The following is a 72089-nucleotide window of genomic DNA, read 5'->3' as shown; positions in this document are numbered from 1 at the left end:
TTTTTTAATGGACGGGGGAATAGAGACATGGACTGGAAGTGGGAGAGTACAGAAGACTTGCTAAAGCAATGAGAAATATGAAAAAAAAAAGGAATCATAAATTCATATGTGGGTGGGGTGAGAAGAAAGGAAAGACGGAGAAAGGAACGATTCCATGGAGTTTGGCGACCAGGTGAGATGGTAAGGAAAGGAGGGAAATGGAAATGAAGGAAAGGAGAGAAAGGGAGGGAAACATCCCTTCCCTCTTGATTACTTGCCACACACGATCTTTCCACGTGCTCATGCGTGCGTGCGTGCGTGCGCGTGTACAAACACTGATGGAGGATGTCAAAGCAAGGAACTCTGGGTTGGTGAGGTGGGTGTCTACTTATTGCTATTATGTTGTTGTTGTTGTTGTTGTTGTTGTTGTTGTTGTTGTTGTTGTTGTTGTTGTTGTTGTTGTTGTTGTTGTTCTTCTTCTTCTTCTTCTTCTTCTTCTTCTTCTTCTTCTTCTTCTTCCTCTTCATTTTTTGACTGCTTCCAACCTCGTTGTGAACCAGAAAACTTACATTTTTCTGATTTGGCCATTGTTAGTTTCATGTGAGATGGAGAAGCCAGACGATGGAGGAGAAGGGAGGGGAGGGGAGGAGGAAAATGAAGGAAGAAGAAGAAGGGAGGTAAGGGGAAGGTACGGGGAAGGAAAGGGAAGGGAGAGGGTTGGGAGATAAGGTAAGCTAAGGTTAGCACAATTCCCAGCTGCCTTGCATGTAGGCTTTGTCCCATTCTCAGACCACATCCAGTCAGATTCCCACTACCAGATCAGTAAGAGAGAGTCTGTAGCCGCAAGGAGTCTGAGCAGACCTCAGTTGATAAGACGAAGTTGATAGGATCAAGGAGACACGAAAGACGAAGTCTGATGATACAAAGAAGCAGAGGACGTAATAGTATATAGGGTGAAGGGACAAAGTTGGCAAAGCCAACAGTGGAGGACCAAGCAATATTGGAGTGAATAGAGACAACGAGGAACAGAAATAGAGAGGAGTGAGATGGGATGGAGGGGAGGAATGGGTAAGAAGGTAGAGTTAATGAAAGAGGCAAATAAGGGTGGAAGGAAAAGGAAAGGGAAAAAAGAGAGGTGAAATGATAAAGAAAAAGAAACACTCTACACACGCGCGCACGCACACACACACACACACACACACACACACACACACACACACACACACACACACATGCAATTCAATTATGGGATCGAGTTGGTTGGCTTTGTGAAGAGACTACAAAATGAAGTAAGAAAAGTATTTATATAAAATTCTTACACGATAAAATAAAATGAAAATTAATAGTGATTCCATGAAGAACCGTACAATGAAATAAAGATAATACCAAGAGGTCCAATCAGCAAGAACATTGCGTTAACACCCCAAAATAAACAAAAGAGAGAGAGAGAGAGAGAGAGAGAGAGAGAGAGAGAGAGAGAGAGAGAGAGAGAGAGAGAGAGAGAGGGAATGGGGGAGAGAGAGAGAGAGAGAGAGAGAGAGAGAGAGAGAGAGAGAGAGAGAGAGAGAGAGAGAGAGAGAGAGAGAGAGAGAGAGAGAGAGAGAGAAGGGGAAGGGGGAAGAGAGAGAGAAAGAGAGAGAAGGGGAAGGGGGGAAGAGAGAGAAAGAGAGAGAAGGGGAAGGGGGAAGAGAGAGAGAGAAGGGGAAGGGGGAAAAGAGAGAGAGAGAGAGAGAGAGAGAGAGAGAGAGAGAGAGAGAGAGAGAGAGAGAGAGAGAGAGAGAGAGAGAGAGAAAGCAGATTTTGAGTGGAATTTGTAATCGGAAATCGCCCCAAGTGGGGGTTAGGTTAGGTAGCCGCGAGGGTAAATGCGATGTCCACGAGGATAATCTCAATATTACTTCCTAATAGCCGGGATAAGAGGGTAAACGGGGGAGAGGGGGGAAGGGGAGGAGGGGGAGGGGGGAGGGAGGGGATATTAGGAGGGGAGGGGGGAGGGAGGGGATATTAGGAGGGGGAGGGAGGGAGGAAGTTAGGAAAAAGGTGGAAAGTGGGATAGGGGAAAGAAAGACGGAAGGAAGAAGGAATAGGGAACAATAGGAAGATGAAAAAGAGGAATGGGGAAGGGGAAGGGAAGAGGAAGATCGAAGGTGGAAGGGAGAGAGGAAAAGCTGAAGTAACTGGGAAATATGTTGAAGAGATGAAGGTAGAAGGAAGGAAAGGAAAGGAAAGAGGGAAGGGGTGAGGTAAGGGCGAAATGGAGGGGAGGGGAGCTAAGAAAGAGGGGAAAGAGAGGAAGAGGAGACTCGAAAGTGGGAAATGGGAAGGGAAAGATTAACTTTGATGGAGTTGTAAACAGTCATAAGGGAATTTGGTTATAACAAAAGAGAAAAGTATGACATATATATATATATATATATATATATATATATATATATATATATATATATATATATATATATATATCTTTACATGAAGGATCTAGACGACTAAAGGCAAATTAATTTATACTGTAAATAAGGATAACTAAGGAGAGTTCCCAGTCAGGAGGCTTGACAGAGAAGGAGGGCAATATGGAGAGAGAGAGAGAGAGAGAGAGAGAGAGAGAGAGAGAGAGAGAGAGAGAGAGAGAGAGAGAGAGAGAGAGAGAGAGAGAGAGAGACTAAGAAACGGAGACAGACAGACAGGGAGAGAGAGAGACACAGAGAGTGAGTGAGAGAGTGAGAGAGAGAGAGAGAGAGAGAGAGAGAGAGAGAGAGAGAGAGAGAGAGAGAGAGAGAGAGAGAGAGAGAGAGACAGACAGAGATAGAGAGAGAAAATATAATTTTTTTTATTTTCCCTTTGGACAGCAAAGAAGGCTAAGACGACACCAAGAAGGACATTTTCTTTAAGCCCGTGGAAGCTTTCTCAGGGAAAAGAAATAAACTTCAAGAAAAGTTTGTTTTCCCTCTCCAGAAATAACCCCGAGGCAAGAATAGATGGAGTATCTCTAATTACCGGCTTAAACTAGATTATGTCTGGCTTTTCAAACTTAGAGCTAATCCCATGGCTGGAGCGGAATGCGCACATGTAAATAAGGACATTTGATATCGACTACAAAGGAATCCGCGTCCAAAAGAGTTTTTCCGTCACGTCTCCAACTATTACTACTTATACTACTCTTGTTACTATTACTGCTATTACTACTGCTTCTGCTACACTAGCTACTACTTTTACAACTACTGCTACTACCACCACTACTACTAGTACAACAACTGCTACTACTACTACTATTTCTACTACTACTAGCTACTATCCCTATTACTTCTGCTACTACGAATACTACTACTATTAGATACTACGACTACCGCTGCTATTAATACTACCGCTACTATTTCTACTACTAGCTATTACTCCAATTAATACTAAAGCTACTAGCTATTACTCGTACTAATATTAAAGCTACTAGCTATTACTCCTAATACTAAAGTTACTAGCTATTACTCCTACTAATACTAAAGCTACTAGCTATTACTCCTACTAATACTAAAGCTACTAGCTATCACTCGTACTAATACTAAAGCTATTAGCTATTACTCCTACTACTAGCTAGTAGCTATTACTCCTACTACTAGCTACTACTCGTACCACTTCTATTATCCTTCCGAATGAGAGTTGATATCTCACATCTATGGGTAAATGCTCTGACCTTTTGCAGGGGCCAAAATTAAACAGGCTCTGTGTGTGTGTGTGTGTGTGTGTGTGTGTGTGTGTGTGTGTGTGTGTGTGTGTGTGTGTGTGTGTGTGTGTGTGTGTGTGTGTGTGTGTGTGTGTGTGCGTGTGTGTTTGCGTGCGCGCGTGTGCTTGTGTGTAGTGCCTACCCACATGTTTATACACACGAGGCTTATTCCAAGCAATGTATGAAGGTGACACACCTCCAAGGCCTATGAACATAACCCTAAGGCCGGCAACACACGTGCAATTTAAACTGACAGTTACAACTGTTCAGTTATAACTGTCAGTTGAAACTGTGGGATCTCAGTATCACTGAGATACCCACACACGTGCAGTTTCAACTGACAGTTATAACTGAACAGTTGTAACTGTCAGTTTAAACTGCACGTGTGATACTGAGATACCCACACACGTGCAGTTTCAACTGACAGTTATAACTGAACAGTTGTAACTGTCAGTTTAAACTGCACGTGTGTGGCCGTCCTAATGAACAGGTTTCCTTTCAGTCGAGAAAGGGGCGATTCAGAACGAAGGAAGCGGGATATACCGAGGACCAAAAAGGGGGGAGGGGGGGAGGGGCATGATCCAGACGATATTCCGGAGTTCATCCGGCGCGACTGACCGGACGTTCTGTATGTGTGTGTATACACCGAGCGGATGTTCCGGCTTCGCCTACGTTTAACACTCAACCTTCCGTTTCTTCCTACAACAGGTGGCCGGCCCTGCTCGCCTGCTCACAGTGTGAGCAGATGCATCCTAGCACTCCTGGGCGTGTAGCACGTACATGCACTCCCAGTAAATATTGACATGTAGCTTGGAGCAGTTACTGGCCCAGAATAAATGGGTTAAGGTTATGCAGCATATCAACAGCGCCTGAGCCAGAGGGCCCGCAGTGGAAATATATCATGCAGCGTGGCCAGTTACTCTGTCCTGTGTAGCTATTTCATAAATTTACAGCAGTCGCTCTCATCCGAATACGAAACGACGTCATTTCGTGGAAAAACAATTTTCAGCAATTAGAACCTTGTCCTGGAAGATGTATGACTGCGTTCCATTAAAAAAAATAAAAGACTATAAATAAGTCCAGCTACCAATTTAAACTAATACAGTGTAGTCATATATGAAGTTAACAAAAGCTATATATGTTGTTATCAAGTCTTGCCAAATTCAAGGCGCTTTATTCCTGAATTTTATAAGACATACATTTTCTTGTCAATAAAAAATCACATGAACGTCCAGAATATATATTTTTTAAATGATGATGATGATGATGATATGGTTTAACGTCACAAACTCCACCCTAACGCAAGTCTAGGACGGTGCCCCTTACATAGGATTTTGTAGCGTGGAATTTAATAGACCATGCCCTTGGTTCAGCTTCGCCGGTGGCAGGTTTCGAACCGCCATCCCCTCAACCTTCGCCGCAAGTAACGACCCCCTATAATATTCTCGATGGTGTTTGTAAAAATTGAAAGGAGTGGGAGGGGAATGTTGAACTGTGTGTGAGGATACAATGCAAGACCACCGGCCTATCCCTTGGGTGATGCTTCAGCACGTAACAGCTCGTGGTGAATCCCGCATTCCGTCTACGTCTCATATGTTTCTTACACGAGAACAACTTCACAACTTCTTGGAAATATCATTCCCTTCCCTAGGAGTCTGAATAATGTGTAGAGTTCGTTGTAGCGAACTCCAAGTTGTCTCGTTCACCCAATTAAGAGTTCACTGTAGAACATTTGTTCCCAAACTGGGGGTAATTTAACCAATTTTCGGCGGGGTAACGGAGGTGTAACAGAAAAAAAAAAAAAAAAATCTGAAAATCAAGAAGCCAAGAATTCCTCAACTAGTTTCAAGCATGTAACTCCCTCTCACTGATTTTCTTGACGTCTTTGGCAATAGTCATTAGATATGCACAATGTTCAAATACAAATAAATAAACGAAAATATCTCCAGTGTTTTGATTTAGACATATATAACAATGTTGACAACATTTTCTGAAAGGGGTAATATGCTTAATGTGGCATGGTAAACTGGGTAACAATCTGAAAAAAATTGGGAACCACTGCCGTTGAATAATGCACATGCAGTGGTGGCTCGTGGATGTGGATGGAGTCTGAAACCAGCGCTCCACAAGGTCGACCATATAGATGAGGCGACTGTGCCGGAATGCAGCAGGAGCCTACTACTGCACGTCTGATCCCCGCTGTTGCAGAGAAGGGTTGGGAAGCCACGAAATCCCGACTTCTACATCATACTTGCACCTCCCGGGGATCGAACCCGGATCTTCGGCGTAGGAGGAAGGGAGGTTTACCACTGCTCTACGAGGACTCCCATCTTCACACGACAAGTATAATTTACATGTTTTCACTCTCGTAGCATATACAGCCTAAGGATTTTTTCTACTGGATGTAATAGGAAACACTATACCAGGAACTGACTAGTGAATATATATTCATGGTGAATATGCTTGTTTATATATCACAAGCGGTTACCACTACATACATACCTGCATCTTCTGATGATGTGCTAGTAAATAGCTTTGGATATTCTATTCTGAAATGAAAAGTCTCTGGTATCTCGGAAAAGACCATTTGGTATATACGTACTCTATCATCACCACCACTTTCTTTTTCTTATGTCAGCAGTCTTTTCAGCATCCACTTCGTTTTAAGAGAAGATTAGATAACTTTATACATAGGAACGACAGGTGGTAATGGGACATGGAACGGCCTATTCCCTATTGTCTCTCGCAGTCTCCTCCAATTTCATGTTCATATGTTCTTGTGTCTTTCTCGATCCTTCTCTCTGTGTGTATTTCTATTCCCCTCTTCCTCTCTCGACCTCTGAACGCGGTAACAAGCACACTGAATGCACAGCTTAGAAGTTACTTGAGCCAGACGCGTTGAGTGAGGTTTTGTGTTATGCATGAAACGCAAACATGCTGTGGATCGTTTACGGAACATAAATGTGCTGAAGCTTCAGAAGCCGGGCTCCAACGAGGAGCTTGTATACGTGTTCGAGTTGTGTGTAGAAAAATATGCATAATGTTCTTAAACTAAAGCAGCTACATGAATGTTCTCCCCTCCTCCCCCCTAACACCAACACCCCCGCTCTTCAGTCCGTAACCCCCCACCACAACCCCTAACCTAACAAAAACACCCAGCCGTATAAAAAATAAAAATGTAGTCCCCTCCCTACCTAGCCCCCCACCCCGCACCATCTCCTTCCTTTATGTGTTCTAAACAAAGCTCTCCAGGTCTTTATCCAGTACTACATGGCTCTTCCTTCCTATTCCCCTCTCCCCTATACCCCCGGCTCTTCCTTCCTGCACCCCCCCTCCCAAACCTACCCCACCCCGCACCATCTCCTTCCTTTCTGTGTGTTCTGAGCAAAGATCTCCTGGTCTTTATCCGGTACTACTTCACACAGGCACCAAAGCAAGCAGGTGTTGTGGGCAGGGCGAGGGTAAGTTCTTGGAGTAGGAGACAGACTGCAAAGAGGGGCAAAGGGTTTGGAGATGTTTTTTGGAGACGAGGGTCAGTAAGAGGGTACTTTGATGGGCGTGGAGAGGAGAAGTGAGGGAAAGAGAAGAGAGGAAGCGGGCTAATGAGAGAAAGAGAGGAGGACTTGAGAAAGAGTGGGGTGGAAAGAGAGAAGATAATGTACAATAGGACAAAGGGAGAGACGGACGAAGGAGAAGTATAGAAAGGAAAAGAGGGAAAGAGATAAAGAGACGAACAGGAGGACTGGAGAAGCGAAGGACTGAATAGGAAATAGGAGAAAAAAGAGAGAGGAAGACAAGAGAGAAAATGAGGGAAAGATGAAGAAAATGAGGAAAGAGGAGAAAATGACTCGGATTGAGGAAAGAAGAAATAATAGGAAAGGCAATGAATGGCAAAGAATTTGAAGGAAATGAGAAAAGGAGAATCAAAGAGAGACAACAAAAGGATGAGATAAGATACACAGACAAAGAGAGGAGAAGGAGAGGAGAGGAGAGGGAGAGGAGAAGGAGAGGACGGAAGACTGGAAACAGGGGAAGGAGAGGAGAGGAGAGGAGAGGACGGAAGACTGGAAACAGGAGAAGAAAGGAGAAGAGGAAAGAGAAGAGGAGGAGAAAGGGGAGGAGGGAAAAGAGGACAGAAGTGAGGAGAAGAGAGGAAAGGAGGAAAAATGAGAGGATGTGACAGAGAAGAGGAGAGGAAGGAAGAAGAGGATAGATCAAAGGGAAGGTGAATAAAGAGGTGAGAAGAGAAGAAAGAGAATGTAAGTTGGCAATAGAAAAAGAAATAGAGATGAATATATATATATATATATATATATATATATATATATATATATATATATAGAGAGAGAGAGAGAGAGAGAGAGAGAGAGAGAGAGAGAGAGAGGGGGGGGAGGTTATTTTTCTTGGTGTAAGGTATCAGCGTTGGCATTCCATCTAAGGCGTCGGGAAAGGGAAGGGAAGAGAGGAAGAAGGAAAAGAAGTAAGGAAGGAAGGAAGGAAGGAAGGAAGTATCTGCTATCAAAATCTTGGAACAATGGATGGATGGAGGGAGGGAGGGAGGGAGGGAGGAAAGGTGAGAGCATGGGAGTGGGGGAGTTGATGGAGTGGAGAGGAACTGAGGGGAATATTGTATTTCGTTGCTTAGAACCAGCGTTTCTATCCTTAGGGGGAGGAAAGGGGGGGAATATTGGGCCGAAGAGGGGGAACCACAGAGGCGGAGGAGGAGGAGGAGGAGGAGGAGGAGGAGGAGAAGGAGGAGGAGGAGGAGGAGGAGGAGGAGGAGGGAGGTTAGAGGACAAGAGTGGTCTGCATTCTTCTCTTAGTCTCCGGTCACACAAGAATGATGGGTTACTCAGGTCCATAGAGGCGTAATTAAAGTATGTACTGACTGCATACAACGTATGGGGGAGGATATGGGGAGAAGGGGAGGAGAATGGGAGAGAAAAAGAGGTTGGAGAAAGACGAAAAGAAAATGATGGAGTTTGACAGGAAATGGATGGAAATGTGGATATGGGAGAAATAAAGAAATGAAACAACAAAACTGTCGAGATGAAGATCAGGAATTGAAATGTGAAATGAAGATTATGGAGAAGAAATGCAGGAGGGATAAAGGAAAAGAGAGAGAGAGAGAGAGAGAGAGAGAGAGAGAGAGAGAGAGAGAGAGAGAGAGAGAGAGAGAGAGAGAGAGAGAGAGAGAGAGAGAGAGAGAGAGAGAGAGAGAGAGAGAGAGAGAGAGAGAGAGAGAGAGAGAGAGAGAGGGAAATGGTAATGTAACGGAACGGGAAATGAAATTCAAAGACAGGGAGAGGAACGAGGAAATGACAGACATGACGTGTGAACTGCGGAGTCACAAGGAAGAATAGGAAAATGAGAAACAGAGTGAAATGTAGAACTACAGGGAACGTAAACAAAAATAATATGTATTTGGACGAAGGGAGAGAGAGGAGAAATGAGAGAGAAGAGACATAAAGAGATAAATGAGAATAAGTTAGAAGAAAATAATGAAAAAAAGAGGAGATGAGAAAGGAAAGGAGAATAAAGATAAATAAAGGGGAGAAGAAATAAAGGATATGAAAAAATTAAAATAACGAGGAAAATTTGATGAAGGAATGAGAAGATAGCGAAGGACAGGAGAACGAAAATACGGACTTATATATACATATACATATATATATATATATATATATATAGAGAGAGAGAGAGAGAGAGAGAGAGAGAGAGAGAGAGAGGAAAAGAGAGACAGAGAGAAGGAGGGAGAGATAGAGAGAGGTAGAGAGAGGAAAAGAGAGGTAGAGAAAGAGGAAGAGAGGAAGAGATGGAGGAGAGATAGAGAGATAGAGAGAGGTAGAGAGAGAGAGAGAGAGAGAGAGAGGAAAAGAGAGGAAAAGAGAGAGAGAGAGAGAGAGAGAGAGAGAGAGAGAGAGAGAGAGAGAGAGAGAGAGAGAGAGAGAGAGAGAGAGAGAGAGAGAGAGAGGGAAGCACAAGAGGAGTCTGTGGAAATTAGGTCGGAACAAGTGTATCAAAGAACTGGGTCAGTGTAAGTTTCTAGAGGACTTGGACAAAGAGGCGTCTGAAAAAGCCGGATCAAAAGAAGTGTCTGGGGGAAGAAGCCGGATCAAAGGATGAGTCTGGGGAAGAAAGGATGATTCTGGGGGGAAGAAAGCCGGATAAAATTATGATTCTGGAGAAAGAAAGCCAGATGAAATGATGAGTCTGGGGAAGAAAGCCAGATCAAAGAATGAGTCTGGGAAAGGATGATTCTGGGGGGGGGGGGAGCCGGATAAAATGATGATTCTGGGGAGAAGAAAGACGGATGAAAGGGTGATTCTGGGGAAAGAAAGCCAGATCAAAGGAGGAGTCTGGAAAAAAAGCCGGATCAAAGAGTGAGTCTGGGGGGGGAAAGCCGGATCAAAGGATGATTGGGGGGGGAAGCCGGATAAAATGATGAGTCTGGGAGGGAAGAAAGCCGGATAAAATGACGAGTCTTGGGGAGAAAGCCAGATCAAAGAACGAGTCTGAGGAAAGAAAGCCGGATTAAAGGATGAATCTGGGGAAGAAAGCCAGACCAGGGGATCAGTCTGAGGAAAGAAAGCCGGATTAAAGGATGAATCTGGGGAAGAAAGCCGGATAAAAGGAAGAGTCTGAAAGACTTGGGTCGATGAGAGTGTGGAGGGTCTAGGTCAAACACAGCGTAGAGAATCTGGGTAACTAGAGAAGCCAGGTCACTGAAAAGGCCAGGAGAGGTTGGGTCGGACGAGGCAGTAGAAAGGAAGAAGGAAGAGGTAGGACGAGGAAGAGACGAGGAAAGGGAAGACGTGGAGGAGGGGGGGAGGCGCAGAGGCGAGACGATGGGAGACGAATGAAGAAGAGTCTTTGATAAGAAGAGAAAAGTGTACAAGACAAAAACGAAAAAGAAAAAAGAAAAAAAAATCGTGGTTTGAAGGGGGAAGAGGACGAGAAGAAATCCAAAAGGATGCAATAAAATGGTGTGGAGAAGACAGTCGAGATTGGAAAACTTAATGCAAAGGAATCAAGAAAATACGAATGTTTTGTGATATAGACAAACGAGGTGCAATAGAAACACAATCAATCATAACAAAACCGTATACGAAATATCGTGGCGAGGAGGCAAGGGAGAAGAGCTGCAGGGTGTAAAGGAGGAAGAGGAGAAAGAGGAGGAAGAGGAGAAAGAGGAGGAGGAGGAGGAGGAGGAGGAGGAAGAGGAGGAAGAAGAGGAGGAGGAGGAAGAGGAGGAGGAGGAGGAGGAGGAGGAGAAGGAGGAGCAAGAGAGGGTAGAGGAGGAGCAAAAAGATGAGGAGACCATGCAAGACCATTTTCAGGAAGGGGAAGAGAATGACCAACGGAAATTGAAAAAAAAAAAAAAAAAAAAAAAAAATATTGAGAACTGAAAGCTGGAAGAGGAAGGAAAAAGGACGTTGACTTAGCTACAAAGAGGCGTGGAGAAAGAGTAGAAACAATATATTAAGTTAAAAGAGGAAATAAGGAAAAGGAAGATGAAGACAAGAGAGTAGAGAGGAAATGGCCAATTACCGTCCATCCTAATAATGTTTATAGAAGACAATGTCGATAACTGTGTTAGCGTTGGTCGTGGTGATAGTGGCGGTGATGGTAGTGTGATAGTAATAGTGATGATGGTACAGGTGGTAAAGGGTGAGTGGTGGCTATGTTGGTTGTGGTGATAGTGTCGAGGTCAGTGTTGGTGGTGGAGACTATGTCAGTGATGATGATTTTGATGATACTTTCGATGATGAAAATGACGAGGACAAGAGGAGGAACAAAAAGAAGAAGAGGAAGCAGAAGTAGTAGAAGAAGAAGAAATACCAATATAAGAAGCAGAGGAGGAGGAAGAAGAAATAGAAGAAGCAGAAAAAGAGGAAGAAAAAGAAGTAGAAGAAGCAGAAGAGGAGGAAAAAAAGAAGTCTTTTAAAAGAAATAGAAGAAAAAGAAGAAGAAGAAGAAAAAGAAGAAGAAAAGACGCAGAAGAAACAGAGGCAGAAGAAGGAGAAAAAAGAAGAGGAGGAAAAAGTAGAAGCAAAAGAAGAAGAAGGATCGGAAGGAACAGGGAGAGGAGGGGGGAAAGAAAGAAGAAGATGAAGATGAAGATGAAGATGAAGATGAAGAAGAAGAAGAAGAAGAAGAAGAAGGAGAAGAAGAAGAAGGAGAAGAAGAAGAAGGAGGAGAAGAAAAAGGATAAGGAGGAGAAGAAGAAGAGGAAGAAGGAGAAGGAGGAGAAAAAGGATAAGGAGGAGAAGAAGAAGAAGAAGAAGAAGAAGAAGAAGAAGAAGAAGAAGAAGAAGAAGAAGAAGAAGAAGAAGAAGAAGAAGAAGAAGAAGAAGAAGAAGAAGAAGAAGAAGAAGAAGAAGAAGAAGAAGAAGAAGAAGAAGAAGAAGAAGAAGAAGAAGAAGAAGAAGAAGAAGAAGAAGAAGAAGAAGAAAGGAGAATAACACTATGTGCAGATGCAATGGAGGGATGGGTACAATCCCGTGCAAACCTCAAATAACCAGAAGCCCAAGAGCACCTAAGAATGATTTCTTGGTCGCTCCTTCACGACAGGGGACACGAGTCCCCCACCCCACCTCGGATACAATCCTGGGGGAGCTCGTCCCCCCCCCTCCCTCAGGGGCACGTGTCTCCTGAAAGGGCCCAGGGTCTGGCTTCCTCATGCAAGGGTCCGATCGTGTCCTCAGCGCCCACGCGGGAAGAAACGTGGCGAAAGACCTAAATAGATTCGGAAAAGGTCAGAGGTCAGGAAGCCTCCCTAACGCAAGTTGAGGGACAGATTGAAGAGTGGAGAGGAGACGTGCAAGAGGATAGAGAGGAGGCAGGGAGAGGAGGGAGGGAGGGAGAGGGAGATGAAGTGGTACAGGTGAGATAGTGGTAAAAGAGAATTAGTTAGCGAGTTTAGGAAAAGAAAACTAAGGAGGAGGAGGATCTAGGAGGAGATAATGGAAGGGTGCTGGGGAGTGGACATGGAGCTATTGTGGAAGGAAAAGGTGGGCTACGGAGAGAGATGGGGGGATGAGGGAGAGAGGGAGACAAAGAGGGCGGTGCCTCCAGGAGACAGGAGGAAAGCCGATGAGGAGGGAGAAAGGAAAAGAAAACAAATGTATGCATTTTGTATGTATGTATGTATGTATATATGTATGTACGTATGTATGTAGTCATGCATGTATGTATGTATATATGTATGTACATATGGACGTATGAATGTATGGAATAATGCATGTATGTATGTATGTATGTATGCAAGTATATATGTAGGTGTGTATGTGCGTGTATGTGTGTGTGAACTTATACATAAGCGTATATACGAATGTATATATATGCATACGCAAATACAGTCACATATACGCATATTAGTACAAAATAAATTTGCAAACGGGATTTCAATGTGTGTCAGTAGTTTTGGTTTGGAGTGTATGAAAGATAATACGAAAAATATATGTTCACAAAAATACATATATGATTGAAATGTGTGTGTGTGTGTGTGTGTGTGTGTGTGTGTGTGTGTGTGTGTGTGTGTGTGTGTGTGTGTGTGTGTGTGTGTGTGTGTGTGTGTGTGTGTGTGTGTGTGTGTGTGTGTGTGTGTGTGTGTGTGTGTGTGTGTGTGTGTGTGTGTGTGTGTGTGTGTGCGTGTGTGTAGGCATAGAGGACGCGAAGAGTGGCATGACAGATGAAAATTCCCTTGGCTTTTGTCAAACGTGTTATCAAACATACTGCATAATATAATTTTTAAACTCTCTTGCTTCCTCGAACATTCTTATCTCACATTGTTGGACTATGCCATTGTTTCCACAGGCCAATAAGTTCGCATCCCGCTCCATATAAATTATTTATCGATGAAATCTCTTCTCCTCTTTTCTCTAAGCCTTAGGTTTTCGTTAAATGAAACTGTTGTACTTTAATCTCTTGTGGATATCGCAGTTTGCATGCATTTCGAATTGAAGTTAGCATTAATGTGACATTCACGGTACATGACAGTCTTTTGTGCGTTTGAGTTCGCGCCCGTATATATATATATATATATATATAAATATTTATATCTATATATATATATATATATATATATATATATATATATATATATATATGCATAAGTAACCACTAAGAAAAAGTGAAGTAACGAACCAGAGCGCTTTCGTATTATTACATCTTCAGTGCTGAAGATGTAATTATACGAAAGCGCTCTGCTTCGTTAGTTTAGTTTTTCCTAGTGGTTACTTACGCATTTGTGAACACACGTTTCTAGTATTTCTATTGCATATATATGTATATATATATGTATATATATATATATATATACATATATATATATATATATATATATATATATATATATATATATATATATATATATATATATATATATATATCGTGACATCATAACAGGTGTATGAATGGTAAGAATGGAAAGACACGATTAGGAACAAGAGACTTTATTCCTGACCGGTTTCGTCTTTCAGGCTTCTTCAGAGGTAATATTTACAGAGATTGATATTATTGGTATTTATAGGGCAGTTGCTGTGGTTCTCAGCACGCGTCCCTCATGAACCACAGCAACTGCCCTATAATTACCAATAATTTCATGCTCTGTAAATATTACCTCTGAAGAAGCCTCAAAGGTGAAACCGGTCAGGAATAGTCTCTTGTTCTAAATCGTGTCTTTCCATTCTTACCATTCATACATATATATATATATATATATATATATATATATATACATATATATATATATATATCATATGTATACATATACATATATATATGCGTGTTTGTGTGTTTGCATATATGTGCATTTACCTGTTGCTATACAGGAAAGGTGCAAAGCTTGGGGTTTTTCATATATCACTCTCCAGTTTGTCAAATCCAACTTTAATTGTATAGTTCTAACTTGAGCTACATCCTCATTTGCGTGTGTGTGTGTGTGTGTGTGTGTGTGTGTGTGTGTGTGTGTGTGTGTGTGTGTGTGTGTGTGTGTGTGTGTGTGTGTGTGTGTATGCGCACGCGCGAGTATACTTTCATCTATTGTACCTCCATCTGTTAAACTATATTTCATATAATTTCAACACTCCAGACGGTAATGTTTCTTTCTGCATGTTATTCCTTAGTCTAATGTCTTCATATGAAAAACTCTATACTCTGATGCCTCTCAATATACTTTGTGTCTTCCAGTCTCCCTCCATGTCTTCTTGATCTTCCATCCCACACTAAGAGATCTGCTTTATTGATTACGTGTCTGAGCATACGAGAGAAAACGCAAGTACAGCGCCCTACCTGTGTTTCGCATGTAAACAGCAACACCGTACCTGCAATTAAAGAAAAAGAAAAATGAGATTCAATACCAATTTAACTTCAGTGATATCTGGAGGTTAACAGTACACAAACAATCAACCCTTATGTAGACACCAATACCGTATACACAAGGAAATAAAAATTATGCTATACTATTTTCTCTTCAACGATATCTGGAGCTAAAAAATACATAAACAACCCCTTATTTCCTGTTCTTCTAAGGCATTCATTATGGTAAATGAAATTGCCTGCCATTAGCTTTAATAAATAATGCAAAGGACACCATTGTAGCAAATGGACTCCTAGAAAGGGCCCGACAAATTTTCTATTCATTGATTTTTTTTCTATCATTATTATTCTTAGGCCTAACACCGTCCTTCGTGTAATGACTCAACCTACTTCACCGCTAGCCACCTTGTAACCGTGACGTCGAATCTTAAACTGGATTGGAATTCTGCCGACGTTGCCATCTTGTAGCATAAACGAGCAGATGGCAACCAATCCGACAAAGCTACTTCCCCCACCTGCTCACCCTTCCTCGAGGATGACTTCTGCGCGTTACCCAACCCGACCCTCAAGCTCCCCCGGCTCCCTGCTCCGTCCGCCGACCACGACGAACTCCCCTCCAGCCTCTTCCACCATCGACGGTACGCCGGCCGTTGCCTAGCAACCCCCGAGCTCGGCTAATCGGAGACGCGAAGAAATAATCACGACATCCATCTTGTCCATTTCCACGGTGAAAAGGTACAATTAGAATATAGAAATGTTTAGATAAAGGATGAACGTATGTAAAAAGCACTCCAATAAAATATAATCGTAACACCTTTCTTGTCCATTTCCACGTTGAAAAGGTGCAATTAGATTACAAACATGTTTAAGTAACACACATACAAATATTCAAAGGAAAGGAACGGAATACACATTGTACAATTTTCTCACAACATTCACAATTCCTAACCTAGTGTTCACACATTCTTTTTTATCACAGAGTACTTACCAAGCATACATTGCCTCTGTGGAGTCATTAGTACACAACAGTCCAACTCCCATCCATTATCTTACCCTTGATTAGACTTTAGACTCATAAACAGGACGATTTTTTTTTTCATTGTTATATACAAAGGTCTTTGGATACTCGCTAGCTGAGCGAGTTGGAGCGTCGCTATCTCCGATGGAGGTTGCAGCGACATCAGTTCAAACCCTCCCGCCGGCGAGTTGGACCAAGGGTATGACATACAAAATTCCACGCTACAAAGTATTTTGTAAGGAGCATCGTCCTATCCTCCTAATAGGGGGAGTTCGCGACTTTAAACAGGATCCTCATGATTAAAGTCTCTGAGTAACTCTAGGACGAGGCTGAGTAATACACGTTGTAAGGACGCATCCTATGGCTAACTCTTAGATTATTATTAGATATTCGGCAACCGGGGAGCTCTCCAGTCAGAGGCATGTGCAACGGTCAGGGTAACTTTGGACTCCTTGAGTTCTGAGTTCTGGATGCTTAATGAATGTGGGATAAGGTGAAAGGTGAGTCCATGCCATGGTTAGTTATCTTTCTTATAAGTGGCCAAGAAAGTTTTTGTTATATTTTGTAGATAATAGATAAACTTAGTAACCATTAGTATGATGATACATTATTTAATCAATACAGAGAGAAACAGAGAGAGAGAGAGAGAGAGAGAGAGAGAGAGAGAGAGAGAGAGAGAGAGAGAGAGAGAGAGAGAGAGAGAGAGAGAGAGAGAGAGAGAGAGAGTTGGTCTATTGACAACGATAGGGTTATCTCGAATACTCTCTTCGTAGCTACGGAGCACCTCCTCTTCGCCTCCACCTGCATCCTTCCTCTTCTCCTCTTCAACCGTTTCCACTTTTTATACAGTCATACTCAACCTTCTCCTTACCTCCTTCCTTCCATCTTAATAATTTTTCTCTTTCTCTTCCGTTTCTACTTCTCTCAGGCCCCCTCCTATGCCTCCTTCTTTCCATTTAATCTCCTTTATCTCCTTCTCTTCCGCTTCCATTTTCTTACAATCCTACCCCGTCTCCTCCACAACTTCCTTCTTTCCGTCTTATTTCCTCCTTTTTCTCTTTCTCTCTTCCGTTTCCACTTGCTTCTTTCATGCCCCCCCTTCCTCTGCGTCCCCTCTCTCTCATCCTCCTCTAAAGTGTCTCCAAGGAGCTCTTCGGACGGGTTCTTGCGCTCGAACGCGAGGCCGGGAATGTGTGGTAAGAAACGACAGTGCTCTATGGACACCAGATCACGAGCTCCATGACAATAAAGACCGGGTGGTTGGACCGCGGGACGGGAGCGATGTTAGGTACCGATGGCGTAGTGGGAACGCTGCCGAAGGTGTCATAGGGACGTCTTGCGAGTGTGGGCTGTCGGGGGTGACGTGGGTGGGTTAGAGGTGTTGTCCCAGGTCTGAGATCCATTCCCACGACGCCAGCAGTGGTGGTGACGATAATAGGCAAAGTTATCAGGTTGGATGCGTGATTAACGGGCTTGTTGACGCGTTGGTTACGATCCTTACGAGATGAGGGTTTGGTGGTAAGAGGGAAGAGGCAGGAGAGAAGGATGTGTGTGTGTGTGTGTGTGTGTGTCGTGACGGTCTGCGGTGATGAGCAGTTGGTAATGAGATATGGTGCGATGCAAGAAGCGAAGACGCGAGGAAGGGGAAGCCTAAAGGTGTGTGAGAAAACAATGGATTGCTGGGATAACAGTGTCTAACTCTTCCCACGGAATACACTGGCAATCAGTTTCGGATATCCGCGCGAGACGGAGGCGAAGATAGGGAGGGGGAGGGCATGGGGGATTGGTAAATGGATATTTGATATACAGTCTCGCATCGCGCCTTATGCATGAGGGGTTTCGTTTATATGTACGGCCTTTGGCATAGATTAACAACCGCATGTGTTTGCATATATATCAAGCTTCATGCATATAAAGGTGTAACACCAGTAGATGCACAGGCACGCACACATGCACATGCACACACACACACACACACACACACACACACACACACACACACACACCACATATTTTGGGTTTTAAGCTAAGGTACTACAAGACAAGACCAAAATCATTAGTGTACAATGAAACAAGTATACTTATGTTTGAGCTATATACAGGATTTTTCCATATTCTTCAATATTGTTACATTAAGCGCATTTCTCTGGTTAGTGTTTGTTCCCATAGAAAACGATGAAAAAATATTTATATATAAAATACATAAATTGGATTACTATCAAGTGAGAAAAATTATCACCTACAGATTTCGAACAACTCACTCTTATGATAATATATATATATATATATATATATATATATATATATATATATATATATATATATATAAATAGAATAAAAATTAAGATGGATATAATACGCATACAGAAACGGGAGAGTAATTAAAAAAAAAATTCCTCGGAAGCTTTTTCTTTTTCTTCTTCTTCTTCTTTCTGTGAACCCAAGGCATGGCTACAGACCTCTATTTGGACCCAAATTGGTCACATTCTCAAGTTCTTTGAGAATTCTGAACATTGATCAGGATGCCAAGGAGGAACAACTCAAAACTCATGACCCTACTCCCATGAAGTGGGAAGTGAGAAACCCCTAGTAAGACAAGCCCCGTCAATTGCTGCAAGCCACTGGGTTTTCCTAGGCCGATGTTTAGTTCGCCTCCCCGCCTGGCCAGGGCTGTTAGGAACCAACGCAAGAAACACGCAGCGGGTCCCGGGAATCGAACTCACGACCACCCGTTTCATGAAGGAACAACCTGATCCTGAAGCCACTTCAGTCGCCTAAGGTCAACCTCTGAACTTCAAGAAGTTTAGGAAGTCGAGTCTGGAATCGACTTCTGAGCTCACCAAAGTTTCGGGGAGTTGAGCAAGCCGCCATCTGGTCGCTTACCCAATCGACCCGACGCCACGTGCTGGAGTTCCTTCAGAGATATTAACTTCAAATATCCACCTTTCCATCCTGATCACAAAAAAAAAAAAAAAAAAAAAAAGCGACAACACTTCCTTAATAAATCAATTGGGTTGTCCATTTCCTTCGTCACCCGTCGTATCATAATCATATACCAGGGATGGCCAACTTTGTGTCTGATGCGATCTACTTTTTCTACAGTTACCCTGATGCGATCAACCAGCCTAACATAAGAGTAGTCTGTCTTTACAAATAATTGTACGTCGTCCATCATTATATACTCGTATATAAATATAACTTATTCCCATGAGTGCTTGGATATGCTATTGCAGCTATTTGCATGACAACTTCTGAAGGACGAATTACTAACAGGTACAGAAGTGTGATCGACTTAAAACAGGCTTGTGATCGATTGGTTGGCCACCCCTGTCATATACGATATAGACCTAGTCATTTAGTACCTACTGTACCTAACACTGTGTGCTATACTTCTATAATGAATATAGATTTCTTTTTATAACTTACTCAATTGATTCTGGCTGATCAGTAGACAAAGAAAACGGAGATCTTTTGCCAACAAATAGCTTATCTGCAGGCAAAGCCGTCACCTATGCCCTTTGTGTTAAGTATTCAGGCAACGAGAAGTCTTTGATAGGTTTCTTAGAAGTTATGTGAAGAGGTACTAAAAATGAATACATAATGTTATTCTAAATTACTGACCGTTCTTCCTAAGCCAATAATTTTCCTTTGTGTTTAATATTAGTCCTACCGAAATCATTTTTCGATTATATTTCTTATCTAATCTTACGTCCACACAATAACCCCATCTTTAGAACAGTTCTTTAATTGCAAGTGTCTATTGTTTTTTCTTTCAAATTTCCAATCTTCCATGAATAACTTTCTTTCATCCTTCTGGCCTTTGTTTTCCCTTTCTTTTGTTTATCTTCCCCCTTGGTCTCCTCTTTCTAATTTGTCTCTCTCTGTTATGCAGTCGGACGGGGGATTCTCTTCCTATAAAGATCTGTCTTTCCGCAAATTCCTCATTGTTGACTCGCGCCGAGGAAATTGCAGTGCTTTAGTGCTGCAGTGCTTTGACGCTTTGGTGCTGCAGTGCTTTGACGCTTTAGTGCTGCAGTGCTTTGACGCTTTGGTGCTGCAGTGCTTTGACGCTTTAGTGCTGCAGTGCTTTGACGCTTTAGTGCTGCAGTGCTTTGACGCTTTAGTGGTGAAGTGCTTTAACGTTTTAGTGGTGAAGTGCTTTGATGTTTTAGTGGTGAAGTGCTTTAACGCTTTAGTGGTGAAGTACTTTGACGCTTTAGTGCTGCATTGCTTTAACGCTTTAGTGCTGCAGTGCTTTGACGTTTTAGTGGTGAAATGCTTTAACGCTTTAGTAGTGAAGTGCTTTGATGCTTTAGTAGTGAAGTGCTTTAACGCTTTAGTGGCGAAGTGCTTTGACGCTTTAGTGCTGCAGTGCTTAACGCTTTAGTGGTGAAAAGCTTTGAAGCTTTAGTGCTGCAATGCTTTAACGCTTTAGTGGTGAAGTGCTTTAGCGCTCTAGTGCTCTTTAGCGCTTTAGTGCTGCAGTGCTTTGACGCTTTAGTGGTGAAGTGCTTTACCGCTTTGGTGCTGCAGTGCTTTGACGCTTTAGTGAAGTGCTTCAGCGCTTTAGTGTTGCAGCGTTTTAAAGTTTTAGTGCTGCAGTACTTTCACGCTTTTGTGCTATTCTTTCCTTTCTTTTTGTAACCCAACTTTGGGTCTGAATGTCCTCATAGATTACAGTGCTTTTGTGCTATAGTGCTTTAGTGCTTGTGTGCTTTTCTTTCCTCTTCTTTTTTAACCCAACTTTTCAGTGCCTTTTTTTTTTTTTTAACCCAATTTCGGGTCTGAATGTCCTCGTAAATTACTGTGCTTTCCTTTCTTTTTAACCCACTTTTAGTGCTTCATTTTCCTTTTTTTTTTTTTTTTTCAATGCGGTTTCGGGTCCGAATATTCTCTTCCCCAAGTCCGAAATTTCTCTAATCTTTTACTTTTCCTCATTTTTTTCTCTTCATTTTCTCTTTTATATTTTCCTCTTCTTTCCCCCTATTTCTCTCCTTTTTCATTTTCCAAGTTTCCTTCCTCTTGTTCTTCTTCTCCTCCTCCTATTCCTCTTACACTCCTTCTTCATCATCTCCCTTTTCTTCCTCCTCCTCCTTCCGTTTATTCCTCACCTTCTTCCTTTTGATCACCTTCCTCCTACAACTACCTCTTCCTTCTTCTTTAGATTCTTATTCCATTACTTATTCCTCTCTATCCTCGTCTTCTTCCTTCTTCCTCCTCTTCATCCTCCTCCACACTCTCTTCCTCGTCCACCACTTCTGATTCCTCCTCCACCTCTCCCAGCTCTTCGTCCTATTTCTTCTCCTCGCTCCCTTCCTCCTTCTCCTCTGATTCTCCTCCTCCACCTCCTCTTTATTCTTCTTCTCGTACTCCTCCTCACCTCTTCCTCTTCCTTCTCTTGTTCTTCTCCTTCTCTTGCCCTCCTCCTTCTTCTCCTCCTCGTACTTCTTTTCACCTCTTCCTCCTCTTTCTCCTTCTCGTACTTTCTCACCTCTTCCTCCTCCTCATACTCCTTTTCACCACCTCCTCCTCCTCCTTCATGTACTCCTCACCTCTTCCTCCTCTTACTCCTCTCCTTCTCCTCCTCATACTCCTTTACATATTCCTCTCGTTCTCCTCCTCGTTCTCCTTCTCACCTATTCCTCCTCCTCCTCCTATTCATTTCCTTCTCATCATCTCATTCCTTCTCTCTTTTTCCTCCTCCTTCTCCTATTCTTCTCCTTCTCATCCTCTCATTCCTTCTCTCTTTTTCCTCCTCCTTCTCCTATTCCTCCTCCTCCCCCTCCCCTCCCTCCTCTCTCTCCTCCTCCTCCTCCAGCAGGCAGAGCGTTGGGGCTTGACGATGGCACGCTCCTGTTGACGATGGAGACAAGTTCGTCGCGGCTTCCAACACGGGCTTCAACCGTGTCTCCGCCTCCTTTCCCTCTTCCTCTTCCCCCTCCTCCTCTTCTTCCTCCTCCTACTTCTCATACTCCTTCTTACATCATCCTCCTCCCTTTCATCTTTGGGTGTTTTTTCCCTCCCTTCATCCCTCTACCTCTCCCCGTCTTCCTGTTTCATCCTCTCTTTCTCCCTCTATTCCACTGTCTCTACATCTTACTGTCTCCTTCCTTCTCTCTTTCTCTCTCATAATATTCCTGCGTGACCTTCGAATATCCCTGTGACCTTGAAATACCCTTTTATGACCTCAAAACCTCCTTATTATTTCTTCCATTTTTTCGAGTCACCCTCTTCTCAGTTTCTCTTTTTCATTCCTCCGTTTTCTTTACATTAACATTTCTCCTCATTTTCGTCATTATATTTCCTCTTCACTATCATTTCACCTCTGCTTTCCTATCGCCCTCCTCTCAGTCTTCTCCTTCCACCTCTTCCTTTATTTTCTATTACTCTTTTATTCCTTTTCATTATTATCTTTTTTTCTTTCCTTTCTATCAAAACACTCCCTGGAAATGATCCACATATGATCTACCCTTGATTTACCACAGTGGTTCTCTACTTGTGGACTACTGTGGAGCCACAACTCAAAAACTAGTATGAATTAGTGGATATTTCAGCGGTATAATTCAGTGTCGAAAAGTGGTCTTCTGGAAGCTAAAGTTCAATAGCAATCCATAAATGTCGGATACGTGACGATAGCCAGGTTGAAGAACTTCTGGTCTCTCTTTTCCCGTCCGTAATACTTGTGGCAGTGTTGAGAGGATATTTAGCAATGTAATTCAGTGTCGAAAATTGGTCTTCTGGAAGCTAAAGAACAGAAATTCATAAATGTCGTATACGTGACGATAGCCAGGTTGAGAACTTGTGGTCTCTCTTTCACCGGCCGTGATACTTGTGGCAGTGTTGAGAGGATATTTATCAATGTAATTCAATGTCGAAAATTGGTCTTCTCCTGGAAGCTAAAGATCAACAGCAAATTCATAAATGTCGGATACGTGACGATAGCCAGGTTGAGAACTTGTGATCCCTCTTTCCCCCGGCCGTGATACTTGTGGCAGTATTGAGAGGATATTTAGCAATGTAATTCAATGTCGAAAATTGATCTTCTCCTTGAAGCTAAAGAAGAACAGCAATTCATAAATGTCGTATACGTGATGATAGCCAGGTTGAGAACTTGTGGTCCCTCTTTCCCCCGGCCGTGATACTTGTGGCAGTGTTGAGAGGATATTTAGCAATGTAATTCAGTGTTGAAAATTGGTCTTCTCCAGGAGGCTAAAGATCAACAGCAATTCATAAATGTCGTATACGTGACGATAGCCAGGTTGAGAACTTGTGGTCCCTCTTTCCCCCGGCCGTGATACTTGTGGCAGTGTTGAGAGGATATTTAGCAATGTAATTAATTCAGTGTCGAAAATTGGTCTTCTCCAGGAGGTTAAAGATCAACAGCAATTCATAAATGTCGTATACGTGACGATAGACGGGTTGAGAACTTGTGGTCCCTCTTTCCCCCGGCCGTGATACTTGTGGCAGTGTTGAGAGGATATTTAGCAATGTAATTAATTCAGTGTCGAAAATTGGTCTTCTCCAGGAGGTTAAAGATCAACAGCAATTCATAAATGTCGTATACGTGACGATAGACGGGTTGAGAACTTGTGGTCCCTCTTTCCCCCGGCCGTGATATTTGTAAGGCGGTGTACACCAATGCAACGTATCCTCCGAATGCAAGTTGGAGTTTCGCGAGAGACAAGTTAGCTGCAAAGCCGACCAACAACAGAGAACTGACGTTCAACAATCAGAGCATTCAGTCAAACAAGGAAAACGAAAACGAGTAAACATTTTCGAAAAAGACAAATAAAAGTAAATAATAATCAAGAAAATGAAACAACAGAAAATGTGTATAACTTTCTCATGAGCTAGTCTTTTTCATGGCTGTCGTCAATTTTCCTATTTTGCCCTGTCGTGATTTGTTCAGTCTATTTTATTTCCGTTTATTTCTTCTCGTATTTTTTTTTTCAAACGTTTCATCTGATTCCTTTTGTTCTGACGCCTATTTCCTTCAGTTGTCTCTGTCTCTTAATCAAGTTCCTTTTCGTTTTGTTTTCATTTGTTTTTTGATTTTCTCCCTTCTCACCCTCATTACCTTCTTCTTCCTCTTTTTCTTCTTCCTATTTTTCCTCTTCCTCTTCTTCTTTTTCTTTTCTCTCCTTTATTGCACATTCCATCCCTTTACTTATGATAATTTTCTCCATCTTTCCTCTTCCTTCATTTCTTTCTTCCATTTCTCTGGACCCAGTTCTTATCATTCTCCTTCCTTGTCCTTCCCAAATCTCAATCCTAGTTTACTGCCTTCCTCTCTAATCTCCTCTTTAATATCCTCTTTGCTCTCCTCCCTGCGCCCTCTTCCGATGACCTCTCATTACTCCGTCCCTTCGACTCTCTTCCAATACCCTCCCATCATCATCATCATCATCGTCATCATCACCATCATCATCATCGTCATCATCATCATCACCATCATCATTATCACCATCATCACCATCACCGTCATCATCATCATCATCAATCAGGAGCATACGTCAGGAAACGCCAGTCACCACGACATCTCCGAGCAAGCTCTTTTGCAGCCTCTCTCTGGTGCAGGCCTTATGGTCTCTCGCAGTCTCCCTTGTTCTTATATTCTTCCCACTCCAAACAACTTCTGGCAGGTTCGGTCAATTCACTCCAATCATGAATTCACTCCACCACCACTCCCAATAATACCCCATCCCTTCTCCCTCCCTTATCTCCCTTGTCCCTTTCCTCCTTCTCCTCTCCTTTCCTTTTAGCGTCTGCAATTAAGGACATATAAACCCGACACAGTGTTGCGTTTTGTTGCAGCGTTTGCAGTGACTATCAGTTCTTTTTTGTCCCCATGTTCCTCCTTAATGCTTTTGTAAATCAACGTTTGGGTCGGCGACACAAGACTATTCCTAAGTTGATGTAACAAGTTGTAAGACCACAGGACACGATAATGAAGCAGAATACTATCACAACCCTTACTATCAAAAACATAAGAACGGAGGAGACTGCAAGAGACCATAAGGCCTACACTAGGCAGTTCCATGTCCCTTACCACCCGTCACCCCTATCCATAAAGCTATCTCATCTTCTTTTAAAACAGCCAATAGTTTCAGCGCTTGCTACATGGTTACTAAGTCTATTCCATTCGTTAACCACTCTATTGGTAAATCGGTTCTTGACTATTTCCTTCTTGAACCTAAATTTGCCAACTGAATCCAATCTTTCCTCTTGTCCCTCCTTCCCTTCATCCCAAGTCTTCTTTCAGTCACCACATCAGTCACAACTTCAGTCACAACTTCAGTCATTCTCATTCGCAATTCACATAGTCCCTCATTTTTTTGTATCGACTTAATCTCGCAAGTTTCTCCTCCTCTTCGTCAACCTCCTTTCTACCTCAACCTCCTCCTCCTCCTCCTCCTCTTCCTCCTCCGTTCATCTCCAATTTCCTCCTTTTCTCCACAGTCTCCGGCAAAATATCTGCCCCCCGCCTCGGTCACAGTCATCATTATCATTACCTACATCATCATAACCACCAATATCGCTGCCACCACCAATATCTCGACCAATAGTACCTCCATTAACGCCTCCTTCTCTTCCCCCTCCTCTCCTCTTCCTCCTCCTCCTCCTCTCCTCCCTCCCACGCTCAGTTTCCTCCCAGTCCCCCTCCCTCCTTACACTAGTGGCGTCATCGTAAGCGTGCTGGTCTCGCATTCACTTAGTTGTAGGTTCGAATCCCGCACTTACCTGCCCTAACGCTCTAAGTGCATAACAGGGCAAGGGTGACGGCTTCAGCCGTAGCTACTAAGCTCCTCCTGGCGTAGGCTTCTCACATTCTTCCTTACCAGGACAACCAATCACTTAAGATATCTTCCTACTTTTAAAGAAAACGAGTTAACAAAGGGAACTAGAGATAACTCAGAAAACGAATTCCTCCCCTTTAGGATTTTATTCTGTCTAAAGCCATACGATTCTATTAAACTCTGAGGACCCTCCCAAGGTAACGAGGGGGAGAATGGGTGAGAACTTGCCCCCTATCATTGCATGGGGTCAATTCACCCTAAAATTCACCTTAAAAAATAATTGTTTACCAAGAATATTGAAATCATTTCAAGAAGTCTCTACGCTGACATATGTTCAAAGTATAATTCTATCAGTCCCCCCAACCTATTTTCTATTAAGATATAAAAGGAAGATATGTATATAGAAAGAAAAATGCAATTTCTTATAAATACAAAAAAGGTGGGGGGGGGACGTGTCTGCTGGAAGCAAAAATGTGGCGTCATACAAGACAATTTGGAAACCATTGATCTAGTAAGACATATTCTACACTCAAAAGTGGCCTTAGTTCCTTGACCTATTAACCACAATCTAGTCTATTTCCACTCATATTCTATCCTCATATTCCAAACAAAACTCCAAAGTAAACCTCAATGCTTCAACCTTAAATATCTCGTTACAGTCTTGTCCTACTCCTATTTGTCTATCAAACTTAAAAAAATATATATGTCTCATATTCCATTCCCACCTCAATATACCTTTCTATCGCAACCCTCAAACGTATTGTTTCACCCCCTCACCCTAAACACGCAGTCTCCCTTTCTGCCTTCGCGGACCTGAATAGGGTTTCTTTCTTCTCTCACCCTTCCCCGTTGTCCTTCTCAGAACACCTTTCACCCTGGCCTGGGCCAAAGCGGGGAGGGGGAGTCTGTTTATTTCGCCTCGCCGTTTCCATAATGCGTGGAAGCACTTGTTTGTCGTCTTGTCCTCGGTTCCACCACATGGGACTGACCTGGAACAGCATCCTACACTCTTCCTCTTCTCTCCCTTCTCATACTCTTCCTTCTCCTCCTCTTCTTCCTTTTCTTCTTGCTCAGCTTCGCTCATCCCCTCCTTCTCCTCCTCTTCTTCCTCTTCTTCTTCCTTAGTTTTGCTCATCTCCTTCTTCCCCTATCACCTCCTCTTTTTTCTCTTCTTCTTGCTCAGCTTTGCTCATCCCATGCTTCTACTCTTCTTTCTCTTCTTGCTCAACTTCCTTCATCCCCTCCTTCTCTCCTTCCACTTCTTTTCCTCAGCTTCCTCCATCCACTTTTCTTATTCCTCTTCTTCATGCTCAACTTCTTTCATCCTCTCCTCCTCTGCCTGCTCCTTTTGTTTCATCTCCTCCCTCTCCTCTTTTTCCTCCTCCTCTTTCCCTTTTTTTAATATACTTCTTTTGCACCTTCTTCTACTCTTAATTATCTCTCTACCTTGATTTAACTTTTCATATCTTTCAAGCTTCTGCCGTCCTCGTTCTTTCTTCTTTTTTATTCCCATATTTTATCTTTAGTTCCTACCCCCTTGGTTTATTACCATTTCCCCGTCTTCTGTCTCTCACTTAAGAACATAAGAATGGAGGAGACTCCAGGAGACCATAAGTCCTACACCAGGCAGTTCCATGTCCATGACCACCTGCCATCCCTATCCAAAAAGTTACATAATCTTTTCTTATAACAACCAATTGTTTCAGCGTTCACTACATGGTTACTAAGTCTATTCCATTCATCAACCACTCTGTCGGTAATCTAGTTCTTGGCTATTTCCTTCTTAAACCTACGATTGTTATTGTCTCCCTGACTGTCTCTCTCTCTTGGTCTCTTAGCAGGAGTCTCTCTGAGTGTCTTTGTTTGTGTTCCTTTGTGTCCTATTCTGTATCTCTCTCTCTCTCTCTCTCTCTCTCTCTCTCTCTCTCTCTCTCTCTCTCTCTCTCTCTCTCTCTTTGTCTCCCCTGTCTCTGCTCCAGACACTGTGGGCGTCATTCTCTTTCTCCCTCGCTCGAACTTTGATCCCTTTCCCCACAAAACTTCCCCATTACATTTGTTTCCTCAAGCGTGCGTGTGTGTGTGTGTGTGTGTGTGTGTGTGTGTGTGTGTGTGTGTGTGTGTGTGTGTGTGTGTGTGTGTGTGTGTGTGTGTGTGTGTATATATATATATATATATATATATATATATATATATATATATATATATATATATATATATATATATATATATATATATATATATATATTAGGGAGTTGCTAAATGTGAAGGAGGATAGGGAGGGAAAGGTAGTTGCAGTGGGAAGCGCTAAGAAAATGAGAGTGATGAGTGAGGAAAATGGAGTAGAAATAAGGAAAGACGAAGTGAAAGCAACTGTTTAAGATGATGAGAGCATGTAGGACACTTAGGATGGATGGCCGAGCTATAATATACATCCACTTCAGAATAAAGCTGATGAAATTGCAATATCGTTCTGGTTTTAAACAAACACTATTTCCCACCTCAGTTTAGATCTCTAGCCTTTTGAGCTTGAATATTTCTTAGTTGATTAGACTCGCCTAGAACTTGTCAGAAAGAAATCTAGAAATCCGCTTAGGTTATGTTAAAAGGAAATATGTAGTTTCACCTGCCTTGTCTTATTCAAGATTTAATATAAAATACTTGTGATTTCGTTTTTATTGTTACCATTTTCTCTTGTATCTTATCTCTCTACGTTTTCTATTGTGTTTCCTCTTTTCGCACTCTTTTTTTTACTTGACCATTTTCTTTCTCTTTATCCTTCGCCACCGTATTCGCTTTTAGCATTTCTGAATTAATTACTACGAGATCATTATTCTCCTTGGATCTCGTTTCTTGTTTTATGCATTTCCTTATCCTCCTCCCCCCCTCCCCCGTTTTGGTTTATTTATCAGGGTCATTTTATTAATGACACCTCCATCTTTCTTTCGCGTACCATTTCCGCCTTCCTTTGTCAAGCTTCCCTTCTTCTTCTTCTTTTCTCTCTATTTCCTTTCACAGGTTCCTTTGGTGTCCAGTTTCTTTTCTTTTTTCCCAATTATTCCATTTCTCTCTCTGTCTGTCTCTATTCCCTGTTTATTCCAATTCTCTTTGCTCTTTCCGAAATCGTCTGCACTCCATCGCGTGCCTTATCCTTTTGTTTGTTTTTATCCTGCCTTCTCTCATCGTCACATGATTTTCGAACTTCCAACACTCGTACTAACATTTCCTGTTTTCTTTTTATTTTCTCTCTCTTTTTTACTTTCCCATTTTCTATGGAGTACTGATGACTGCATAGGTTTTTATTTTCTCTCAAGAGACTTTAATGACACCCCTACGGATCAGAGCCACGTAGCATTCTTTTAGGCTTGGAGACTAATCCTCAGAATAAATAAATAAATAGTTAATGAATTCTCCTATTCTTCCGTTCTTAAAGAATAAATAAATAAATGAAAATAAATGAATAAATAATGAATTATCCTATTCCTTCGTTCTCAAAAATAAGTAAATAAATGAAAACAAATAAATAAATAAATAAATAAAATAAATAATAATTTCTCCTATTTCTCCGTTCTCCTTACATTCCGCTATTCCTCCATCCTCCTCCTTACATCTTCCCTACATCACCTCGGTAGCTCCATCTCTCTTCGTTGGCATCTTCTCCCATAAGACAGAAACGCTGGTTATCGACTATTAGAACACGTACTATGTAAGAACTATTTGCCTTCGTCCTTCTTTGCATCCCCGTCCACTTGTTAACTCCTTTCTTCCTGAGTTACTTTTCACTTTTATTTTAATGCTACCATCACCAGGGCTCTTCTTTTCGGTTTCCATGGTAACCATTCGGGGAGGGGGATGGGGGATGGTTTGGGAACTAAAAATCAGTTGTCAGTGCTCCCCTCCCCCCTGCTCTTAATTTTTCCTCCCTCCCTCCCTCCCTCCTCCCTCCCTTCCTCCTTCACCCCTCCCTGCCTCCCTCACCCCTCCCTGCCTCCCTCACCCCTCCCTGCCTCCCTCACCCCTCCCTGCCTCCCTCACCCCTCCCTGCCTCCCTCACCCCTCCCTGCCTCCCTCACCCCTCCCTCCCTCCTTACCCCTCCTGTCCTAGGTACTCAACACTCAATATTTGTGTAGGCTTTATATGTCCCTGTTTCTCATTTTCTCATTTTCAATTTACCTATTTCAACACACTTCTCGTTTTATTCTTCTTACATCATTACTCTCTCCCATGCTCTATCAGACGTATTATTTTCTTTAAACTTTATATTCATTTAACTTCTATGCTTATGTCATTTTATATCATATTATATTACATTATATCATATTCTATCGCTATTGGCCGCGCGGTGGCCCAGTGGATAACATGTCGACCTCATGATCGGGTGGTCTTGAGTTCGAGTCACGGTACCCACTGCGGCAAAAAAAAAAAATAAATAAATAAATGAATAATAATAATAATAATGATAATAATGATAATAATAATCTTGCCGGAACTGACAGTGTTTGTCCCAACAGGGGTTTTTCACTTCCCACTTCGTAAGAACGGGATGGCGAGTTTATTGTATTTTCATTGTATTTTATTATACTGTGTCATGTTACACCACACTATATCATATTATATCACATTATATTACATTCATAACTCACTTATTTCCATTTATTTAATTTCACAGGCCTTATTTTATCTTATTTCCTCTCAATGTTTTCCTGTTACCTCCTTCTGCCCTTGTCTTCCTCCTCCCTTCTTTATTCCTTCCTTTCGTCTCTTCCTTGTTTCACATACGAATTTCATTCGTTTCATTTCTCTCTTTGTTTCTATTCCCGCTGTCATCTTTTCATTTCAAATCTTAATCTTATTTCCTTTTGTAGCAAGAACATCCCTCCTCTTTCTCGTTCTTCTATTTCTCCTCTCCATTTTGTTTTTTGTCATTCCACACTTTATTTTTTTATCTTTTCCTAAAATGTCACAAGAGAAAGCACATACACTGACACACACGTGCGCACACATACACACACATACACACACACACCACACACACACAAACATAGACACACAGTGTGGCGCAGTGGTTAGAGTTCCCGGCTTCCACTACGGCGGTCCAGGTTCGAATGCTTCCCAGAGCTGAAATAATTTCAGTATCGCTGCGCTGCCGGTTGTTCCTCCAGCTCTCGTGGGCGAGGAGTTGGGTGTGTGTGTGCGTGTAAGGTCACAGCATTACCCATAGATCGGTCATATATGAGCTCTGAGCTCTCTTCCGGGAGGGAAATAGCTGTTGATCACGAATCCAACACGTGATCCAAGACCATGGTGAATCACACACACACACACACACACACACACACACACACACACACATATATATATATATATAATATATATATATATATATACACACACGCAAACACGCACACACACATATATGTATATATATATATATATATATATATATATGTATATATATATATCATAAAAATATTTACATAGGGTGCATTCGTCTTTTTATACCATCCCTTTCTGTTCATACAAGTAAATTTCTAAACCTGAATCCAAGTACATTTTGAACTTTTCCAGCACTATGAACTTCTTCAGGTTTCTCCAGCCAACTTTACTTACTATCCCTGACCCACTCCTCAAGTAACCACCGTCTCCTATTACAAGTCGTACTCAACGTATGTAATTTGACACAATTTCTAAAATTGTCTAAGACACATTCTAAATGCCTCTGGAACGAGTCAACAATGTTGTAAATATTTCGTCTGATATCAAAATCAGTATCTTACACAGACAGAGTTTGTGTGTATCTGCTGATCTTTTCCTATGATTTTAGTCAGAATTAGTAATGTCCATACCTCTAGTTATATCTCTTAAAAGATCAAGGAAACTTTATGCATTTCGAAGATATCCTATTTGTCATATACATCAGAAAAGTTTCCCTGTTCCATATTCACTTGCAACTTCCATTTCCCGCTAATTTTACTTTTGTATCTTCTATTTGTTATCTCTTTGTTTATTCATCTATTTGTTTTATTATTTTTGTCTAATTTGTATTGCTTCCAGCTTTATTTGTTTTACTATTAGCGGTATTTCTTCCAGCGGCTTCTGTGATAAACGTTACCTGTTGAGGTGTTTTTTTCAATTCTTAGACGCACTCACAGTCCGTGAAAGGGTTCCAGTAGGTATTGTGTTCGGAGCTCAAGAGCTAAAAAGAACCCCACAGCAACCAAGCAACATCCATCCCCCCTTCTAGAACAAGCACTTTCTGTCACCCCCAGTCCTACATATACTTAGATTCTTATACAAAAACCTCACTATACTTACCCATCACACTTACTTATTTTTTTATTAGTATGTATTATCAATTATTGTAGGCCTAGTTGTATAGACGGGACATCAGAACCTCAATTTTGAGAAAAATCTTTGGAAGAAAAGAAGAAGAAGAAGAAGAAGAAGAAGAAGAAGAAGAAGAAGAAGAAGAAGAAGAAGAAGAAGAAGAAGAAGAAGAAGAAGAAGAAGAAGAAGAAGAAGAAGAAGAAGAAGAAGAAGAAGAAGAAGAAGAAGAAGAAAAAACAAAAAAAAAAAAAAAAGAGGCCTGGACTTACTACCTAAAGGAGAGGGTAACCACTTTACCTCCGTTTACGTGAACCTCACTTAACCTGACCTTTCTGTTAACAGCGTTGTTGAGTGTCCCCACCAGGAGGAAGAAAGCTCCTTCGGCGCATTCAGGAGGGCGCTGAGCTCTTGCACAAATTGGACCTCTGCCCAAACCGAGATCGACAGAACCAACCTGGTTAACTGTAACCAAGCCGGCCAGCATGTCCCATGAAGAGTACAGAACCACAAAGCTTTCTGTAAACACAAACCAAGACTACCAGAATAAGCCATCTTTAGATAAACAATAGATTATCAAATCAAGACTACCAGAACCACCCATATTTGGGTAAACAATGGATATTCAGACCAAGTTTGCTAGCCAGCATGTCCTCCAAAGTCTTGGATATTTGGTACAAGGGACCTCTCACTCTGGTCAAAGACGAAGAAGGCCTTCAGTGGCCAGCCACACCAAGCTTACGACCTGTTTCCGACCACAAGTGACCAGGTTGTCGCTGTCGGTTGCAGGTAGTCTTTGGAAGTCGCTGGTAGTCGGTAATAAGATAATAAGATTAATAGATATATATGATATATTACAACACACGCTGAATAGTCCCCAGTACGTAGATTTTCATCTTATCAACCACGTTAATTTTTTCCATTTCAATTCCTTGCATAGGTTTTGTGTCGCCGACCGATCGCTTGACTTTCGGTCGAAGGTGGTTGGAAACAGGTCGTAGGCCTGGTGTGACTGGGGCTTAAGTTGACTTATCATGACCAGATGTCCCTAGAAGACGAAAGGATGACGAAGAGAACGACAATATAAATTCAAACAGATAAAGCGACAGTATCTTTCCGTCTATTATTGTAATTGATAATGACACTTCTCCCCATCCCGACGTTGTCCATGAACTTAACCGGCCTTTAGAATCCAGCACACCTTTTGATTGCTACATTAATCAAACGAGAAAGACGCTATCGATGAGAATTTCTTCCCAAGATGCATTTCTTAAAGAAGAAACATCAGCAAATCATCACAATAAAAATAGTAGAAGAGAATGCATTAATTCTTGTCAAAAAATAAAAAATAATAATCTTTCTCAAAGCCTTATTAATAACAGGCTTACAACCCTCTATCAAATAGTGATTAAAGGATCCTACCATACTTAAGAGTATGTATCTCCTTCATTAGATAAGATCTAAATTTTCCGCGAAAACTAGATCACCAGAAAACACTAAGAATCAAGCTAGACTCCCTGGGTCTCGTTCCACACGTACCGACTTTTCGTCGTGCGTCGTCCACATGACACGACACCGTGTTCCCAAATAACCGTGGGTGTCTAAGGACGCTTTCACACGGGGTCGTGACGTGTGAAAGCGTCCATAGACACCCATGGTTACTTGAGAGCACGACGTCGTGTCGTGGACGGCGCACGGCGAAAAGTCGGTACGTGTGAAACGAGCCTCAGTCTTCGTGTGTGGGCTTCCCTCTCCCCTCCTCCCGTCGTCACTCAACCGTTAGTGTTTTGTTTTCGGGCAGCAACCTCCCCCAACCTAAGTTTACCGAGCGCCTGCACTCTTCGTACACGTTCATAAGCTATAACGATCCATTTCTTTATTTCTTTCACATGGTGAACAAGGTCTAGCCAAATTTCTGTAAAATATTTTCTAGAAATAGGTCCTAAAATACACATTATCACCACCTTATTCTTGAATGAAAGTTATCATTTCTATAATTTGAAAGTCTGCAAAAGCTGTTCAGTGTAGAAAGAGCTTTTGTTTTTGACACCACTACTTTACTCATTTCAATATTTGACTCATTTGCTTCTAATTCTGTACCTCCCTGGCGCAATCTTAAATCGAAAGGATATGTGTCAAATTGCGGTTCCATCTACTGGGAGCCAAAGCATAATTTTATTATTATTATTATTATTATCATGAATATCATTATAAATATTATAAATTATTATTATTATTATTATTATTATCACTATTGTTATTACTACTATTGCTATTTCGATTGTCGTTGTACATTTTCATTCTCGCGGATTAAGCTTACCTTTACGGAAATATTGAACTCTTTATCAAAATCAATTCATTTTCCGGAAATGAATCGGTATCATATTTCGACATCACCTCCTCTCTCCGAGTGAACGTAGATTTTTCCTCAGCACATCTCTGCAACACGAGACTTTTACATTGCTCAATTTCTTTTATTTGTTGACAACTATATTCTTCTGTCAGTCGCCATCAACTGTGGTTAAACTCAAACTCACCACCCACCTCCCACACGGTGGGAAGTGAGAAACCTCTAATGGGGCAAGCCCTTTCAGTTGCAGCAAGCCACTGTGTGTGTGTGTGTGTGTGTGTGTGTGTGTGTGTGTGTGTGTGTGTGTGTGTGTGTGTGTGTGTGTGTGTGTGTGTGTGTTTGTTTTTTTTAAGGTCACCTCCACCACTGTCGGGAAACTAATTAAAGCTACCTCGACAGTATTGCTTTCAGGATTTTATTCTGATATCACTACACATGTTTTTGTAGATTTGTAGTTTCTATCTATGAGAATAAACACCTTGTGAGATCGAAACCTTTATTAGTACTACGTTTCGCTTGTTACAGCTTTTTCAAGTTCTTGAAATTGCGGTTAAAAGCGAAAAGGTGTACTTATATAGGTGTCGATCTCACAAGGTGTTTTTTCTCACCGGCTTGTAGGCTTTTGCCATTGTGATTCAGTTTCTATCTACATTATTAAAGTACTGGTTTTCGGAGAAGCAAATTCTGATCGGTGTCTTTTCTTTACTACTCCAGATGTTCTCTCTGGCTTATACATTCATGCAACCTCCGAAGAAGCCTGGAGGGGGGGGGGGTTACCAGATCCTACATACATATATACAAAGGTCGCCATATTTGCATGTGGTTAAAAAAAAAAAGAAAAGAAAAAAAAAAAAAAAAAAAAAAAAAAAAAAAAAAAAAAAAAAAAAAAAAAAAAAAAAAAAAAAAAAAAAAAAAAAAAAAAAAAAAAAACTTCATCGAGCCGGGATGAGCAACGATGACAGGCGCCGGATAGACGCAGTTTCCATTGTAATCAAGGAGTGCGGTCTCTTTTGTCCAACGCAGGTGTCAGGGCGTTTCCCCCGAAACGCTGGCGGCTTCCATTGTCCGAGCCTGGAAGCCTGGTCCTTGGGTCACTAGGAACGATAGAATGTCCCTTGCTTGAGATCCGGAGGAACAATAGAGGGTCCCTCGAGGGTTGGTTTGAAGACGTTGGAGTACTTATCGCTCTATACGCGCGTGTGCACGCTGGACATCGAAGGGATTGCCAACATTTACTTGTCCTCAAAGGATCCATGTGAGATAAGAATATTGATATCTTACAAAGTCCTTCACTCCTATCCATCTTTCTCACTGTCTATATATCTCATTGATTGCCAAATCTTAAACTCCTGTATAAACTTGTCATCTACTCAATCCTTTTCTTCCGAGATCCTAATGGTTTCTATGCAATGTTAACGCATTCCATTCCAAGTTTTTTTCCATTCCAATCTTCTCCTTAGCCCTATACATCTAATCAACACTATCATTCTGCATCTCTCAAACTGACACACGATCCCCACCTCTCTCCAGATCCATTGTTTGGCTTAAGAGTATTTTCCGCTTTTGTCTTACCTCTTCTCCTCCTCTACAAACATATCGTCTTACTGGGTTAGCCTTCTCTCACTACCTAATGGACTTCCCTCAAATTGAGGCCAATACTTTTACTCCACTCGCCTCTCATCGATCCCCTATGTTCTCTTTTATCCAGTTTTCTTTGATCTCCCATTTTCTACATTCTGTTATCTTTCCTTCCCAATGGTGGCGTAACTGGAAGCGGGCTGGTCTCGCATTCACTTAGTTGTGGGTTCGAGTCCCGCTCTTCTCTCAGATTCCCAACAGTGACGGTTTGTTTCCTGTCCCAACAGTCCAATCGCTTATGAGGGTAAAAGTGACGGATTTGTCCTCTGATACTCAGCGTCTCCCGGCGTAGGCTCATGTCTTTTGTTCTCTATATATCCTTGGTTGTTTCCATTTTCTACGCTCTTCCTTTTTTTTTTTTTTTTTGTTCTCGCCTCTCATCATTTTGTCTTTATACTACGGTATATATTTCTTCTTAATTCTCGTTCAGTTTTCTTTCTTTTTCATTTGTTTTGCCTTCGTCTCACACTATTTTTGTTTCATTTTCTCGTCGCTTTTGTCAAGGTTTTCTGGTTCGTCTCATCATTTAATTTTCCGTTGATATATATTTTTGTAGAACGTTCTATTTTTTTTTCTTCCCATCTTTTGTTTTCTTATCGTTCACTCATTCTAGCTCATCCCATTTTCATTTTTACATTTTTTTCCAACTAAATTTTATTTTGTTCCAAGTTCATTATAAAGGGGTAAAAGGCCCTTGGTAGTGTAAATGGTATATAGACAGAACTTTTTTGTTATTTCTGTCACATATTTTTTTCACTCCTTTGTTTTATAGGTCCTCTATTCTTCGTTACATTTTCTCTTTCTTTAGCAGCATTACGAGAAAAAGTACTTCATCAATGCTCTGCTCACACCAGACATAAACAGTGTTGGTGGTCATAGACATAACTGAAGTATGTAACACGAACCTAAGACATAGACTGTCATATATGTCTTTACACAATTTATTTCCTGCTCATCAACCTTCCTGGTACTATTTTCGATGATATCTGCTAGATTTTGTAACCTTGTTATTTTATCTAAGAATTACTCTATTTTCTCTTCATTCTCTTTAGTCAAATATTCCCTTTCATCTTCCTGACAATAGTTGATATTTTCTTTCCATTTTTCTTCCTTCTAGTGTTTCTTTAACCAAGCGTTTTCTTCTATTTCTGATAGCACGAGTATGACATGGGTGTAAGCTGGAGAAAAAATAAAGAAAACAAGACACAAGCACGCAGAAAACAGGAATTTTAAGAAAATTTGGGAACTACAGTAGACACAAGAACGCAGAAAACGGGAATTTAAAGAAAATCAAATTGGGAACCAGAGGCATTACTTCTATCCAATTAGTTAGCATTTCTGCTGTACCATTCTTAATCCCTCCTCCCTTCCTTTTCATATTTCTTCTTAAGAAGGAAATAGGCAAGAATTTAGTTTACCAATACAGTGGTTAACGAATGGAATAGACTTCTTAGTAACCATGTAGTGAGCGCTGAAACAATTGGTTGTTTTAAGACAAGATTAGATAACTTTATGAATAGGGATGACAGGTGGTAATGGACATGGAAATGCCTAGTATAGGCATTATGGTCTCTTGCAGTCTTCTTCATTCTTATGTTCTTCTGTTCTTATGTAGACAGTCAGGAACTGTTTTACCAATAGAGTGGTTAACAAATGGAATAGACTTAGTAATCATGTAGTAAGCGCAAAAAAAACTGATAGTTTTACGAGAAGAATAGATAACTTTATGAATAGGTATGACAGGTGATGATGGACATTGAACTGCCTAGTATAGGCCCTATGGTCTATTGCAGTCTCTTCCATTCTTATGTTCTTCTGTTCTTATGTTCATACTAATCCTTTTCTTCCTCCATTTCCTTGATGTTTTCTTCCGTTCTTCCTTTCCCTCGCTGTTTCCATGAAGCTTCCATCTTCTCCGTCTCTTTTTCCTTCGTCCTTTTTAATCTCCTTCCCTAGTCGTCCTTAACCTTAGTCCATCCTCCATCCTCAACCAAAATCCTTATTACCTTCACTCCCTCTGCGCCTCATTAGAATCCTTATTTCCTCTGGTCCCTTTCATTCTGAAGATTACTTCCTCTTTGTCTTTGATCCTTGTCATTCTTCAAACTTTCTTTCCCACATTACATTATTCTTTTGTTTTTATTTTCACCGTTCTCCTTGCAAGTGTTGTTTTAAGATAAGATTAGATAACTTTATGGAAACGAATCGGACTTGCGTATGTGTAATATATATGGAACTGTCTAGTGTAGGCCTGATGGCCTCTTGCAGTCCCCTCCATTCTTATTCTCTTGTTTTGTGGCTCTTCAACACATCAATACGCCTCTTCTATTTCTCTCTCCACCTCTTCTTCCATTCTGCTCTTATTTTTCTTTTTTAGAACTCGCTATTTTGTCTTTTACTTTTTTTTTGTTTCCGTATCAACTATCTCCTTTCATATTTTTCTTTTCCTTTTACTTCTTCCTTCACTGTATTTAATCCTTAACCTCCTTCCCATCCCTTATCCCCTTCCCGTCTCCCTACACTCGTCTTCACTTCTTCCTATTCACATTGTTTCCTCTTCCTCCTTCCTCATTCTCCAGAAGCCATCCTCAATTCCTTCTGATCCACTCCTCTCCCTTATCCTATCCTCTAATCCTTTATCCAAACCTCCTCCCCGCCTCATCTCTCTTACCCAAAATCCCTCCCCTTCCCCATCCTCTACTCTCCCTCAACACCCAACTCAGGTTCTCAGGCTTCACTTCACTTATGGTGGTACCAAAGGCAACTGAGGTTTACATTGGTCTAATTGCGTTTACACACACGCAAGTCCGATTCGGAATGAAGCTTCCTCTAGTTCCAGTTCCCTCGTGTCCTCTTCCTCAACTCTCTCTCTTTTTTTTTTTTATCCTCCCCTCTTCTCTATGTTTATTTATGTGACCATATATAGTAATTTGAATACGTATATACGAGATGTATATATACATTTCCGTGTATATATATATATATATATATATAATTTATTTATATATATATATATATATATATATATATACATATATATATATATGGTTTTGGGAAAGTCAACAGCGACAATGGCATTGTTCAGCTTGAATTGAAGCTTCTCCTTTTCTCTGATAACGAGCTTTTGTGCAGGTGTAAGGTTGCTGAGCAGAAGTTCAAAGGGAATTTTAACTAGTTACCTCTTTTGCTCTCCTAGACGTCTTTCGACCCGACTCGATCATCCTGAGGGAATTACAATAGATGGTGGGGACAATAGTTTATATTTTGGTCGTGCATATATATATATATATATATATATATATATATATATATATATATATATATATATATATACACCACACACGCACGCACGCACACACACACACACACACACACATATATATAAAATCATGAATTAGTCTATATATATATATATATATATATATATATATATATATATATATATATATATATATATATATATATATATATATATATATATATATATATATATATATATATATATATATAGCTCTGCCTCACGATCGAAAAAATTCATATCAGTGTGTTCATTCACCAAAACAAGTGGTGGTGCGCCTCACCGAAGTAGGCTGACACTTCCTGTCCGACATGGGGATAAGTCAGGGGATTTTAGCCTTTGATTTATGTACTGCTGTTCCTTGCCTTTCTAAAGACCACCACAGAATTGCATATCATCAGGTGATGGCTGCCGTTATATTCTACCCTCTTTGAGTAAGATTAAAGAGGTTATGAGCATGTCAAAGGGTGGAAAGGCGGTCGACATGTCCACTACCAGTGTGGAGTTGATTAAAGCTATAGGTGAAGTTATGATCCGTGGGTTGCATGCGGTTCTATCTGCCGCTTGGCAGTCCAGTACTATTTTCTCTCATTCCACAAAAAGGGTCTGGTTGTTCCTATCTGGGAGAGGAAAGGGGATTGACAAGACAACAACCTTCAATAAGGTATGGTCTTGATGTCCCTACCTGGGAGAGGAAAGGGGACTGACAGGACAACAACATTCAATGGGGATGTTACATTGTTCACTTTGCCGGGCAAGACACTCTCGGTAGTCATCTATTCCTGGCGCGGATTCTCTCCCATCTGCTAAAGATCTATAGGTCCCGGCAGTCTGGATTTACGCCCAGTAACTCAACAACTGATTGGATGTTGGAGCTTCATGTTGTTCTGGAGCACCGATGTGCGTTTAATAGGTCATAAGCACCTTGCGTTGATCTTGAGAGGACATTTGATTCAGTGGATTGTAGGGTGTTCTTGGATCTTTCCACGAATCCGTGAGATCCCGACAAACCAACCCTTCGTTCTGGCAACGGACTCTTCCCTTCGCATCTCCTCTGTAGCGAAGGTGACTTGTATTCCGCCTAACTCCGAGGAATTTTTCAAGTGTAGGAGTTCCCCTTGGTTAGAAAAGGGGCTAAACCTACCTTAATTAACTCTTCCTATATTACATGCGTGGTACTTCCTTTACTTTTGCTATCGTCCGACGATTTCATTCGCTTTTGTAGTATGTCAGCATCGTGAGCTCATGCACTTGAATTAAGTCAGCGGTTCTAAACCGTTTCCGCTGTTTACACCTCCTTTCAATTCGCAAGCAGCCCCGTAAGGACCAATAGGTCAGCTGTTGTTTGCATTTCCTTTGTGTCCCTTTGTATCCCTCCCGTAGGTGTGAAGTTAAGCCACTTGGCAGGCGACCACCAACCTGAAAGGTATATCGATCGATAGAGACCCTTTCAGGCTGAAGTCCACCAGGTTGTCGATTCTTAGCTAGAATGAAATCTATGAAGTCGGACACTGTGATGAATAATTTGATACCATGTCCTGCAGAAAGACTCCTTTGACGGTTGCCGTAAAATGTTTGATTGCCCTTTCTAATTATGCAAATTATCAATTTATTTCCGGCGCATTTTATATATTTCTTAAAATCAAATGTTTTACAACGTTAATTTTTTTAGTGGCAAAAATGGATTAGGACATAGAAATTGTATTTGGCTGGCGGATGTGCTGAGGAAATAAAGAATGGATTGCTCAAATACAATCCAACAATCCAGCCGCCGGGCCGGTCCAAACGGGATGAAGGCATCTTTCCACGCGATTCCAGGCAGACACAGTCTGGATCTTGAGGAACGGTACTCACGTTAACATAGCCCAAGAAACTCTGGACGATATAGTACAACGGCTGAGGTCACTTCACGCCTTCTCCCACGTTATGCACCGGATATCAAGACTCAAAAACTCATTTGTACCGAGCAGTATTAACTGTTTAACTGTATGTCCATATAATAGTAGCCTATACTCATAATGTGTTTTGGTTTACTTGAGTCTACTGAGTTTTATTGTCGATTTTTGCGTCTTACGTTTTATGGTGTGTGTTTTGTGCATTTTAGTCAGTATCCTCTTCAACTGTGCACCAAAGTGAATTTTCGTTTTTTGTCAATGTGACGGGAATTGACAAATAAAGTACTATCTGTCTGTAATTGGCAGTTGTTGACAACTGTATCAATAGAAACACCAAATATGAGGACGGAAGTTTTATTAATACGACGTTACGTTTGTTAGAGCTTCATCATTTACTTGATAAATCTGTAAGAAGCAAAACGTCGTAGTAATAAAGACTCCGTATTCACGTGGTGTCTCTTTTGACAGATTTCATATTTCTATTTATCTATAAAACCTATATTTTGATCTGAGTTCTTCCTTTACACCTTTTATTTTCCAGTGGGTTGTCCAATCACTACCCACCTTACTGTCCACTGTAAAAACGCTCCAAGAACCACAAATCTTCAAGAGTCTCGGCCAAGCATGGAAACAAGATGGCGGAGAGCGTGTGGGACGAAGGCTAAAAAAACTTCGGACAAAAACCCGAAGAGAACAATGGTAGCCAGAAGGCTACCCTTTCCCAAATCAACTCCCTATTGCCAAAGACGTCTTCTCTTCAATCAGGGCTCATTGCTAAGGCTACAATTTCTTCAATTAAGGCTTATTATGAAGGTCACATCTGTGTAATCAAGTCGTATTGCTACGTCTCGGGGCGATAGATAGACGAAGCGTGACATTCTGAATACATCACTTCTCACTCGATCAGCGCCGTTGATGAGTACGTGCAGCGTGATTCCTAAAAAACACTTCCTTAAGAACATAACATAAGAACATAAGAATGAAGGAGACTGCAAGAGACCATAAGGCCTACACTAGGCAGCTCCGTATCCATCATCACCCGTCATCCCCATCCATAAAGCTGTCTGATCGTTTCTTAAAACAACTGATAGTTTCAGCGCTTACTACATGGTTACTAAGTCTATTCCATTCGTCGACCACCCTATTAGTAAACCAATTCTTGTCTATTTCCTTCTTAAATCTAAATTTGTCCAGTTTAAAAGCATTAGTGCGACTCCTGCCCTGTTGTTTTAATATGATTACCTTGTTTGCATCCCACTTGTTAAAGCCTTTGATCCACTTCAACACCTCTATTAGATCAACCCTCACTCTGCGTCTTTCCAGAGAATGTAAGTTAAGGTGCCTAAGCCTCACTTCGTAAGGCAAATTTCCTTCTTCCTATTTAAGGACGAATAAGGATATGGACGCCCATGAAGATGCCAAAAGCGTGACCGACCAAGACGTATACTTCTTTGAGTAAAATTGAATGTGGAACAATCCTACCCAACCTAATCTAACCTAACATTCCTTCTGAAACCAAAATCCTCCCACACCCACAGCGGCAACCCAGACTTCCTCCGGGTCACAGACAACCACATCTGTGTTTCTATTCCCAAAACACTTGTAGTTTCCCCTCTTGTCTTTAAAACTTAAACAAGTTGGAAGAAAGACGAGACGTTTCTCTTGATTAAATTGGGGTGTTTGTGGAGACCTCGTTCTAGAAGTACAGAAGACCCTTGAAGCGGAACACTGGGTAGACATGGAAAACAAAGATACGAGTAAAGGAGGAAGTATAGTTTTAGACTATTCTATTTTCAGTTTATTTCTGAATCAACCGAACAAGAAGGTTCACACGCACACATTATATATATATATATATATGTATATATATATATATATATATATATATACATATATATACATATACACATATATAATGATGATGACGACAACAACAATAACAATTATAACAATAACAATAATAACAATAACAATTACAACGATGATAATAATAATAATAATAATAATAATAATAATAATAATAATAATAATAATAATAATAATGATAATAATAATAATAGAAGATTAAGGCGTCGTTACTTGCGGCGAAGGTCGAAATGATGACAATTCGAATCCTGCTCAGAGCGAGTTGAACCAAGGGCATGGTTCATTAAATTCCACGCTACAAAGTCCACTGTAACGGGCACCGTCCTGGGCTCCCGATAGGGGGGTTTGTGACATTAAACCAAATCAATCAATGCGTTCTAAGTGATGTCCGATGATATTTCTTATAATTCTTTCTATAATTTCTCTATGCCTGAGGTTAGATTTATAGGTATGTTGTTTTGTGGCTCCCATTGTTTGCTAACTTCTATTGATTTATAGACTAACTTCTATAAAAATTAACATAAATTATTATTTTTCTTTTTCATCGTGAGGTTGTCATATTAAGACTTTCGGTGTAACATCACTGGAGCGGTCCATAGAAGTGAAGAAGATGACTGAGATAGCAATATTCTATATAGCTGAATAACATCATCTCGTATTACCAAAAACACAAAGAACACCAAAAAGAGCACTAGAGAGCACACCAGAAGAAAACCTTTAAGTACATACACTGATAGACTTCAATATGTGCTCACCGAGACTTTTCTTCGTGTATTCACAAAGAATCCAGTCCTCCCTGGAAAGATCTTTCTTTCCAGCTACTCTGGAACGTTAGCGATCAGGACGATTTTTCAACGCCAACAATATCATTTCATTTCTTCGCCTTTTTATCCTTGTCTCCGTTTCCTTCTGAGGTGATAAAGACTCTCCCCTCTTCTTCTCTCCCCCCTCCTCCTCCTCTCTCTTTCTCCTTGTCCTCCTCACCTTATTTTTTCCTTCCTTTCCTCCTCCTCCTCTTCCTCGTCTTCCTGTTTATTCTCGTCCTTCTACTTGTTCTCCTGCTTCTCCTCCTCCTGCCCGTTTCTCCTCATTCTTCCTCTTCTTCTTCTTCTTCTTCTCCTCCTCCTCTCCTCCCTCCTCCTGTTTCATCTTCTCATTCTTCTCCTCCTCCTCCTTCTCCTCCTCCTCCTGCCTCTGTTTCTCCTTATTCTTTTCCTCCTCCTCCTCCTGTTTCATCTTCTTATTCTTCTCCTCCTCCTGCCTCTGCTTCTCCTCATTCTTCTTCTCCTTCTCCTCTTCCTGGTTCATCTTCTCATTCTTCTCCTCCTCCTCCTCCTCCTATTCCTTTTTTCTTCCTTCCCATCCTCCCACCCGTTTCATCTTCTCATTCTTCTCTTCCTCATGCTCCTTTCCTTTCTTTCCCTCCTCCCGCTCCTATTTCATCTTTTCACTCTTCTCCTCCAACTCCTCCTTTTCTTCCCTTCCCTCCTCCTCCTTTCTCCTTTTCTTCCCTTCCCTCCTCCTCCTCCTTTTCTTCCCTTCCCTCCTCCTCCTTCTTTTCTCCCCTTCCCTCCTCCTCCTCCTTTTCTTCCCTTCCCTCCTCCTCATCCTCCTCTATTCCTTTCTCCCTTTCTCCCATCTTCTGTCCGTTCCACTTCGTTTCCTCGCTGCCTAGCTTACTTGTCTTCCACCCGAATAAATCCCATGAATTTCAGCCCCCGACCCTCTCTCCCACTTTCTCCCCGTCTCTCTCTCTCTCTCTTAAAACTTTGAACTACACCACAGTTCACTGCCTCTCTACCACAAATCCATCTTCGATGATGAATGAGTTGACTTCTCTTAACTTGAGCGTAAACCTATTTTGACTACCACGACCTCAAGTTTTGTGTGACCGCGAGACACAATTCTTTGATTCGCCGAAAATAAACAAACTAATTTTTGTTTTGCCAAGTCTCTTAGGAGCGGACATCTTTTCAATTATTCCCGGGTCAAAACACCCAAGGACAAAAGTTGCTCACAAAGCGTTAAAAATCGTGGTTCCCTGAGTCCACAGACCCCCGGCCACAAGTAGTTATAAAAAGAAACAGCGCCGATGAACAAATTACACAAGTTTGGGAAACACTCGCTGGTCCATTCAGAAGTACCTCTGTCTATGGCATGGGTTCTCAACACGCTTTCTCATGTACCCCCATACTTATGTACTACTGTTCTTTATCCTCCTTGAGACCACTGCATCACTAAAGTTAATCACTATGCATCCACTAGCAGCCACCAATTTCCAGAATGTGACCCAACTTATGAAACTCTATGACCCTTCAAGGTGTCACGGACCCCTGGCTGAGAACCACTAGTTTATGGAATTATTAATTCTTGAGGTCTTACTTAACTGAAGGGAGACCTGAGGAGCTTAAGTCATTTGTGAAATATGCGAGGTGATGCAAGTTTCTGGGCACTGACAAGAAGCCTCTACGAATAATTCCGACAGTCTTCCCTGGACTCGAACCGAGGCTTGCGGGACTGACATCACCGTCACTGGTGATTCCATTCAAGCCTCTACGACTTTAGTCCCGCATCATATTAATTCATGGGGACATTGTGGTCTGTTATTGGAACCTTTCGATATGAGACACCGCCCCTTCCCTCCCCCCCACCACCCGAGACTCACAAACTCAGATAAGAGCACTCAATGAGTTGCATTCTCCAAAGACGCCTTGTTTGGAAATCTGATTACTGCTGTTGACCAACCCGATATACGATCCCGAAGCTGTCCTGTTAGGAAGGAGTGGAGGGAGAGATGAAAGGTGGGAGGTGAGGGAGGAAGGAGGAGGTGAGTTTGGGAGAAGGTCCTCGATGTAAGAAATCAATGAGAAGAAACACACGTCAGAAAGAATTGAATGCCGAAGAATTCTCACCCAAAACAAAAAAAATGCCTGGATAAAGGAAATCCCGAGGAAGATGAAGAAAATTGGTTTCAGGTTTATGTACCTGTGTAAACCCCGTGAAGAATGTTATCAGCGTACAAAAACAACTCTGCATATACAATTTCTGTCAGTACCGACTTCTCTTGGGACAAACGTATAGACATTTCGAACACAACAGAAACATTCTGTATGTCAGTTCTCCTCGGTAAATTTTGTTTTGATAAACATAATTCGGAATAAAAAAAAAATACATTACATATGAATCAGGCATCCATTAAGATGATTGCTACGAGAACCTGAATAAATCTAGAAACAACTACAGCAATCATAATTATCTTCGGACGTGACAAAATGATTTAAAAACACAGAAGAAGATAACATTTCAAATGCCTGAGATAAGAGATAACAACAATTACAGAAAGACGACAGCAATAATTAAGATAACGATGACGACGGCGATAAAGATGAAAGCGACAAGGACGATAAAGATAACGATAACGAGTTCGATATAAAATTGATACGAGTGAAACCCAGAAGAAGACTCCGATCAGCCTGACAAAGTCTTTGGCACTGAGGACAATGAATAATAGAAGCGATAACATTCAGTATTCTATTTCTATTTCTGTTACTTAAAAATTTGAGATATATCAATTTTGTTCAATTAAGCCGAGTAGAATGAAAGTTCACATTTAGGGAACTAAATTTCAAAATAAAAAGTGTAACATGACATCTAACACTATCTAGCAACGTGCGATAAGAATAGACTATGCACAGGAGAAAGAAAGATAGAGAAGACAAATGATATGGGAACCAAAATTGAGGGAGATGGCGAGAGAAAGTGAGAGAGAGAGAGAGAGAGAGAGAGAGAGAGAGAGAGAGAGAGAGAGAGAGAGGGGGGGGGAAGAGGGAGAGAGAGAGGGAGAGAGAGAAAGAGAGAGAGAGAGAGAGAGAGAGAGAGAGAGAGAGAGAGAGAGAGAGAGAGAGAGAGAGAGAGAGAGAGAGAGAGAGAGAGAGAGAGAGAGGGGGGAAGGAGAGAGATATAGATAGATAGAGAGAGATAGAGAGAGGGGGAAGAGAGAGAGATATAAAGATAGATAGATAGAGAGATAGCGAGGGGGGGAGAGGGAGAGAGATATAGATAGATAGATAGATAGCTAGATAGATAGATAGAGAGAGAGATAGATAGATAGATAGATAGATAGTGAGAGAGAGAGAGAGAGAAAGAGAAGGGGGGACCAGGAGAGGTGGGAGAGACTGACAAACCAGATACAAAAAAACAGACTAATTTCTATTCCTCCTCAGTATTTTCTACAACAATAGATAAATGAATAAAATAAGCAAATAAATCAATAAATAGCTAAATGAATAAACAAAAAGTAGAGAGAGACCGAAAGCTGAATCAGAAAAGGCATTACACAATAGGAGTGTTACATCATCTGTTTTTCACGTAAAATCTTCATTCTGATACAAACAACACGTGTGATGTGTGTGACTATCATAATGAGTACGTTTTATTTTAATATATATATATATATATATATGTTGTTTTTTTTTTTTTTTTTTGAGAGAGAGAGAGAGAGAGAGAGAGAGAAGGGGGCAACAGCTCGAGTGTTGTCTATAAGAACGAGTGATTGAGTTTCTTGTCTACGTTTATGCTTATGTCTATGTCCTGGCGTAGGTATGTCATGAGCAGGCTCCTTAGGAGTAGGAGTCTCAGACTTCGTATATTCAGACGTCTTCCTCCTGCCCTTCCAACCATCAAACCAGACCTTCTATTGACCCTCTAAAGAACAAAATTTTCCGAAGACAGCAGCCGCAGTAAAATGAAAAAAATTGCTACTGGCAACGAAAGGCTGAAGTCAATAATGCCTCTGATTCATTGACCCTTTTCTGAGCGAGATGTTTGTCTTTTGTCATTTCGTGTTGTGCAGATGGGAAAAATGGGAAACTGCGAGAATTAAGAAAACGCAAAATGAAACCAATTAAGAGAATGTAAACTTCAGATTTGATGCATTAGGGAACAGTAATTTTGTCTCCGCGTTTTTCAGTATTTGTTCATTTGTCCGGAAAGTAGTGTTCAAATAACGTCTAGTGGACCTTTACTCAACCGTTCGTAAAAAAAAAAAAAAAAACGACTACATACGTGATTTCTAATACTCTTGCGTATGGGTAGCAGCTGTTCTTTTATTTGTATGTTAGTTTCTTAAGAGGACTTAGCATGTAAACATCCTCACAGAATCAATACCATGGGGTTTATATGTGTATTTGAGTGCGTGTTTGTATGCACGCCTGTTTGTTTTTTCATTTCAGCGAATGTTTATGAACATCTCATTTATGTTGTGTTTGCATATATTCATAAGTTTAAGAAGTGAGAGAGAGAGAGAGAGAGAGAGAGAGAGAGAGAGAGAGAGAGAGAGAGAGAGAGAGAGAGAGAGAGAGAGAGAGTGCGAGAGAATACGATTTCTTCTAAATATGAAATAATGACTTACACAATTATACAAAATGAAGTGAAATATAGTAAAAAGGTAAACATCACAGAGGTAGTTCCCAGCTGCCGTTGGGAAACGATCCATGACTCTCTTGTTTGCGATGAGTCGATAGCCAACCCAAACATACCATACTATGTATAGGCCCTCCATGACCTCACAAATCGGCTTCTGCTTGGTGCCAATGTCTGGCCCGGCGCCCCGGCGCGGCCCGGTGCTCCGGAGTCCACGTCTCGTGTGTGTACGTTATTACCCGCGCGTACGCCCCCCTTCCCCCTTCCCCTTCTCCTCGCAAGAAGTTTGCCTGGCCTTCCTGTCCTTTGGCCTCCGGATTGTTGGCCCTGGGTTGTTCTTTCAGCTCTCGTAAAATGGCATTTCCGTCTGCGGGCGGACGTCGAATTCGTGATGAGACACCGCCTCATTCTGTCGTCTACCCAATTCAATTTTATTATTATTATTATTGTTATTTCTACTTCCCAAACTATAGACGCTCTTCGCCCTCTCCTCTCCCACCTCCTACACTCTCCTTCCTGCCCCTCTTCCTCTTAATACGTCTCATCTTCTACCCAATCTTTTTTTTTACTTCCCTAACTATATATCAATTCTAATACTAGCTTCTTTTCTCTTCTTATTTCTCCTCCTCCTCCCATCCTCCATCTTCCTACACTCTGCCTCCTGTCTTCCGCCTGTTCATGCATCTATTCTTTCTATTCCTCCTCTTGGTACATCTGTTCTTCCTCCTCCTCTTCCTCCTCTCCTTCTTTGGAGTCATCTTCATCTTCCCTTCTTAACCAACTTTCTTTTAGATCCTACTGAATATTATTTCCTACTCCTTCCCCCTCCTCTTCCTTTTTCTTCCTTCTTTCCCTCCTGTTGCACTTCCTATTTTAAGTCTGTGTATCCCAATTCACTCCTTCTGTTATAGGGTGGCTAATGAAACTAAATTTGAATTGAATATATAAATTATTCAGCATAACAGAGATAAGCGCGCGGCCACTTTGGAGGCAGAATCAAGACTGCTTTTGACGCCAAGCTTATTTCGCGCGGGAAAACACAAACACGCCCGCATGATGGTTCTTTCACGAATTGGCACGTGAAACCCAATCAGTACAACAGTTTCGATAAATTAATATAAATAAATTACATATCATTTATATACAGAAAACGGAAAGCATGTGTGACAACCGTACAATGCCATTTGCATGCATATACACCCCAACACTCTTCCTCCTCCTCCTCCTTCCTCGTCTGTGTGTCTCTATTACCTCCTCCTCCCTCCTACAAGAGGAACCACCTCTCCGTCGCCCTCTTCCTCGTAGCCCAATCTCCTCCTCCAAACACTACTCCCCATTTCTTTTACTTCAGCTTCCTCTTACCAATCATTCCTATTTCAATTCTCTCTCCCATTTTTCGTCTTTTCCTCCATTTTCTTCATCTTACCACGCCATTGTTTCTTTCTCTTCACTTCTTTTCCTTCTCATTCGTCACTTTGATCCTCTCTTCCCTTTCCCTTTCTTTTCCCTTGTCGTCTACCCAGCCTGAGGTCTGCCCAAATCCTCCTCCTCCTCCTCATTCTGTTCCCCAACCCTTTCCCTCTGTGATTGGAGCCATAATTGACACCGTAATTACTCACTAGGACGTCATTTCTCCAACACTCCCAGCACCTTCGCTACCACCACCGCCAGCATTGTGGTGCCGGTGGCAAAGAGAAAGGGGAAGGGGGAGAGATGGTGAGGGAAACGCAGAGAAAGAAGGAAGTGAAAGCAAGGAAAGGAAAGGAAAGGAAAGGAAAGGAAAATGCGAATGAAGTAGATATGGAGGTAAATATATTCTAGAAGAGTAGAAAAAAATAGATACTGAGATGGGTCTATAAGTGGTGGGCAAGTATAAGAAAAGGCAAGAAACAGAAAGATTTCCGAAATGAGAAATATGGAAAAGTTGAAAACGTCAGAGAAGAAAAGAAAAAAGAAGCGGAAGAGAACATAAGAACATAAGAATGGAAGAGGCTGCAAGAGACCATAAGGCCTACACTAGACAGTTCAATGTCCCTTAACACCTGTCATTTCTATCCATAAAGTGATCCTCTTAAAACAATCAAATGTTTCAGCGCTCACTACATGGTTACTAAGTCTATTCTATTCGTTAGCCTCTGTTAGTAAACTAATTTTTTACCTATTTTCTTCTTAAACCTAAGTATAGGGCAAGTGAAGGAAAAGACAAGAACATAGAAGGATCTCGGAGATAATAAATATAGGGAAAAAGTCGAAAAGAACAGAAGTAAGAAAAAAAAAAAAGAGAGATTCAGGAAGAAACGAGAAGCAAAACGTGACAAAGGATGTACCGAAAGAAAATTGAAGAGGAGAAAAGAAAGGAAGAAAAAGAAAAAAAAAAAAAAAAACAGACGATGAGGAAAAATAAATCTGGGGGTAGAATAGACAAAAGAAACAGAAAACGGAAGGTGAGGATCACACGGAGACACGTCAAAAGAAACACGAGGAGTTGAAATAGAAAGAGAATTTGAGAAAAGCGATCAAATAGGGAGGGCAAATGGTGGAAGAGTAAATGGAAGAGACAGCCGGGGTGGGGGTTGGGGGGTGGGGGGGATGAGAGGAACATCAAAGTTAGAAGAGAATCATAACGACTTCCACGTGGAATGAAAGAGAGCGGGAATCACGAGATTAGAAAAAAAACAGAGATGCAAGAGAACATATGGATCCTGTAACAGGTGACGTGAGGAGGAAGACCTCGCCAGCGATAACCAGCGCTTCTATCCTTAGAGACCACATCATACCCAAGAGGTGGAGGACTCGTGGAATGATCAGTGTTCTAATTAGAGTGGAAATGAGTCTCCAACCACAAAACAATACTACGGAACTCTGGTCCGTATGGGTATAATTGAAGTGGTAGGAGGAAAGGTGTACGGGAAAAGCGGAGAGGAAGAGATGAGAGAGGTGTATGCTGACAGAGAGAACTGTGTGTGTGTGTGTGTGTGTGTGTGTGTGTGTGTGTGTGTGTGTGTGTGTGTGTGTGTGTGTGTGTGTGTGCGAGAGAGGGAGAGAGAGAGAGAGAGAGAGAGAGAGAGAGAGAGAGAGAGAGAGAGAGAGAGAGAGAGAGAGAGAGAGAGAGAGAGAGAGAGGAGAGAGAGGAGAGAGAGGAGAGAGAGGAGAGAGAGAAAGAGAGAGCGAGGGAGAGGAGAAAGAGAGAGTGAGGAAGAGGAGAAAGAGAGAGAGAAAGAGAGAGAGAGCAGGAAACCGAATGATTTCCAGGTGACTTTCACGAGGCACTGAGAACAGGTACAGTGCCTTTGAGTATTGCTCTTATGCGTCAATATACAAGCCGAGAGGTCATCCATAGTACACGACTTACGGGTCTACGTCCGGGTTTCAAGAACGTAAAGGAGGTTTATAAGGCTCTTCATTTCCTCTCGAGTAGATGATGACTTCATCCTGTCTTCAGTTGTTCATTATAAAAGAAAAACACCATTAAGAAATCTCCCTCCCTCTCTCTCTCTCTCTCTCTCTCTCTCTCTCTCTCTCTCTCTCTCTCTCTCTCTCTCTCTCTCTCTCTCTCCCTGTCTGTCTGTCTGTCTGTCTGTGAGAACCTTGTGGGGGGGTCTTCTTCAAGACGATAACACTCGGCTACTTTGAGGATGTACTTACACGCGCTCACACACTCTTGTACATGTACTGAGAAGTACACTCACAAATGTGCTTACACGCACGAGCACATATACAAACATACACGCGTTCACAACCATACAGCACGTGCACGCGCACGCACGCACACATACACACAGATAAACACAGACTATAAAGCACATACTGTATATATGTATATATATATATATATATATATATATATATATATATATGTGTGTGTGTGTGTGTGTGTGTGTGTGTGTGTGTGTGTGTGTGTGTGTGTGTGTGTGTGTGAGAGAGAGAGAGAGAGAGAGAGAGAGAGAGAGAGAGAGAGGGAGAGAGAGAATGTATACATACCTTCATATATACATGTATACTGTGTGTATGCATACATACATTCACATTTACATATACACATTCTCTATGGTGAATTGCTGTCCCAACCACACATAAGGGGGCAGGCTGTTTTGTCCTCACGTTCTCGTACGACTTTCCCCCTACTTCTTCACTCTGTCTCTTCTTCCCTATCAAAATTTCATTTCCTTCACCTGCCCACCCTCCTCCTGCCCTTCCTCTTTCTCCTCTCCCGCTCCCTTTCCCCCTTTAGATATTCTTCACTCGATTACAGCCTGCACCTTCATACCCTCTTGCGTTCTTTCGCTTCAAAGTCTCCTTCACCTTATTCTCCAATCCCGTTTTCTGTTGTCACTTTCAGACTCTTTGTTCTTGTTGCAATCGACGTCTTCACTTTTATCCCTCGTCTCTCTCTCCTCTTCCTCCCCACCTCGGCGCTGCCTCGTTCTTCTTTTCCTCTTTTCGCTCTACACCCTCTTTATTTCTTCCCCTTTATATTCTTCCTGGGCATCTTGTCCACTCTCGTAATAACACATGCAGCCCCGCAGATAGGCCATCTTCCTTGCCATTATCATATTTCATAGGGCGATGTCCACTGCCCATTACTCTATCTTCCAAAAAGTAGCGTGATCTACACTCCAACTCCAAATTTGTCTTCGTATCTTCGAGATTTTTCATAAGAACATAAGAATGGAAGAGACTGCAAGAGACCATGAGATCTATACCAGGCAGTTCCATGCCCGTTACCGCCTGTTATCACCATCCATAAGGTTATCTAATCTTATCCTAAAACAACCGATAGTTTCAGAGCTCACTATATGGTTACTAAGTCTATTCCATTCGTTAACCACTCTATTGGTAAAGCATTTCTTGGCTAGTTTCTTCTTAAAGCTAAATTTCTCCATAAATTTATTCTTGTTCTTTTTTAGTGCTGCAACTGCTCTTATTCTGCACATCATTTCATGTTTCATTTCCTTCCTCATTCTTCCATTTTCTGAATATCTGCGGACTCTCTTCCCTCTCACTCTCCACCTTCCATACTGAGTTTTAAGGCTTCTTTTTCCAATAATTAGTCTTACTCGTATTGATGTGGTTTCGGGAGGAATGCTGAAGAACAGAATCAAGAATAACCGAGATACAAATTTTCAGTAGTACAGGAAACAGAAATACGAAAACAGTTAGGAAAAATGTATCCCTTTGTTTCTGAAACAAAACTAACGAATGAACAAATTCTTCGAGGTGGAAGAGTGAACAAGAACACGAAACCTGTAGAACTTTCAGAAGAACATAAGAACATAAGAATGAAGGAGACTGCAAGAGACCATAAGGCCTACACAAATCAGCTCCATATCCATCACCACCTGTCATCCCCATCCATAAAGTTGTCTAACCGTTTCTTAAAACAACTGATAGTTTCAGCGCTCACTACATGGTTACTAAGTCTATTCCATTCGTTGACCACCCTATTTGTAAACCAATTCTTGCCTATTTCCTTCTTAAATCTAAATTTGTCCAGTTTAAAACCATTACTGCGAGTCCTGCCCTGTTGTTTTAATATGATGACCTTGTTTGCATCACTCTTGTTAAAGCCTTTGATCCACTTGAACATCTCTATTAGATCACCCCGCACTATGCGTCTTTCCAGAGAGTGTAAGTTAAGGTACCTAAGCCTCTTTTCATAAGGCAAATTTCTGAGTCCATTTTGGTCATTCTTCTCTGAACTGATTCTAGTGATTCTAGAAGGTGAATGTTTATTGGGGAAATATAGAAGAGAGAGAATGAGGTATGCAGACAATGGAGCACGAATCCTCCCGAGGACCGAAGAATTGCCTGTCCGAGGTGAGGCGACTAACTCCGAAGTCTCTCGTCAGTTAACAACCCCTAACTTCTGCCAATTAACTCTACCGTGTGTTTTCTGTTTCAAATTGGGTACTCAGAGGAGGAAGAGGCGTGATGGGGAGTCTTTTGGAGTGAGGATGGGGTGCAAACGACTCCCAAAGGGACATCATATTTCTTCCCTTTCCATGTCCCTAAATCTTCCAAACCGCCCAAATTGTCACCCAAAATGATTGATGGCTTCGTTTTAACGTTCCAAACTCCACCTACCGGGAGGCTGGTACGGTGCCCCTTACAAAGGATTTTGTAGCGTGGAATGTGAAGAAACATGCCCGTGATCCAACTCGCAAGCGGTAGAGGGTCGGACCGCCACCACCTCGACCTCCGCTGCAAGTGGAGACGCTCTAATCCGCTTGGCCAATGAGCATCCCGAAATGGTGATAAACTTAAATTCAATATCCAGAAATCCTTACCTTCGCCCTGCGCATGCGCCCCGCCACCTCAAAGCAGCCCAGTAATTGCAGTTAAGTTCGGAATGCGACGGATCTGATAACCAAGACAGGGAGATAGTGGCTTCACGTTGTCTATTGTGACATCCAATATGCTCCCTGTGTAGTTCGACACGCGTATTGTGTCCGCCTGGGCGCCCAATCAGGACACAATACGTCCGCTCACCAGCACACACGATCTCGTGGTCAATCGGTTTGTTGTGCTACCCAATATGTCCGATGCGTTTTCTATCACCTCTGCTGTAGTTGCCGAAATGTTTAACCGACAAAAGTTTAAAAGGTTTTTTTTTCTGAACCCAATGAAATATTTAAATGGGGTCAAGTGCTTGAGGGTTTTGGTTCTTAACCTTTTCTGTCATCCTGTAGCACTCTTTTTTTCCCTATCTCGGATTGTCAATCCACTCCTCACTGTTACAGAGGTTGGATCATAGAAACGGTACCAAAAGGAAATTAAGGTGGGCAATGGAAATGATGACTAAGAGTGTCATGGTGGACAACAATGGCAGGGTGACGACATAAGAACTGAATAAAATCATCTGGCGCATTTCAGAGAATATATCTTTGTCAAAGCAGACGACGTTTTGTGAGGGAATGGAATATAGGGATTAACCCTAAGGATTGCCTGGGCTTGAAAACAGTTGATAGTAAGTCAGAACGAATATAATATTTTTAAGAAGGAAACAGGCAAAAATTGGATTACCAGCAGGGTGGTCAACGATTGAAATTGACTTAGTAACCATGTAGTGAGCGCTGAAACTACAGCATAGGTTCTTTTAAGAGAAGATTAGGTAACTCTATTGATAGGGATGACAGGTCGTAAAAGGCATGAAACTGGCTAATGTAGGCCTTATGGTCTCTTGGAGTCTCCTCCATTCTTACGTTCTTATGAGATTTGAAGGCCTAAGGGAAAAGGAGAAGAAGGAAAAGGGAAGTGAGAAATAGGAAGAAGGGAAATGTGAAAATGGTCAAACAAAACGTAATAAGAAATAAATGAGAAATTGTCAACTAGGAGATGGAGTGGAAGGAAAAGTAACTGGTACAGGAGGACAAAGAAAAGAGAATGAAGTCAAGGAAAGGAGAGCAGGGAAAGTGGGAAATGGGGAAAGGGGAAGAGAAGGCACAGTCAAAGAGAAAGGGGAAGGTCGGAGAGGGGTAAAATCATGGAGGAAAAAATAAATAGAGATAGTGTAAGGGAAGGGGAAATTGCATATGGAAATGATCTGAGATGAAAGTGAAGTGAAAAGGGAAGTCGAGTTAAAAAGACAAAATTTAGACACGCATTTCACAGAAAAGTGAAAGCAAAAAGAGAGCATGAAAAAGGTGAAAGGTATGAAACAGAATTGTTTAATAATAGTAATGGTAGCAATGAATATAATAACAATATCTATTATGATAACAATGAGAGGAATTATAGCAATGATAACAGTGCGAAGATCAGGAATGGTCAGAGGGAATAGTTTGAAGTGAATGAAGAGATGCGTCAGGGGTCTGTGATGTCGACATGGTTGTTCAATGTATTCCATACTTTCAATGTTGTTCAATGGATTGAGCTGTAACTGAGGTAATCACAACAGTGATAGGCAAACGTTTCGAATTAGTGGGTAAGAAATTAAGGATATACAGTAGATGATGATGAAGATGGTGTTGGTGGTGATGATGATAATTATAATTGATTGATAATGGTGATGATGATAATGATGATGATGATGATGGTGATGTTGATGTTGTTGATGATGATGATAACGATAAAGGTGATGTTGATGATGATGATGGTGATGATGATGATGATGATGATGATGATGGTAGTGGTGGTGGCGGTGGTGGTGTAGGTGATAATGGTGATGTTGGTGATGATGTTTTGATGATGATGATGATGATGATGATGATGATGATGATGATGATGATGATGATGATGATGATGATGATGATGATGATGATGATGATGAAGACGATGACGACGACGACGACGATGTTTATCCGATGGCAGACCCTTGAACTCGATATGATTTGCTTTCAGTTCAAGCAAAACATTTAAGATTGACGCGGTATTAAAAGATCAAATAAATAAGTTTTGTGTGAGGATCCATATGTCGATTTTGTCCATTAATTTTTTTTCTCTAACCTTGAGAAGCGGGGGCAATTTGGTATGTCTTAACATGTAATTGGTATCCGATTTTTTATTTAATTTCAATTTCATTTTTTTTGGGGGGTGGCTATTACAAAAGAACATTAAGGAAGCTACTTTCACATTATCAAGTTACATCTAAATCTAACACTTTTGTTGACACTGGGTCTACCTGTGTAATTGGTAACTTTATTCATTATTCATATCATCATCATCATCATCATTTGAATCTACTTTCTATCATTATTCATTTGGCAACCTCTCTTATAAGGAGAAAGACGCATTTGTTATATATATAGATATTACTTGTTATCTTATTGTTATTTTTACTTATCTACAAACTTATTCATTCTAATTTTTCACTCATTTATATTTACTCATAGCTAATGTCAGTTAATTTCATTCAGCAATACAGAACCTCTGTGCTTCCGATCTATTACGAAAATCGTTTCACTGCAAACGAAAGCAGCAGCAGCAGCAGCAGATAGGGCGCGTCTTGGACCAGCTCCAAGCCCCGAAGTGGCCATCTGGGGTGTCACGGTCTTATTGCAACATATGATTGGCCACGCAGCAGTAACGACCTCTCGTAGACGTCACGCCCCAGACACGCCACATATTCATTGACACAAGCTTTACATGACACTTGACACGTGCCACACCTTGGGAAGGTCGTAAACGTCACGCAGTTGACTTAGTGACTCGTCGTTAAACCCGTAGTAACACGGAAATACCCGAGTAATGGTATTCTTTCTACGACACCTCGTTATCCGTGGTGATTTACGCCTCGTAACGATGCTTACATTAGTGCTGTAGCCTTTATGGATGCATTATTGGAGATGTAAGCAGCTTGATGCTGTGTTCCTATGATGACGGAAGACTAGGCTAGCATGATATTTGATTTTGCTACTTCGTTGGAGAAGAAACGATTTCTGCTACAAGATTCTAGACTTACATAAGAACGTCTCAACCATGTATCTAACATTCGTATTCTAGATTTAACTTCTCTCGTAATTTGACATTAGGAAATTTGAATAACAAGAGACAGTGACCGAAGTCTTCCCTGATCAAACGCGGTAGCAAATGCACGTAGCATGCTAGCGAGAAATGCTTAGTGTGCTGCCACATTTTGTCGTGATGATGGCTAATCATGAGTACAAGAGCGTGGAGGGACGTCGGTTAGGAGCATAGTTTTCTCTCCATTGTAGGATAAGAAGGTTCATGTAATTGGTCCCCCCGGGGCTGAGGAAGCTCATTCCAAGCTCCCCCGTGGGGGGAAATCTCCCCCACGGGAATGGTAGCCTAGTCCAGGATAATCATGCCTAATGTTTTCGTTGACCACATGCAAACCTCACTCGACAATGCCGTGTTCTTGTGGCCCGAGGAATCGTACACTGTTCTCTGAACATTGGTAAATTTGTCAAAGTTCTTTCGTTTTCTTAGTTTTTTTTTCCTCCTATGCCTCTCCATAGTGTTCGGTTCTTGTTTGTTGTTATCATTCTTCTGTTGCATCTTCCATTTCCCTCCTTTTCCTTTGTCTATAAGCTTCCTTTTTTAAGTATTGCTTCTTCCGCCTCCTCCTCACTTTTCTCCTCTTCCTCTTCATCATCTTTTATTCCTTCTTTCCTTTCTTCATTCCTCTTTCTCCTCCTTTCTTATCTTCTTCCTCCTCTTCCAATTTATCTCTTTCTATTCCTTCCTTCTCTTCTTCCTCCTTTTCCTCTTTATCTCTTTATTCCTTCATCTTTTTATCCTTCATCTTCCTCTTCTCCTCCTTCCTTCCTCTTCCTCCTTTCCCTCCTCTTCCTCTTTATCTCCTTCCTGTTTTTCCTCCACCCCTTCTTCTTTTTCTTATTTCTCCTTCTTCTCACCCTCTTTGCTTCCTCTTCTCTACCTCCTCCTCTCCTCTCTACCTTCTCCATCTACTTCATTCTCCTCTCCCTCCTTTCTCGCCTCTTTTCCAATATCATCAATCTGTTTTAAATCCCCTTCATGTACTTAATTGTATTTCTTATCATTTCGTTCATTTAACATCTTTATGGCCTTTCCGTCGCTGCTGAGACATAATTCTCCTCTTATTATTATTATTAATTTTTTCTTTTCTTTTCTTTTTCTTTTCTCTGCGACGATGTGTCAACACATTTCTTAAATGAAGATCAATTGATAAATTGTTTGTAATTTTTCCTTTTTTTACATTTTTCTTTTTTCTTTTTTTCTCTGCCTCTTGCACTGGTTAATGTGTAAAAAAAAAATCTATGATCTCATTCAGGTGTTCTGATTCATCATTAAGTCACTTTTGACAAGTTTGAATGTTGTTTTTTCAGCTGTTATAGGTAAGAGAAAAATAACAATTGTCGTATAATTATCTAATTAGTTTCCCTTTTCCCCGTCCCTCACCTCACCACAGTGGCAACCTTTACATGCTTTGTTAAGGTTAATTTGTTATGTCGTGTCTGACATAGCGAAACCGACCTATGCAGATTAGAATCAGTTTAGGTTAAACTCACTTTAGATAATTAACTCCTTTGCAAGAATGTAAATAAAAACACACAGAAGGACATAGACTTTTCCAGTAAAACAAGCGAGATATGAGATAGCGAGATATGTGATAAATAAGTTATTATATTCTATATACCAAATGCCTCTTCCCCTTTATAAAGGAGGTAACCAGCCAAGACACGCATCCGTCTGCCCCCCCATCTTCCCTCGCATCTTAGCTCCTCGTGGATCAGGGGTCATCCCTGACTCCAGCCCAGTGCCTAAGTCAGGTCAAATCATACTTCAAAGGTCATAGATAAACCAACAGCCAAAGACAAGTTTCACAATTAACACCACAATCGGACGAAAGAGAGAATTGAGTAAGCGAATCTATATATTTCGACTGCTAACTGCAATCCTCTTCAGTGGTTTCTTTATTGTGATGTCAAGAGAGTTTAGGCGTCGGCACGGGCTTTGACCCTCACCGTGTCCATCATAAACCATTGTAATCAAAAATGGATTTATGCAAATGAGAGTGTTCCCGATGGACTGCCGGAGAGAGCAGATTACCGCATTACATTTGCCAAAGGTATTAGCAAGCCTGCTTAGCATAACATTAAAGAGATTATCTCCGTTATCTGTTTATATCTGGACGTTTGCATGCATTAATCATGATTTATGTGTATATATATATATATATATATATATATATATATATATATATATATGAAGTGAATCGCTAGTAACAGCGAGAATCACACATATAATTTCAAATAGCCATAAAGTGAAACCGCAGTTCGATTCCCGGAGCGACTGTTGAAAACTGTGTGTATATATATATATATATATATATATATATATATATATATATATATATATATATATATATAATTACACTGTATATACATACATGTGTGCGTGCGTGTATGTGTGTGTATGTGTGCTATTCTCAACTTGAGCCCCTCTCGCTCCTATGACGTGTTCCACTAAAAGATTATCAGCCAATCAGAAGCCTTTGTTTGGGTTTGGGTTGGGGAGGGAGGAAACGGTTGTCATGGCTACGAACTGAACATCTCTCCTGAATTCTTGCATCCACGAGAATCGTTCATTTTCCATTTTCGTCCAAGTGTAAAATGTACCAAGAGTATGTCGACACTAGATTGCTCTCAGGGCCCAAGCCTGAACGGCCTTTCATACGATCCAAACCCCTTTTTTGTAGTAATGGATTCAAATTGGACAAAATTAGGTTCAAGAAAGAAATAGACTTAGTAACCATGTAGTGTGCACTGAAACGATTGATTGTTTTAAAAGAAGATCAGATACCTTTATAGGCAGGGTTGGCAGGTGGTAATGGACATGGAACTACCTAGTGCAGGCCTTATGGTCCCTTGCAGTCTCCTCCATCCTTGTGTTCTTGTGTTCTTTCATCCCAGGTTACCCCGTTAACAGAAGAGAAACGTACGATGGCTGGCGTCACCGTGTTGAATGCAATCGTTCCCGAATGCTGAACCATGTGGCACCGGATTGAAGGTGTCAAGTGACTTCCCCCCAAGCAGCTGTTCGAGGAACTTGAGGAGAGAGTTCGGAAGCAGATGCGTTCGAATCTTAATGAGCTGTATGACAAATCAAATGAAGTGATGGTTCTCCGAACCTCTGTTTACGCCATAAGGAAATGACGAAGAGTATCAACAGTTTAATTGTGTGCATGAAAAACTGACATGAAGTGTCAACAATTTAATTGTTTGTATGTAGAACTAACATGGGGTACCAGCAGTTTGTGTACATTAAGGAACAGCAGTTTGTTTACATGAGGAACTAACTTGGAGTATCAGCAGCTTAATTGTTTACATGAAGAACTAACATGGAGTATCAGCAGCTTAATTGTTTACATGAAGAACTAACATGGAGTACCAGCAGTTTAATTGTGTACATGAAGAACTAACAAAGTATCAGTAGTTTAATTGTTCATATGAAGAACAACATGGAGTACCAGCAGTTTGTGTACATTAAGAACCAGCAGTTTCTTTACATGAAGAACTAACAGAGTATCAGCAGCTTAATTGTTTACGCGAAGAACTAACATGGAGTACCAGCAGTTTAATTGTTCATATGAAGAACAACATGGAGTACCAGCAGTTTGTGTACATTAAGAACCATCACTTTCTTTACATGAAGAACATGGAGTATCAGAAGCTTAATTGTTTACGTGAAGAACTAACATGGAGTACCAGCAGTTTAATTGTTGACGTAAAGGGCTAACATGGATTATCAGCAGTTTAATTGTTTACAAGAAGAACTAACATGGAGTGCCAGCAGTTTAATTGTTTACATGAAGGACTAACATGGAGTATCAGCAGTTTAATTGTTTACATGAAGAACTAACATGGAGTATCAGCAGTTTAATTGTTTACATGAGGGACTAACATGGAGTACTAGCAGTTTAATTGTTGACATGAAGAACTAACATGGAGTATCAGTAGTTTAATTGTGTACATGAAGAACTAACATGGAATATCAGCAGTTTGTGTACATTAAGAAGCAGCTGTTTAAATGTTTATATGAAGAACTAACATGGAGTATCAACAATTTAATTGTGTACATGAAGACCTAACAAAGTATCTGCAATCTACTTACATGAACACTGACTGAATAACAGCAATATGAATCTTACATGAATCTTAACAACCGTAAATATCTTACATAAAGAACTGACACGTTGAGAATATAGTTTACTTGTTTATATGATAAACTGACACTGAGTAAGAGCAACTTTGCTGTTTGCATCAATTGATCTTACCAAAGAGTAAGAGGAATCCCAGTTTAAGATTTGGTCATCAACCTCAAATATCAAGCCACACCATCCCAAACACTAACGCTGTTTACATCAGGAAAATAAAAGTAATTTACTTGTTTGCATAAAGACCCTACCAAAGACTGAGGGTAATGCCAACTGGTTCAGTACTATGTAGTCTGTTTCGGCGTCGGTACGGACACATTTAACTTAACCTAAACTCTACCCTACGCCCCAAAAAATTAATCGAACGATTATTAATAAGAATTAGTGTAATGGACATCAAACAATAAAATTAAAATCAGGAAACTTAAATAATAATAAAAAAAAATGAAAACAGAATGATAAAATTTAACAACAATCTCGACATGTTTGTTTTATTTAAGAAAAGACGGAGGAGTCTGCATTGTTCAACAAGTAATGGGATTTTTTCCTTGTTATGGCTTCCTGCCCTGTCACGTTATTAGCAGTTATTATCATACAGAACGTAATAAAGATATGGAGAATAGAGATGAAATGAAATAATATGAATATGGTCAAATCTAATGAAACAAAATGTGCAATTACTGTATTCGTTTACAAAAATTGTATGGCGGATCTTAATGAATTACAACACTGGAAAGCATAATGACAAGAAAATACACACACACACACACACACACGCACGCACGCACGCACGCACGCACACATTTCCTTTCTCATTCCTTTGAACTTCACTTCTACTCTTACTTTTAATTTCACTTTTTTTGAGTTTCGCTTTTTTTGCTCAACTTTTTTGAGCTTCACTTTTTTGAGCTCCATTTTTTGAGCTTCACTTTTACTCTTACTTTTACTTTTATTCTTAAACTTTGCACGATGCGTTTTGTTGTCGTCGTCTTCGTCGTCGCTGTTGCCGTCGTCGTCTTTGTCGTCCGAAGATGAGGATGAGGATGAAGATGAGGAAGAAATGGAGGAGGGAGAGGAAGAAGGGGAAGAAGACGAGGAAGAAGGGGAAGAAGACGAGGAAGAGGAGGAGGAGGAGGAGAAAGAGGAAGAGGAGGAGAAGAAGAAGAGGAGAAGAAGAAGAGAGGAAGAGGATGAGGAAGAAGAGGAGGGGAAGGAGGAGGTGGAGAGGTTATTTTAGCGGCAAATGTTATTGCTCTCGATGCTGCTGCTGCTGCATTTTTAGCGATTCCCTTATCATAATATTTGCGGTCATTAAATGAGCGTCATGGTTTAGTGGACGGTCGTGTTATTGGTTATCAAAAAGACATAGAACATCGTTATGGAAGAGCTGACCCTCAGAAAGACACAGGCGGAGGAGGAGGAGGAGGAGGAGAAGGAGGAGGAGGAGGAGGAGGAGGAGGAGGATGGAGGAGGAGGAGGAGGGAGGAGGAGGAGAAGGAGGAGGAAGCAAGAACCGATGTCGGGAATGAAACTGTTAGCAGGAATGTGGACTTGTCGGAGGGAAGGATAGAAAAGAAACAGGTGTTTATGTCGACAGCAAGACAGGGGCGATGGAAGAGGCGGAAGGAGAGGGTGGGGGGGAAAGTTAGAGGAGATGGGCCGAGAAATGTTCAAGGGATACGTGAGCAGGGAGCGAATGGGGATCAAGTGGGGGGTTTTAGGGAGCAAGGCTCGGAGACGGGCGGGATCGGGGTGGGGTGGGGGGAGGAGGAAATGCTGGTTGTGAATGTAAACACAAGGGAGGGGGGAGTCGGCTGGCGCGCGCATGCGCAAGAGGAGACGCGCAAGGGTAGGACTGCGCAGTGTAGATTTAATTAGTATTGTTTCGCTGTTACATTCACCACCCCATGTTACGCTGGTATATTCACCACTCATTGCAACGCTGTTACATTCTCCACCCCATGTTACGCTGATATATTCGCCACCCCATGTTACGCTGTTACATTCGCCACCCATTGTTACGCTGTCATATTCGCCATCCATTGTTATGCTGTTACATTCGCCACCCATTGGTACGCTGTTACGTTCACCACCCCATGTTACGCTGTTATATTCGCCACCCTCTGTTACGTGGTACATTCACCACCCCATGTTACGCTGTTACATTGACCACCCATTGTTACGCTGTTATATTCCCCATCCGTTGTTACGCTGTTACATTCTCCACCCCATGTTACGCTATTACATTCAGTGGTTCTCACCTTTTATTCTCACATACCCCTGAGTTATGTGTTACTGTTCTTGAGCGTCCTAGAGATTGTTTTGGTACTGAATGGAATCTCTAGGAATCCACTAACTACCGCTAGTTTTTAACTTCTAATATTGTGTGCCAATCCTTTCCAGACCGCGTCTACTTTCTTGTGTCTCTCTTTCTCTCTCTGGTTTTTTTTTTTTTTTTAAGAAAATAAGCACAAAACACTGCCACGTGATTTTCACAACCTATCATATACATTTATTTATTTATGTATTCATTCATTTACTCTATATTTTCCTTTTGAAACCAAGTCCACTATCACACTGGGTTGCTCGCCTTCAACAGGTAAGCAACGCAATGACGTCCGGTGACAAATGAGGCGACGGGAGGCGAGGAAATTATGTCTAGTGGAGGCACAACTACGAGGGATTTGTTGGTGAGCTCTTGTGATGATCTCCTATTTTGATGCCACCCTTTGCATTAATGTCTTTTTCGAACAAGCAAGGAGGTTAATCAGTGTTTAAGTGTAAGGTTTTCATTTTTATGATGTACACCTTGTTCATGGAAAAAATGTAACTCATAATAAAATTACTCAAAAATGACATTTATATATATATATATACATACATACATACACACACACACACACACACACATATATATATATATATACATATATATATATATATATATATATATATATATATATATATATGTATATATATATACATATATATATATATATATATATACATATATACTCTTATATACATACACACACATACACACGCATATGTGTGTGTGTGTGTGTGTGTGTGTGTGTGTGTGTGTGTGTGTGTGTGTGTGTGTGTGTGTGTGTGTGTGTGTGTGTGTGTGTGTGTAAATATCTGACCAATTGCTGAGGCAGTTTTACCGAACAGAAAAGAAACTGTCTTTACTGAGAACGATCGGCATTGATGTAAAAGATGGAAAACAAAATCCATGTAGATTTGGTAAAAGACATAACACAGTTGACTAGGCGAGATCTTTGCGCGAGTCTCCTGAAGTTAGGAAACCATCGTTATATGCTTGTTTGCATTCATGGGTTCACGCCAAAATGGTTTGTATGCAAGCTTGCCTCGTTTTATGCTAACACACACCTTACACAAACACACACGAGCGCGCATACATGTGCAGATATTAATATATACGTATACTTACACACACACACACACACACACACACACACACACACACACACACATATATATATATATATATATATATATTATATAAAGAGAGAGAGAGAGAGAGAGAGAGAGAGAGAGAGCAGCCTACTTGTGAGAAATCTTTCCCATCACCTTCTACCCCTTCCGACCTCACTCCAGGCAGTATCTGTCCTTCTTGTCCTGTGTCATATACATTTTCACGATCAAATTGATATTCATTTGTAGGCCCGTAAACCAGAGCTAATGACCAATTGAGAGGGCCACAAAGCAAGTCTCGGGAGAGGAAGGAGTGGGTGAGTGAGTGAGGGAGAGAGTGGGTGATTCTGTGAATGAGGAAACAAGAGAATGAGGACAGGGAGCCGGGTGACTTCAACGCAACGCGCAGCCTTCCCTGGTCGTTAAACAGACGAGCATAAATATCAACTTGAAGGTTTATTTAGATGATAAAAGGAAGGGAAAAGAAGGAAAGGGAAGGAAATAAAAAACAAAAGAAGTAACGGGAGGGGAAGGGAAGGGAGGGGAAGGGAAAGGCAAGGCAAGATAATAGAATGCAAAGTAAGACAATATTATGTATGGGAAGGTAAGGAAAGGTAACAGATGACAAAGGAAGGTAAGGAAAGGCAAGATAAGGCAAGGGAAGAGGGAAGACACCAGAAAGTTAAGGGAAATTACAGAGTGCAAACGGCACAAGGTTGAGGGGAGTTGCAGAGATATAACACATGGATGCTGGAGAACAGAGAGCCGAGAGTGAAGACAATGCATAAGAACAAAGAACTATGCACGAACCATCAAGACCTCGATAATGAGAGCTGAGAACAATCAAGAACGACTCTCACGGACTAAGAGTCATTTCATTTGATCAAAGAGTCACCATAGTCCTTAAAAGAGCTCTTTGTCACGGGAATAATCAGAAAACTTGAGATATGCCGTCGTTTGGTTTAATGAAGATAAAATTTATTTGATTATCTGGGAGTGTCTTTGAGTAACTGTGTTAAGAGAAACCCGATTCCTCTTATATTCTGGCTCACCACCCGACCAAGGTGACCAGATTTAGCATAATCATGCTAAACGTAGCATATTTCCCCCATGGCATGGTACTATATCGATAAGAAAATATAACAGAAACCGAACGTAGAGGAACAAACGATTTAGCATTTTTTTTTTGCCAATCTAGTACAATTTCAGTTGCTGTCTAGCATATTCCCGCTAGAGAAATCTTGTCACACTACAACGGAGGAAAACCGGGAAGGCACCCAAAGGACACAAAATTCTATGGATTTTCTCACGTGGAGGATGAAAAGGAAGTGAGAAAATGAAAGAGGACAAACTATTGGTAGATCAAACTAATGGGGTGGGTCTCCTTACCTACAGTGAGTAACGATAGATCTTCAAGTCTTCCATTAACAATAACCGATGTTTCTATCCTGAGGGTATAGAGAGGTAGTCACACAGAGTGTAAAGATGAGTTTTGATGAGGCTAGCAGGATGGATCAAAAATAGAAAAAATAAAACAAAATAAAAAATAATAATAAATAAATAAAATAACTAGTGCTTCTATATCCTGAGGGTAAAGAGAGGTAGTCACAGAGATATTATAGGTGAGTTTTAGGGAGGCCAGCAGAATGGAGCAAAAATAGAAAAATAGAAAATAAATAGATAAATAAATAAATAAATAAAGTATAGTAATAAATGAATAAAAAAAATGGAGAAGGATGTACGAAATATGCAGTGGCAGAAGAAACACGAGGAGACACCGAACCACACAGAGAAAATCTTGCAAATAAATCGAATTGATGAAAGAAGGAGCATGAACTCAGATAACCCACCTAGAGACCTTTCAGCTCAGAGAGACAAAACACACCTTAATTGAAACGGCGTCTCCTAGGACAGCATAACTATCCTTCAGCTGGGAAAATACATTACTCACTCACTTCGGTGGATCTCCGGCCGTCCCTCCCATCCCTATACAAACCTCTACACTGCTGACGATTATGCCTAACACAAAGAAATAAAATCATATAAAAACAAAACTCGAGTTAAGGGAACAATTTTAGAAAGAGGAGTAGGTTTTTACTGCAAGAAGAGAGGCTTTACAAAACAAATGACGCAGACACTTCTTGATAAAGTGGATAGACCTCGGAGGGGCTCTTGAACCACGAAGAAGGTAATAAGATAGAGGCGTGAGAACCAGCAAGGAACTGGAGGACCTTTGGCGCGATAGCGAGAAAAAATAAAGAGGAGGTGGAATGTGATAAACACAGACATTACAGAGGCATAAAGAGACCATAAAAGCAGGAGGGAATGTCACATAAAGACAAGAAAAATACCATATATGCAATATTTAGCCATAAATAATGCAGGTCGTAAAGCAGAAACCAAGGCAGCTGAAGAGAAGACTTCCAACAAGAGAGGGAAGTAAAAATAAGAAAAAAAAAAGGGAAAAAAAAAAAAAGGCTAAAGATCGACCGTAAGAAGGAATAGTAGTAGGTCGCTCGGTAGCCCATTAGATACCGTGTCGAACTCATGGGCAGATGGTCGCGAGTTTGATTCCCGGGACTCGCTGCGTGCTTCGTGCGTTGGTTCCAAACATTGGTCTAATAATAATCATAATAAAAAATAAATAAATAAATAAATAAAATAAAAAAACAGCGACTTGCTGCAACTTACAGGGCTTGCCCTACCAATGGGTTTCTCACTTCCCACTTCGTACGCGTGGGATTATTATTATTATTATTAATTTTCTTAGTAGTAGTAGTAGTAGTAGTAGTAGTAGTAGTAGTAGTAGTAGTAGTAGTAGTAGTAGTAGTAAAGGTCGTAGTAGTAGCAGTGCCCAAATACATCTCCAGGGAGCTTGCTCGGCGAGACCGCGGACACGTAAGAAGAGGAAAGCGAACAGTCAACTGTAAGAAGAACTAGGACCAGTAGTAGTAATAGTAGTAGTTGTGTCCAAATATATCCTCAGATAGCTGCATGGGAGCTTGCTCGGAGAGACCGTGGCGACTGGCGCCGGCTCCTTGGCGTATGGCCCCAATTGATGATTTATGACCGGTACGCGGGCCGCACTTTTGTCAGGATTTTTCTATATTAGTACAATCGTCCTTTCTTGCCTATTTTGTTCTTTCAGTATGATGTCGCTCTATGATTTCATTGCTTAAAGTTTTCTTTTGTTTGGGAAAATCCCGATGAAAATAGAAGAAAAAAAAATCCTAAATTTGCTACCACATTCAATGATACATGTATAAGAGAAAATATCCTGGTAAAACATATCCTTGATATTACTAGTAATTGGTCACTTGAGTAATGAAGAAAGATGACACTTTGCGTAGAAGAGGATTCCTGAATTACAAATCAGAATCGAAGCACTTTAAGCAGAATACGATGAAGCTGACCACAAATGAAATGTAGGTAACATAAGAGACATGACGAAGAAGAACCGTAACTACATTATCAGGTAAAAAAGAAAAGAAAAAATAAAGGCACAATATATATATATATATATGTATATATATATTTATACATATATATATATATATATATATATACACACAAATAGAAAAAATAATAGATAATTTATTATAAACAAATAAGTAAATGCATAGATGAATAAATAAATGAATATATAGCTAAATAGCTAAATAAATAAATATAAGAATTAATAAACTGGAAAAAATTACATATGATTCGATAACAGTGACCACACCAAACAGCTTAAACTCATCGAAGGTTACATTGACTTAGTGGGTAAGAATCCCACCATCTCTTTGAATAAGCTGAAGTCGGCATGCAACCTCCTTTCAAGTAAGAAATAGTCGCCGGAGAAGCTAAAGCAACGGGAAAAGTTTATCAATGACTCCACAAAAGGACTAGACATCGAAACAACAAAACACATCTAAAGACGGGCGTTAGTGTCAGTGGAGGTAAAAAAGAAAAAAGAAAAAAAAAACATCTACATACGTTCTGAGATACATGATGGGTAGTGTGCGTGTGTACACACACACACACACACACACACACACACACACACACACACACACACACACACAAAATAGCTGTCGATCACGAGTCCAACACGTGATCCAAAGACCAAGGTGAATACACACACACACACTACTCGTGGCGCAATTGGCACAGTTCCCGGCTGCCACTACGGCGGTCCGGTTTCGAATCTTGCCCAGGGCTCAAATAATTTCAGTATCACTGCTTTGTGAGTCGATACTCCAACTCTCGTGGACGAGGAGTTGGGTGTGTGTGTTCGTGTAAGATCACAGCATTACCCATAGATCGGTCATATACGAGCTCTGAGCTCTCTTCCGGGAGGGAAATAGCTGTCGATCACGAGTCCAACACGTGATCCAAGACCATGGTGAAACACACACAAACGAAGTTAGGCATGACAATTGGAGAGTTAGAGACAGGAACCTGGAGCGCTGTTCCTTCCCTGTACAATGCAATTATATAAATATGATTAGATAAATGAACGCACACGCATACCCACACGCATACATACGCACACATGTACACATAAACACACACACATACACGCACACAAACTCACACCCGCAAACATATGGACAAATACACGCAAACATACACATAACCACATGTATAAACAAATACACGCACATGGACAGAACCGCATAGAAATATTCCCAAATATACAGAGACGTGGAAGAAGATTAAACACACGCACGCATGCACGTGCAGACAAAACCCAACCATTGTAAATTAAGCTCAGCAATCACGGTGGGAAGGGGGGAAGGGGAGAGGGGGAGAGGGGGAGGGGGAAGGGGGGGCAGGGGGGGTAATTCTTCGCGTGTTCTGGTGACGTGCACGATCCTTCGAACTTTACAGATCTATTTCTTCAATCAAGCTGGCCAAGCTCGTCGTACTTTCTCGACTTCGACGGTGACACGCATGAAGCAAAGTAGGCAGACGCTCAGAAGCATTGTATGTTGGTGTTTTGTCCCTTTGTGTTCCGTAGTCTGGATCAAATAGATTGACTTCCTCTGCCCTGTTTACTTAACTGTAGCTTAGTTTAGTAAACACAGACAGCCTCGTTAGGGCCAGTAGGCCTGCTGTTGTTTGTTCTTCCTTTGTGTTCCTTTGTGACTTGGGTGGAAAATATTGTAAAAACCAAATGACAAAGTCTATGAAATATATATATATATATATATATATATATATATATATATATAATATATATATATTGATTCTTGATATCGATCGATCCTCTAATTGGAAGGATACGCCAGGAGGCGCGTCGCCATTCCTCCCGACATCACCGGGCAAGCTCCCATGTAACCACCCATTCCATCCTTACCAGCTCTCGGCAGGTTCGGTTGGGATGTGGAGGTCTCTCCGTCTCCCCCAAGGGGTTCAGCCTGTGCGCGTGATCAAAATGAGGTCACTGCGCTACATCACCTGATCTGGCGTTTACGAATTATGCCTGTCCGCCTATACCGTCTCACGGAGCAATCTCCAGTCTGATACATAATTCTTCTAGCGATACTCTTCGATTTTCCAAATGTCCTTGGTACAAAGGACGTCGAGACGACTCTTCGGGTCAGCATTTAGTGCCGAAGACTAAGAGAACCTCGAAGACTTGGATCTTGTTCCTCCTTCGTGAGTATCGACAAGGCCAGGGGCTCTGGTTGAGCAAGTCCATATGGCGGCCATGGGCAGCGATGCAGCCACTTCAACAGGAAAAATTCCAGCACCATGTCGCTCAAATTATATTGCTTGTTGTTGTTGGTTTAACAGAATTCGGTGGAATAAGAAGAAGAAGAGAAAGAAGAAGAAGAGGAAGAAGAAAAAAGAATAAGAAGAAAATGAAGAAGAAAAAAGAATAAGAAGAAAATGAAGAAGAAAGAAGAAGAAAATGAGGAAGAAAATGAAGAAAAAGAAGAAAAAGAAAAAAGAAGAAGAAGAAGAAGAAGAAGAAAGAAGAGGAAATGAAGAAGAGGAGGAAATGAAGAAGAAGAAGAAGAAGAAGAAGAAGAATCTGAGCGTGAATGACCCCAAGGGGGGTAAAGGTCTCTGTTATCCTCAGGAAGCTACACAGTAGGACAGTTTCTCCCATCCCCACGAGACTCGTTACCTTTTGGACATTCTCACTTCGCCTGGACAACCTTCCCATCTTGTGTTTCCTTCTTCTTCTCTTTCTTTCGCTCTCCTCTTTTACTAAATTCAATACTGTCCTCTTCCTGCAACCGTTATCTGTTTTCTTATTCCTAGTGTTACTTTCCTAGATCAAAGTACTTTGGCAACAAAACAAATATATAAGAATTGGGAAACGATACGTGAATTTTGAAAATAACAAGATGTAAGAAACATTCATAACATTTGAATTCTAATTCAACCTCCCTCTCTCTCTCTCTCTCTCTCAAAAAAAAAAAAAAAAAAAAAA

The sequence above is a fragment of the Oratosquilla oratoria genome, chromosome 6 (genome assembly GCF_046742065.1).
Source record: "Oratosquilla oratoria isolate Oo_2021 chromosome 6, ASM4674206v1, whole genome shotgun sequence".
In the NCBI taxonomy this organism is placed as follows: Eukaryota; Metazoa; Arthropoda; class Malacostraca; order Stomatopoda; family Squillidae; genus Oratosquilla; species Oratosquilla oratoria.
Note: the sequence above shows the minus strand (reverse complement) of the source record.